This window comes from Scyliorhinus canicula, chromosome 27 (genome assembly GCF_902713615.1).
Source record: "Scyliorhinus canicula chromosome 27, sScyCan1.1, whole genome shotgun sequence".
Taxonomy (NCBI): domain Eukaryota; kingdom Metazoa; phylum Chordata; class Chondrichthyes; order Carcharhiniformes; family Scyliorhinidae; genus Scyliorhinus; species Scyliorhinus canicula.
Genome location: NC_052172.1, coordinates 17,841,144 through 17,906,753, shown reverse-complemented (window position 1 = coordinate 17,906,753; position 65,610 = coordinate 17,841,144). Strand labels below are relative to the sequence as shown.

General features: G+C 52.0%; 1 protein-coding gene across 1 annotated transcript; it reads right to left on the bottom strand.

Moving 5' to 3' along the window:
* Window positions 1-6,005: 6,005 nt before the first annotated feature.
* Window positions 6,006-51,354, bottom strand: LOC119957971 (transcription factor RelB-like). The gene is made up of 12 exons (XM_038786214.1): window positions 51,134-51,354; window positions 36,277-36,312; window positions 33,870-34,561; window positions 27,837-27,988; window positions 26,201-26,292; window positions 21,083-21,208; window positions 18,689-18,793; window positions 16,106-16,321; window positions 11,474-11,539; window positions 10,444-10,503; window positions 9,353-9,415; window positions 6,006-6,506 (listed from the first exon to the last, which is right to left on the bottom strand). Exons 1-12 carry the CDS (start codon window positions 51,180-51,182, stop codon window positions 6,037-6,039), a joined length of 2,127 nt encoding a protein of 708 aa, XP_038642142.1. The 5' UTR covers window positions 51,183-51,354; the 3' UTR covers window positions 6,006-6,036.
* Between the last annotated feature and the right edge of the window lie 14,256 nt (window positions 51,355-65,610).

Below are 65,610 nucleotides of genomic sequence, written 5' to 3'. Positions count from 1 at the left end.
GTAAATACATAATCACCCGCGCAAATGGAATGATAACCTAGGTACGAGAGGGTTAGGAGGCGTGGGGTGGTTTGGGGAGAAATTGTCACATTTCTCCACACGGTACAAAGGGAAAGTTGATTAAATCTTCATGGTGTGAGGTAAATCTAATCTGGAGATTATGCGTGTCATCACTGCATATATTAAACACAGTTAAGATCTTCAAATGATTAACTTCAAAGAGGCTCGAGCTGATGAGCTGATAAAGAACCAGAACATTACGGTTCTGGAACAGGCCCTTCGGCCCTCCAAGCCTGCACTGGTTTGAGCTGCAGTGTGAAATGGGAGTCATAGCTCCGAGTCCCACCATTCGTCCAGGTTCAATCCCATCCAGCGCTGTAACTCGAAACATCGGCATTTCTTTTTGCTCAGGCGCCATCCCTCCTCAAAGGCCCTGTTGCTAATATAACTTGCATTTAATATACCGCTTTTTAAATAGTAAAATGCTGTTCCACAGGAGTGGTGTCAAGCAAAAATAAGCAGCAGCTCGCATAACAAGCACCACCTCATGCTGCACCAACAGTTAATAGAAAGACTGAGGTAGAGAGGTCAACAAAATGTCTCGTGGGGGGCCGCACCCAAAACGCAGATTGGCCGCCTGTGGTACCTGGGTCACAGATTGCCCACCGCCGACTCGAGAGTCGTGAATCTTTTGGCCTTTTTCCTTCCCCGGGGAGATGATCAGTCATTAAAATATATTGAACACATGATCGACTTTTGGGTACAAAGGGATGAGGACTGTGGAGTCGAGGTGGAACGTCCTCCATGATCTTATTGAATTTGTTCCGGGGATGTGGGCCTTGCCGGCTGGGCCCGCGTTTATTGCCCATCCCTAATTTCCCCATGAACTGAGTGCTTTGCTGGGCCATTGAGTCCACCACATTGCTGTGGGTCTGGAGGCACAGAAAATAATAATCTTTGTTATTGTCATAGAGGGAGAATTCAGAATGTCCAATTCACCTAACCAGCACGTCTTTCGGGATTTGTGGGAGGAAACCGGAGCACCCGGAGGAAACCCACGCAGACACGGGGAGAACGTGCAGATGCCGCACAGACAGTGACCCAAGTGGTAATGGAGCCCGGGTCCCTGGCGCCGTGAAGCAACAGTGCTAACCACGGTGCTACCATGCCGCCATGTAGGCCAGACCAGATAAGGACGGCAGATTTCCTTCCCTAAATGGATATTAGAGAATCAGATGGGTTTTTTGATCATTGACAATGGTTTCACGGTCACCGTTATTAATTCTGTTTGAAAGTTCAAATTTCACCATCAGCTGGGGTGGGATTCGAACCCAGGTACCCCGAACATTACCCCTGGTCTCAGGATTAATGGCAATACCATTGCTCCTCCTCCTCCAGCCCCAGCTCATTGAGATTTGTAACCGTTCCACTGCGTGGCATCCATTGGCTAAGGTGGGGGGGGGGTGCTCTTTCAGAGGGCTGGTGCAGACTCGATGGGCTGAATGGTCTCCTTCTGCACTGTAGGAATGCCACGTCCAAGACCATGAATTATTGGCGTGAAGGCGGAAGTCAGTTGTGCATCCCCCACCCAACCAACCCCCCATCATGTCCAACTACAAAACTATATAGCTCCCATCTCCGAGGATGGGATACTGGGATATAAAACCAGAGACAAACATGGTTTTATTCAGTATTTTATGTTCACATTCTTGTTCCAAGCAGCCAGGAGGGAAGATAACTGATAACGGTTTAATGACTGGAATTACAGATCGGCATTAAGATCCCACCCGTAGTTAAGTTAATTATTTACATTACATACATGATATACAAAGAGTTTTTAAACTTCATAATCCAAGCTCATACTCTGCTAGTGACTGTCACAATGTGGGTTACGGGGATAGGGTGGAGAGGAGGACTCGAGTGCGGTGCTCTTTGAAAGAGCCGGTGCAGATTTGATGGGCTGAATGGCCTCCTTCTGCACTGCAAATTCTCCTCTCCTCCCCTCCCTCCCACAGATTTTTCTTTCAAACTCTCACTCCATCTCCCACCATTCGGGGAGTTGCCGAGTGTCGCCGAACCGTATAGACTAGGAAAGTCCCAGGCTCCATTTGGAACCAGTGGCGCATTTACATTAAAACATATTCCTCCTCCACCCCGCCCCCTCCCCAGGCCTCAGGCCCTTCATCTCCACTAAATTCCCCCCAGTCCAGCCTGTTGATAAGCCTTTGAAGAACTTCAATCGTAATATTGTCCTCAGGTCACTTCGAAGTCCTGTCTACCCCGTTCCCGCCCTTACTCCATTGTCTTTTTTCTAAAAATGTAGAGTACCCAATTATATTTTTTCCAATTAAAGCGGCAATTTAGCGTGGCCAATCCACCCAACCCGCACATCTTTGGGTTGTGGGGGGTGAGACCCACGCAGATACAGGAGAATGTGCAAACTCCACACGGACAGTGACCCGGGGCCCTGGGAATCAAACCTGGGTTCTCGGCGCCGTGAGGCTGCAGTGCTAACCACTGCCTCGCCATCCCACCCTACTCCATTGTCACAGTTGATTTTGCAGTAGTGTTGCTGATTCTCCCTTTCTGTAGCGTTCCTCATCTTTGTGTCCAGGGCGGCGCAGTGGTTAGCACTGCTGCCTCACGGCGCCGAGGTCCCGGGTTCGATTCCGGCTCCGAGACACTGTCCGTGTGGAGTTTGCACATTCTCCCCGTGTCTGCGTGGGCTTCGCCCCCACAACCCAAAGATGTGCAGGCTAGGTGGGATTGGCCACGCTAAATTGCCCCTTAATTGGGAAAAAAAATAATTGGGTGCTCTAAATTTAAAAACAAAATCTGTGTGTACAGTCCTGTAAAAGTCACTTCATCTCCTCTGCGAAAGATTCAGTGCTCCTCGTACCTCTTACACCTATCGCAACGATAAAAAAGGTCAGGCGCCTGCCAGTGAGGTGACCAAAGAAAGGTCAGCAGAATAAGTCAGTATTAAGAGTTACAATTATGCAATATCAGGTGGGCAAAGTGGACATCAAGCACAAGAATAGGGTCCCAGTAACTGGTAAGAATCAATAGAAAATGTACACAATCCATTTAAGAGAGCTTTTGTGATCCTCTAGCCAAGAGGGTAGAGGATCTTTGATCATTCATTTTTTAATTTTAATTTATTTTTTTAATAAATTTAGATTAGCCAATTATTTTTTCCAATTAAGGGGCAATTTAGCGTGGCCAATCCACCTACTTTGTGGGGGCGAAACCCATGCAGACACGGGGAGAACGTGCAAACTCCGCACGGACAGTGACCCAGAGCCGGGATCGAACCTGGGACCTCAGCGCCGTGAGGCGGTTGTGCTAACCACTAGGCCACCGTGCTGCCCTCTTTGATCATTCATGTACGTGCTCGGCACTTGTCCAACCACATTTATAATTAGAGAGTAATAAAATGTCCCAAACAAGATTAGATACTGCGCTGCATAATGTCAGGACATAAAACATACAGTGTAGAAGGAGACCATTCGGCGTATCGAGCCTGTACCGACTCACTTAAGCCCTCACTTCCACTCCATCCATGTAACCCAATAACCCCATCTAACCTTTTTGGACACCAAGGGCCATTTAGTTTGGCCCATCCACCTAACCTGCACGTCTTTGGACTGTGGGAGGAAACCGGAGCACCCGGAGGAAACTCACGCAGACACAGGGAGAGCGTGCAGACTCCGCACAGACAGTGACCCAGCAGGGATCGAACCCGGGACCCTGGCGCTGTGAAGCCACAGTGCTAGCCACTTGTGCTACCCAAATGACCAAATGCTTGGCCAAAGAGATAGGTCATAAAGGAGGAGAGAGGTGGGTCCTAATGGAATACCCAGGAGGGAAAATAGAGCTCGGGCTCCCAGGCAGCACAAAAGTTCGCAAAGAAATCAGGGATGATATAGAGGCCAGAATTAGGTTTCGGATTTCTGAGGAGTTGTGGAGCTGGAGGAGATGATCGAGATAGGGAGGAGCGAGGACAATGGAGGCATGTTAAAAACAGCAGCACCTTTTGAGCAGGAGCCAGGTGAGGCCAGTGACTAGAGGTGATGATGCATGAACGAGACTTGATGAGGGTTAAAGACTCAGGACAAAGGGTTTTGGATGAGTTCAAGTTAACAGAAGCCTTTGGTAGTTCATGTATGCATTTGTCCAACCAGCTTGCATTTATATAGCACCTTTTGGAGTAATAAAATAACGGTGCTATGTTCAATTCTGACCTCGGGTGATTGTGTGGAGTATGCATGTTCTCCCCGTGTGTGCGTGGGTTTCCTCCGGGTGCTCCGGTTTCCTCCCACAATCCAAATATGTGCAGGTCAGGTGAATTGACCGTGATAAATTGCCCAAAGGTTAGGGGGGGGTTAGGCCGGGAGTGGGGGATTGGGCCTAGGTAGGGTGCGCTATCGGAGCAAGGGCCAGCACAGACTCAATAGGCTGAATGGCCTCCTTCTGCACTGTAGGGATTCTATGATTCTATAATCCCAAACAGGCGGGCAAGAGCAACATTAGACACAGCATCACAATGACCAGATGACCAACAGCTTGTTGTACGAGGAACGGTTGAGGACTCTGGGTCTGTACTCATTGGAGCTTAGAAGGATGAGGGGGGGATCTTATTGAAACTTACAGGATACTGCGAGGCCAGGATAGAGTGGACATGGAGAGGATGTTTCCATCTGTAGGAAAAACTAGAACCAGAGAACACAATCTCAGGCTAAAGAGACGATCTTTTAAAACAGAGATGAAGGGGAAATTCTTCAGCCAGAGGGTGGCGAATCTGTGGAACTCTTTGCCGCAGAAGGCCGTGAAGGCCAGATCGCTGCGTGTCTTTAAGACAGAGATAGATAGGTTCTTGATTAATCAGGGGTTATGGGGGAGAAGGCAGGAGAATGGGAATGAGAAAAATATCAGCCATGATGGAATGGCGGAGCAGAAGCGATGGGCCGAGTGGCCTAATTCTGCTCCCATGTCTTATGGTTTTAAGGAGCGTCTCAAAGGAGAAGTGAGAGATGGAGGAGGAATTGAGGAGTATTCTTCCTCTCTTTTAGAACATTCCATGTTAAAAAAAAGGCGCTGCCAGCTCCCAGTTTAACAAATCACTAAATCCCAGAGGGAACAACTGGGGTCTTAGCAACTCCTGGCTAGACAAGTCACTGGACAGGTTTGTGCACACAAACTGGGACAATACAATCAGCTGTAAATTACTTCAAACGGGAACGTTGAAACACATTCTTTAAAACAAAAAGCAGATTTAAATACATTTTTCACAGTTACCAGGTGCTATCAGTTTCCTCAACTTCCAATATAAAAATATTAACAGTTTTCCCCACAAAATTTAAGAACAGAACAGCCTCAAGCCAGCATTTAAAACTCCACCATCGCTCAACAGGCACGAGGCGTCCTTAACGATCAGCGACACAGTCAACCTTAACTGGCTCACAATTCGCAAGCTGCTCTCTGCCCCTTTCTTTTATTGGCAGGTTGGGCATGTTGGTAAAACATTTGTGGAAGGCGTATGCCATGCAAGTCCCACGCCCAATATCCGACAAAGTTTTACAACCAGGAATTCCAATTGGCCAGGTCGTCATCCTTGAGCGTGTTTCCCCCCACCCCCGCCTTGCCCATTCTATCATTGAGCTGTTTTCTAATATAAGTTGGGAAGGCTCGAGGACAAGCGATGGAGAGGGGGAGAGGGGTTAACAGGGTTTGGGGAGGTGGGGGGAGAACTGGGGAGCTTATCCGATAAAGCTCCCCAGGTTACTTGCACCTTCAGAGCTCGCCGCCAGGATTGCCCCACGCAGCCTTTGAACCAATGGTCATCCCACTCAGAGACAATCGCTGCATTAGCTCCAGGGTCCTTGGAAGGGTGACTACACGGCAACACATCTAGACCGGGAGCGAGGTCCTGGCATCCCAACCACCCCCGCCCAACCCAAATGCCCCCAACCCAACCCTCCGCCCCCACCCTCCCCTCCCCCGTGGCTTTCCATCCATCGGCGAGCGTCTCGCCCTTCAGCCCTTGGATCCTGCCTGCTGACTGGGCATGGCAATACTGCTGCCCAAAATAGTGGACAGCGCCTCGTTGCCGCTCGCAAAGCCCATGCCCAGAACAAAGGTGTTGACGTCCCCGTCGGCCGCAGTCACGGACAGGTCATCGACGGTGGCCAGGACGTTGTAATTCGTGTCGTAGGTGGGGTTCAACGCCTCGGCCTCCCCACAGTTCCGCAGCTCCTCCGCCGCCGGGCCGTAGAATTCATATTCGGCCAGGTCCGATGGCTCGTCCTTCATGTAACACTGGTTGTAGAGGACATCCTGAAACTCTCCGAGGGAGCCGTCGGTATAGGTGGCAGCAGCAGGGGCAGCACCATATTCCTGGCTGTAGCAGTTCCAGGCTTTGGACTCTTCCTCCGCAGAATAGAGCTCATCTTCCTCCATAGGGAAATTATAATCGACGTCCTCAACATTCGCCGTGAATTGGAATTCTGAAGTGCAGAAATCGGTGAAATCAGTCAATGCTCGCAGCAAAAATCTTTCCGCATTTCAAAATAAATGTGCAAATAAAAAATAATCATTCTTGCCAGGGACTGGACTGAAGAAGCTGCGGCTGTTTTCCTTCAAGAAGCGATTTATAATAATAATAATCTTTATTATTGTCACAAGTAGGCTTACATTAACACTGCAATGGTGGAAGGTGGAAGGGGCTGGTTTAGCACACTGAGCTAAATCGCTGGCTTTTAAAGCTGACCAAGGCAGGCCAGCAGCACGCTTCAATTCCCGTACCAGCCTCCCCGAACAGGCGCCGGAATGTGGCGACTAGGGGCTTTTCACGGTAACTTCATTTGAAGCCTACTCGTGACAATAGGCGAATTTCATTTTCAATGAAGTTACTGTGAAAATCCCCTCGTCGCCACATTCCGGCGCCTGTTCGGGTACACAGAGGGAGAATTCAGAATGTCTAATTCGCCTAACAAGCACATCTTTCGGGACTTGTGGGAGGAAACCGGGGCGCCCGGAGGAAACCCGCGCAGACACGGGGAGAACGTGCAGACTCCGCACAGACAGTGACCCAAGCCGGGAATCGAACCCGGGACCCTGGCGCTGTGAAGCAACTGTGCAACCGTGCTGCCCTCGATAGATGTTCAACATCGAGGGGTTTTGATACAGACAATGGGAAGAAACTATGCCCTCCGAGACAGGTGGTCTGATTGCGATGATCTTGGTGTGAGCTTTCTGCGTGCAAATTGGCCACTATCTTTCCTACACGACATCAGCGACGTCACTTCAGAAAGGCATTTCATTGGGCGTGAAGCGCTTTTCAAATTTCCATGGGTCAGGGAATCCAAAACACGGCGTTGAGATAAGGGGGCCGATCGTTTTTTTTTGTTTTTTTTAAAATTTAGATTACCCAATTATTTTTTCCAATTAAGGGGCAATTTAGCGTGGCCAATCCACCTACTCTGCACACTTTTGGGTTGTGGGGGCGAAACCCACGCAGACACGGGGAGAATGTGCAAACTCCACACGGACAGTGACTCAGAGCCGGGATCGTACCTGGGACCTCGGCGCCGTGAGGCGGTTGTGCTAACCACTAGGCCACCGTGCTGCCCTGGGGGGGGGGCGATTGTTTAGCAGAGATGGAGAAGAAGTTTGTTCACTCAAAAGGGTTGCGGATCTTTGCAATTCCCTAGCCCAGAGGGTTGGTGGATGTTGGTTGGTCGTCGCACACATTGAAGGATTGATGGACAGATTTTAGTCTCTTGGGGAATTAAGGGATATGGGGGCAAGGGTGGGGAAAGTGGCGATGAAGCCCCAGAGAGGCCATGATGGTATTGAATGGCAGAGCAGGCTCGATGGGCCGAATGGTTTATGCCTGCTCCTAATTCTTAAATATGCAGCTTTTTTTTTTGCTTTTTTATTGGTCGGAGGTTTAGTGACCACAGAGGACAGATTTTAAAACAATGAGCAAAAGTTATAATGTTTGCATTCGACGTACCAATAGCCCAGCGGTAGTCCAGAGGTTTTATGGGATGTGGGCGTGACTGGGCTAGGCCAGCATTTGTTGTCCACCCCCCCCTCCCAATTGCCCTCGAGGAGGTGGGGTTAGGGCAGCACGGTAGCGCAGTGGGTTAGCCCTGCTGCCTCACGACGCCGAGGCCCCAGGTTCGATCCCGGCTCTGGGTCACTGTCCGTGTGGAGTTTGCACATTCTCCCCGTGTTTGCTTGGGTTTCGCCCCCACAACACAAAGATGTGCAGGGTCGTTGGATTGGCCGTGCTAAATTGCCCCTTAATTAGAAAATATGAAGTCGGTACTCTAAATTTATAAAACAAAAGTGGAGCTGAGCCGACATCTTGAACGTCTGCAGTCCATGGCCTTGGGTCGTTTGTGGGCGGGTAGCCGGCAGGGGACAGAGAAGCAGCCATGGCTGTTCACACCTCCCCTTCAGCAAAGGGAGGGGTCGGAGCTAGGAAAAGTAGTTTGATATCCAAATACAGTCAGTCTCTTATGGTTGTGACTCCTTCGGTTCACGAAATGGAAAATCAACCTCATTATCAGAGCTAGGCTATTCAAAGATGTCAAGAAGCGGGCAGCACGGTAGCATTGTGGATAGCACAATCGCTTCACAGCTCCAGGGTCCCAGTTTCGATTCCGGCTTGGGTCACTGTCTGCACATCCTCCCCGTGTGTGCGTGGGTTTCCTCCGGGTGCTCCGGTTTCCTCCCACAGTCCAAAGATGTGCAGGTTAGGTGGATTGGCCGTGATAAATTGCCCTTAGTGTTGGGTGGGGTTATTGGGTTCTGGGGATAGGGTGGAGGCGTTAACCTTGGGTAGGGTGCTCTTTCCAGGAGCAGACTCGATGGGCCGAATGGCCTCCTTCTGCACTGTAAATTCTATGATCTATAACGGAATGATGTGCCAATCCCCCAAAAAAAGGCTGTGGATTTTGGGGGAACGATCAACAGATTTCGGATGGGCCAAGTTGGAGCAATGTTGGATAAGTGAAGTAGTGAGGCAATCGATCGAACTGAATGGCTTAATTTTGCTGTCTTACAGACGTCAATACTCGCCCTCTTGTCTCCCAGATGTTTGAGCGTGGAGACAGTGAAAGGGTTGGGCGGGGGGGTGGGAAGAGTACCTAAAAGTGGTGACTCTTCTGGCCTCACTCTCCGCCTTCCCCCTCTTTCATCGTGCTGCATGGCAGCACAGCTTTAGTGGCTATCTGTCCATTCGAGACTACAGCTGGTTAACGGAAGGCATGCCTGTCCACGGCAACCACCATCGGGTGGACGTTTAACCTATTCTTTCAACCGTAAATTGAATCTAAATTACCTCGATTCTCGATCGTCCGCTTTAGCCGTCCAGCTGCCTGGTCAGTCAAAAAGAAATCGGAACCTGTCGGGGAAACAGATTGAACAGCAGATTCTCAGTTGGGGGAGAGAAGGCAGCGTTATTCACGCAGACTGCTGACATCGCTGCGCCAGCCAATGAGATAGAGGCAGGGGCGGAACATTGGCGCCATGTCAGCCAACGAGTTGGGAGCGAGGGTGGGGGCTTGTATGAATTTACACGGCTTATAAATGAAACTACAGCCAACGTCCTCCCCCAGTACCTTGCAGCTCAATGCAGTCAGTGGTGGAAAGTAACACAACTCCAACTATGGGCTTGAAAAATCAATCCCGGTCATCAACCGGCGGTTTTCCCGATCTTTTTAGTTGCGACTGGGAATTGTAGGGGGCGCATTTCCAATGCCTGGTTGAGAACCAGACGCCAGGTGAATTATGGGTCGCCACCTTGGGCCGGAGCCGAGTTGGAAGCTACCTCGCCTGCCGCCAGTGGCAATGAAAAATGAAATGAAAATCGCTTATTGTCACGAGTAGGCTTCAATGAAGGCAGGCGGAGGCCATTTTGGGGACTGGGTGTTGCCTTCCTGAGAAGAGAGGGCAGCTCGTCATTGGAGCAGGAGGATAAAGGCAGTGCGGAGTGGCCACTGATGCCAAGTGCGATGCCCAACCTGACATTAGCTGACCCCCTCAAATTTTATTTAAATGCAAACAGGGCAATTTAGCGTGGCCAATCCACCTACCCTGCACATCTTTGGGTTGCGGGGACGAAACCCACGCGGACACGGGGAGAATGTGCAAACTCCACACGGACAGTGACCCAGAGCCGGGATCGAACCTGGGACCTCGGCGTCGTGAGGCCGCAGTGCTAACCCACTGCGCCACCGTGCTGCCCCTAAAGCCAATCTCTTTTTTGTCATCTGACCCCCACATCGCCTTATGAGGCTCGGGCTCATGCCTGGTTTGACCGTGCTCCTGCCAAGGCACTTTGGAAGTGTTTTGGGATGTAGAAGACGCGATGAAAATACAATTTCTTTGCTGTTGAGCCGGGTATTCCGCGCCAGGCAAGTCAGAAATTACCTCGATTCTCAATTGTCTGCTTTAACCGGGTTACCGCGTGCGGTGAAGCGAAACTTGATCCTGCCAAACGAGAATAAAGATAAAACAGTGGGTTAGAGTCACAGATGTTTACGGCATGGAAACATGCCATTCGGCCCAGCTGGTCCATGCCGCCCAGTTTCTATCACTAAGCTGGTCCCACTTGCCCGCATTTGGCCCATATCCCTCTATACCCACCCTGCCCATGTAACCGCCTTAACTGCTTTTTGAAAGACAAAATCGTACCCGCCTCTACCCCTGCCTCTGGCAGCCCGTTCCAGAGACTCACCACTCTCTGTGTGAAGAGATTTCCCCTCTGGTATCTTTTGTACCTCGCCTCTCGCACCGTCCCCTAATTCTAGACTTCTCTACCTTTGGGAAAAAGATGTTGACTATCTCCCTTATCTATGCTCCTCATTATTTTACAGACCTCTATAAGATCACCCCTGAGCCTCCTACGCTCCAGGGAAATAAGTCCCAGCCTATCCGGCCTCTCCTTATAACTCAGACCATCGTTATCGTCTGCTTTTTAAAAAAACATTTTGCCGGGAAGCACGTTTATTAAACAGCAGGCTGTTTGAATCATAGAATCTACAGTGCAGAAAGAGGCCAGTCGGCCCATCGAGCGTGCACTGGCCCTTGGAAAGTGCACCCCACTTTGTGAGGCCTGTTCGAGCAGCTCCGGATTCGAGGCCCTCCGCACCGCCAGGTACCGTCGCTCGGAGCGACCACAGACTGCCTTTTTGAGGGTGCGACATGGGAGCAGAATTAGGCCACTCGGCCCATCGAGTCTGCTCCGCCATTCAATCATGGCTGATATTTTTCTCATTCCCATTCTCCTGCCTTCTCCCCATAACCCCTGATCCCCTTATTGATCAAAAACCTATCTATCTCTGATTCAAAGACACTCAAGTCAGAGCAAATCCACCAGAACCCGCCCATCGACACGACACACCCAAAGCCCACACGGGTGGGTATAAATCTCGCCCAGCAATCAGACACAGACACTCACCCATGAAGGTATTAATCGAAGGAAACTTGAACTTCCTCATGCTCTTCGACCGAATTCCATAAGCATCTGTCACAAAACACAGAAATGGTCAGCAACTGGCGGCACGCGGTGGTGTAGAACCTGTACCCTGAGTATCGCAACCTCATCCCAGAAACACCCATCCCAGAGGATTGCACCGTCCCCTTCAGCTCCAAGGCTTTATACATATACATAGAATTTACAGTGTAGAAGGAGGCCATTTGGCCCATCGAGTCTGCACCGGCTCCCGGAAAGAGCATCCTACCCAAGGTCAACACCTCCACCCTATCCCCATAACCCAGTAACCCCACCCAACACTAAGGGCAATTTTGGACACTAAGGGCAATTTAGCATGGCCAATCCAACTAACCTGCACATCTTTGGACTGTGGGAGGAAACCGGAGCGCCTGGAGGAAACCCACGCACACACGGGGAGGATGTGCAGACTCCGCACAGACAGTGACCCAAGCCGGAATCGAACCTGGGACCCTGGAGCTGTGAAGCGATTGTGCTGACCACAATGCTACCGTGCTTCCCCTGCTTGAGCACAGAGCTGGTGCAACCTGAAGTGCCCTGCCCGAGAGGCAGGTGGAAGCAAATTCAGCTTTAAAAAAAAAAAATTTTAGAGTACCCAATTAATTATTTTCCAATTAAGGGGTAATTCAGCCTGGCCAATCCACCTACTCTGCACATCTTTGGGTTGTGGGGGTGAAACCCACGCAGACACTGGGAGAATGTGCAAACTCCACACGGACAGTGACCCAGAGCCGGGATCGAACCTGGGACCTCGGTACCATGAGGCAGCAATGCTAACCACTGTGCAGCCCTGAGATTATATATCCACTTAGAAACATGAAAAAGTTCCAGTGCTGATCGGGGGGAATAATTGAATAGAGTCACCGAAAAGGCACAGAGCAGGCATAAGGGGCCTTGTGGCCTCGTTACCAGCTGGAAGGTTCCATCAGTCACGCTGGCCCAATGCGTCCAAGGACTTCCAATCCCACTTCGCCCCCACCCACCAGCAGGGCCAGCAGGGTAAGCATCACTCGAGGCTCACACCTTAGGAGTCTGGGAGTAACTCCATTTCGCCCCATTACGAGGACTTGCGGCGCAGCGGGCTAGCATCCCTGCCAGGGAGGCCGGAGCTCCGGGTTCAAGTGCCACACCGGGACTCACTGGCTGGGGGAACGCAGGAGAGTGCACAACACGGCTCAACAGATCGATAATAAACCTGCTAATCCTTCCAACGCCCCCCCCCCAATGGAGAAAAGAGCATGTGAAGATAGAAAACAAACAAATCCGTCGATATTGCTACACTACCGAGCATACTTTTAACGTGAGGTTACACACATTCATACAGGAATACGGACACCTACAGGATTAATGGATAAATAGGAGTGGGACCAAATCAATTAAGTGAGGCAAATTGTTTTTTTTCCCTCGCCCCCCACCTTGGGGAGTCAGTAACCCCCCTCGTTGCCCTGTGAAAGGCCTTGTTCTCGAACATCTGCAAACCATGCAGTGGTGGGGGGGGGGGGGATTCTAGAATATCGACTCAGTGACAGTGGTGTCTGAAGAGGAATCAGATTTTTGAAGGCGGGTTAATATTTGGCCTTTGGTCTGGGATCGGTTAATAGACAGACTTCGCTGGAGCTCCCCCCGAAAAGGCCCCCCCCCCCCTCCCAGTTCGATTGTACTAACCCTCAACCTTCCAACCCACGCCTTTTTTAAAATATCCTGCAAAATCTAATTAGTCTATTTTTGTTAAGACACAAATTTTACAGGGTTCAAACCCCGATATCAGTCTATAGAATTTACTTTCAGTGTCATTTAGTCTTTCGGACGCATATGTGTTTCGTGAACAAAATATTGTTTCTTTTAATATAAATTTAAGAGTACCCAATTAATTTTTTTCCAAATGAAGGCCCATTTTAGCGTGGCCAATCCACCAAGCCTGCGCATCTTTGGGTTGTGGGGGTGAAACCCACGCAAACACGGGGAGAATGTGCAAACTCCACACGGACAGTGACCCAGAGCCAGGATCGAACCTGGGACCTCAGCGCCGTGAGGCACCAGTGCTAACCACTGCGCCACCGTGCAGCCCGACAAAATATCGTTATTAAAAATCCCGTCACCTGGGGTAGCACGATGGCGCAGTGGTTAGCAGTGCTGCATCAAGGGCAGCACGGTGGCGCAGTGGGTTAGCCCTGCAGCCTCACGGCACCGAGGTCCCAGGTTCGATCCCGGCTCTGGGAAACTGTTCGTGTGGAGTTTGCACATTCTCCCCGTGTTTTCTTGGGTTTCACCCCCACAACCCAAAAAGATGTGCAGGTGGATTGGCCACGCTAAATTGTCTCTTAATTGGAAAAAAATTAATTGGGTACTCTAAATTTATTTTTAAAAAGCACTGCTGCCTCACGGCGCTGAGGTCCCGGGTTCGATCCTGGCCCCGGGTCACTGTCCGTGTGGAGTTTGCACTTTCTCCCCGTGTCCGTGTGGGTCTCACCCCCACAACCCAAAAAGATGTGCAGGTGGATTGGCCATGCTAAATTGCCCCGTAATTGTAAAATAAAAATTGGGTACTCTAAATTTATAAACGAAAACAAAAAAATTCTATCACCAACTTTGCAACAGGCCGACTTTCTGGTTGCCAGTCGAGGTTGTATTTCAGTTCCTTCGATCGAGATCTAGCCGGCCCATGCCCGTGTTAATTGGCCTCCTCCCATCCCCCTTCATCTCACCCTATCAGCGTATCATTCTGTCTCTCTCCCCCATGAGCTAATCTAGCTTCCTCTTGAATCCATGCTGTTCACCTCAGCCACTCCCTGTGGTAGCGAGTTCCACATTCGCAAAACTCCCCGGGATCTCTCATTGAATTTGTCAGTGACCATCTTGCGTTTGTGACCCCCCCCCCCCCCCCCCCCCCCCTCGCCCCAGCTCTGGATTGCCCGGCAAGTGGGGATGACTCTCCACTTACCCAATCAAACCCAATCAAATCCCTCAGTAACCTTAAAGAATTCTGCTCCGGTCACTCTTCCAATCTCCCTGATTTTATTCAATTAAAAAGAGCCCGCGTATCCTGCAACATCACAGCTCTGATATCCTCCTCGTCAAACTCCTTTCTTTGCATTTTCTCAAGTGCCTGTGTCGAACTTCTCATAATACTCTGATCTCATTGCCAGCATTGTGGTTGAACCAAGGTTCTGTGCGAGTTTAGCTGAACACAATACAGAACAGGGACAGGCCCTTCGGCCCGCCAAGCCTGTACCGGTCATGATACCACCCTTGGCCAAAACCCTCAGCCCTTCCTTGTGCCGTCTCCCTCTACACCCATCCTATCCATCTGTTTGTCGAGATGCCTTTTGAAGGCCGCTAATGTATCTGCTTCCACAACCTCCCCTGGCATCGCGTTCCAGGAACTCGCCACCCTCTGTGTAAAAGGAAGCCACATGTCCTTGTGAAGGCAGCTCATAACTCAGTCACTAAGTTCCGAGACGCTCAAAACGAAGGGTTCTGTTGCACTTCACGTTATTCTTGCTCCTACCAAAATAGCAGTGCCTCACCGAAGTAACAACATCCACCTCTCGCTCAACGCCACAAAAACATCATCTGCTCATCATTACATTTTTGTCTTTGGGAATTCGCGATTCACAACTTGGCTGCCATAGAATCATAGAAGCCCTACAGTGCAGAAGGAGGCCATTCGGCCCATCGAGTCTGCACCGACCCTCCGAAAGAGCACCCTAACCTAGACCCACTCCCCCACACAATCCCTGTAACCTTGCCTAACCTGCACACCTTTGGACATTGGGAGGAAACCGGAGCACCCGGGAGGAAACTCACGCAGACACGGGGAGAAGGTGCAAACTCCACACACACACACACACACACACACACACACACACACACACACAGTCACTTAATCGAACCCGTGCCCCTGGTGCTGTGAGGCAGCGGTGCTGAGCACTGTGCCACCGTGCCGCCCATCTTTCCTAGGTTTTAAAATTAGTTCCTGGGAAATGCGTCTCTGGCCGGGCCCAGCATTTATCGGCCATCGCTAATTGCCCTCGAGAAGGTGGTGGTGAGCTGCCTTCGTGAATCGCTGCAGTCAGGTAGGTACAACCACCGTGCTGTTAGGACAAGAATAGCTACTGCACTTCAAAAAAAACTTAACTACGTAAAAAAACACTGCAAGATGTCTGGTGCTCACGAAAAGGTGCTACACAAGTGCAAGTCTCGCTCAGGTCCAGGCAGCAGGCGTTCGAGGGGAGTCATCTGCCCCTCTATCCCCTGGAGGGGGAGCGCGCGATGTTCGCTGGCTCGATCGCGGCTTTGTACCCGATGGGCACCACAGGGACTGGGAGGTTTTATCAACCCCTTTAATCACATTTTCATTGAATGCTTTAAAGTTTCTGTTGCAGTTTGCTTTTTGTTTGATGCAGTATCTCTTCATGGGGCAGCACCTTTAACTTGCCCCTCAGTGATCGAGTCTAACCGGTTTGCTCAAAAAAAAAAGAGAGATTTAACGCAAGTCTCTCTTTTTTGTTTTATGAAGACACCCGAGTGTTTAGTTAAGACTTGGGGGAGTATAGTCGGGCTGTTTCAGTATGTTACCATCTAGCTTTGGGAGGTAGCGGAACTCGAAGGAGTCGCTGTATTCCTTGTCGGAGGGACGATACAATTGCAGCTTGACGATGACCTGGTCCTGGATGTCGATGTCGCAGTACGGCGGAGTTTTGAAGACTATGGCGATCTGCCGGTGAACGTCGGTTTGGGAGAAGACCCCCTTCGCTTCCCAGTTGCCCTTTGAGAAGACAACGGCGATATCCTCTGTAAGGGGGGGGGGGGGGGGGAAAGAGAGGAGAGTAAGAGAAGATTTAGTAACGTAGGATCTGGGAGAGTTCATTCAGCTCCTCGAGCCTGCCCTGCCATTCAACGAGATCATGCCTGGGATATGATCTCAATTCTACTCCCCCCCTCCCCCCCCCCCAATTGAAGGCACCACACCCGGGCGGGAGGGGGGCTGTCGGCAGGAGGAAGAGAGAATCCCAAAGGAGTGGAACTGAATCAGATCCATCACCCAACTGAATGGAAGAACAGTCTTGAGGTGCCTGTCCCGACTATTTACCATTCTCCAGCCCGGGTCTTAACTCACACCAAGCCCCCTTCCCCTGTCACCCCACTCGACGACCAGTTAAGCAACGTGTGTTGATTTTAAAATTGTCATCATTGCTTTCAACACCGCTTCCCCTTTCCCCGGTGCCCTCTCACCTTCCCTCTCTCTCTGTAATATCCCCCAGCCGGAGACCCTCTTGAGATCTCCACACGCCTCCCATTCCGGCCTCTTCCACATCCCCAATTTTAATTGTTCCACCATTGGGCGCCGTACCTTTGGGTCCCAAGCTCTGGAATTTCCTCCCTACACCTCTCCATTTCTCTCTCCTCCTTTTAGATGCTCCTTAAATCATACCTCTTTGACCAAGCTTCAGGTTACCTGTCCCAATGTCTCGGTGTCATATTTTGTTGTCTAACTCTCCTGCGAAGCATTTTGGTATGTTTTAAGAACGTAACTAGGAGCAGTCGGCCATTCAGCCCCTTGATCCCATTCCGCCATTCAATACGATCATGGCTGATCTTCTCCCGGCCTCAACTCCACCATCCTGCCCCTTCTCCATAACCCTTCAACCCATTACCAATTAAAAATCTGTCCATCTCCTCCTTAAATTTACTCACTATCCCAGCATCCCCCGCACTCTGGGGTAGTGAATTCTACAGATTCACCACCCTTTGGGAGAAGTAATTTCTCATCATCTCTGTTTTTTTTTATAATCCACCTACCCTGCACATCTTTGGGTTGTGGGGGTGAAACCCACGTAAACACGGGGAGAATGTGCAAACTCCACACCGACAGTGACCCAGAGCCGGGATCGAACCTGGGACCTCGGCGCCGTGAGGCAGCAGGGCTAACCCACTGCGCCACCGTGCTGCCCTCTCATCTCGGTTTTAAATCTGCTACCTCTTATCCTAAAACTATGCCCTCTCGTTCTAGAATGCCCCACAAGAGGAAGCATCCGCTCCACGTCTACTTTATCCATACCTTTTATCATCTTGTACACCTCAATTAGATCTCCCTTCATCCCTCTAAACTCTAGAGAGTATCGGCCTAAACTGCTCCATCTCTCCTCACACGACAAACCCCTCATCTCTGGATCAACCTCCTCTGAACTGCCTCCCATTCAACCAGTAAAGTCGCCACAGTCCCAGATGACCATAGCCTGCTTTCCCCTTTGAGGGGGGAAAGGGTTGACTGGTGGTGGTTTAACCCAAGGGTCACCACATCTCAGACGAGGGGCCTTCATGGATAACCTCAGCCTGTACGAGAATTGAACCCGCACTGTGGGCCTCACTCGGCTGCCTTCTCGAATAAGGGGACCACAACTGTGCACAACACTCCAGGTGTGGTCTCACCAATGCCTTGTACAGCCGCAGCAACACCTCTCTACTTTAATACTCTATTCTTTCAGCCATAAATGGCAAAAGTTTATTTCTTTAAAGGCAGTATCCAAGTTGTTATATCTGAAACTTTACCTGCAGATATTATTGATGCGCAATCAATAAGCACAGAAACGAAGGAGTAGTCCGAATCGAAGGCTGCTGGGAAACACGGGTTCTTATACTCTGCCTCATGGGCAGAGCTACCTTCATCTCGACCAATGGGGCAAGCAACACTTGGGCCAATGGGCAGCGAGCCTTCTCCACCAATAGCAGCTCACACTCCCAGGTACCGTAGTACCTCTAGTCATACTACCACAATTATACAGCCACAGAGTCAGATATAACATCTTGGATACTGTTTATGCCTTTCACAGTAATAAACTTTTATGGCTAAAGGAAACAGAATTCTAAATAAGAATGCTTCCTGCTCCCTAGCTATAACCTGGCATTGTCAAGCACTTCAAATATTCTCAGAAGCACGAAACTTGATGCGACTGTCGCCGTCCTACCATGCCACAACATTAGTTGAAATACAATGATATTGGAAGGAGAATCGCAAAAAGCAAAATTCTGCCAAGTGCTGGAAATCGAAAGCAAAAGGTGGGTTCGCCCAGCAGGTCAGGCAGCATCTGCGGAGCGAGGCAAGCGGAGTTAACGTTTAAGGTCGATGACCTCGATGAACTGCAATGCAAACATAAATACCTTTCTGCACCTTGTCACACAGGAGAAACAGCTCCTCCCCTCCCGTGCAGGTCCCATTGTCTTTGTTCAGGCGACAGATTCTAAGCTCCGAAGTATTCGTTGCCTCTAGAATTGAAAGGAGGAGCCATGAGAGCAGGGACACGACCGGAGCGTCCACATATCCAATCCTCTCGCACATCGCCGCTACGCCATTGGCGGCTGTGACTTCGGCTGCCTGGACCCCAAAGCTCTGGAATTTTATTTTTTCTATAATAATTTTTATGAGTGTCACAAGTAGGCTGACATTAAGACTGCAATGACGCTACTGTGAAGAGCCCCTAGTCGCCACATTCCGGCTACACAGAGGGAGAATTCAGAATGTCCAATTCACCTAACAAGCACGTCTTTCAGGACTTGTGGGAGGAAACCCACGCAGACACGGGGAGAACGTGCAGACTCCGCACAGACAGTGACCCAAACTGGGAATCGAACCTGGGGCCCTGGAGCTGAGAAGCCACAGTGCTAACCACTGTGCTGCCCATTTCCTCCCCAAACCTCTCTGCCTCCTCTTCTCCTTTAAAACCCGCTACTTTGTACAAGCTTTGGTCGCCTGATCTGTTATCACCTGCGTGACCCGGTGTCAAATTTTGTTTCGTAATACACTGCCTTGGCACGTATAGCTATGTTAAAGGAGCTGGACAAATGGATGCGGTTGCCTGGGGATGTGTTTGAGTAAACTCCATAATCCCCTGTCGTTTCCCAGGTAAGGATCACAATGCGGCTCACTTACACTTGCTAGAAACTGCCTCCATTCATCCTGTGCAGGCAAAAGCAGTGTGTCTGGGCACTGTGCCTTTTTTGAATTAAACACAAACACAGGGGACCGAAACTCTGGTGCATTCGCCATAGCAACACCTCCACCAATCAGAATCAACTTGGCAACCAATCAGCACCCTTTTCTCCTCATGCAGTACAAATCGTTGCTCCCCTTTGAAATTTGGCATTCTTGTGTTCGTCCTGATGAGTGCAAGCTGAAAAGCTTCCGCAACTGGTCTCTTTTTTCAACGCTATTCAATATTCCACAAACTAAAATACAAATAGAAAACAAGACAGGGACGGGGGAGGGGGGGGGGGGCGCAACGTGGGAAGGAGTGGGTGAAGACTGTGACAAATAGAGTGATAGACGGAGGAGGGGGGCGGGGAGAGAATTGGGACGGGGAGGAGAGGGCGGCTGGAGATTTGGTTAGGGAATGAGGAAGGGCTGCTGGAGGTTTGGGATAGGGAGGAGGGGGGGCTGAAGGTTTGGGATAGGGAGGAGGGTGCCAATTTGGGACGGGGAGAGGGAGGGGGTCTGGAGATTTGGGACGGGGCGGAGGAGGGGGGAGATGAAGTTTGGGATAGGGAGGAGGGTGCTGATTTGAGACAGGGAGGGGGGGCTGGAGATTTGGGTCAGGGCGGAGGAGGAGGGGCTGGAGATCTGGGACAGGGCGGAGGAGGGGGGGCTGGAGATCTGGGACAGGGCGGAGGAGGGGGGGCTGGAGATCTGGGACAGGGCGGAGGAGGGGGGGCTGGAGATTTGGGACAGGGCGGAGGGGGGTGGGCTGAATGTTTGGGTTAAGGAGGAGGAGCTTGTCTATTTCAGACAGGGAGGAGGGGGGGGGCTGGAGATATGGGACGGGGGGGGGGTTGGTGTTTTGGGACAGGGAGGAGGAGGGGGTCTGGAGATCTGGGACAGGGCGGAGGAGGGGGGGCTAGAGATCTGGGACAGGGAGGAGTGGGGGGCTGAACGTTTGGGTTAAGGAGGAGGGGCTTGCCTATTTCAGGAAGGGGGGGGCTGGAGATTTGGGACGGGGGGGTTGGTGTTTTGGGACAGGGAGGAGGGGGGGGCTGGAGATTTGGGACAGGGCGGAGGGGGGTGGGCTGAACGTTTGGGTTTAAGGAGGAGGACTGTGCCGATTTCAGACAGGGAGGAAGGGGGGGCTGGAGATTTGGGACGGGGGGGTTGGTGTTTTGGGACAGGGAGGAGGGGGTCTGGAGATCTGGGACAGGGCGGAGGAGGGGGGGCTGGAGATCTGGGACAGGGAGGAGTGGGGGGCTGAACGTTTGGGTTAAGGAGGAGGAGCTTGCCTATTTCAGACAGAGAGGAAGGGGGGGCTGGAGATTTGGGACGGGGGGGGTTGGTGTTTTGGGACAGGGAGGAGGGGGGGCTGGAGATCTGGGACAGGGCGGAGGAGGGGGGGGCTGGAGATCTGGGACAGGGAGGAGGGGGGGCTGGAGATCTGGGACAGGGAGGAGGGGGGGCTGAACATTTGGGTTAAGGAGGAGGAGCTTGCCGATTTCAGACAGGGCGGGTGAGGCAGCTGAACAACAGGTGTGGGGAGTAACAACAAATGAATCCCATTCAGTTTTCCATACTTTTGTCATAGATAGGCTCCGATAGGATGGGAGGGAGAGCCAAGGATGATTCTTGGATAAAGGCTTGGAAACAGAGTCGAACCACGTTCATATCAACGTCTTCCGCACATCTCGCAGAGTCGCCAACTACGAAAGAAGTAAAGATTCGTCAAATGTTTATCCACAACTCAGAATCCCCCCCCGCCACTGCCCCATCCTGAGCTCAACAATGAGGTCTCCCAACTCCACCTGGCAAGACAGGGCACCGACCAAACCCACCGCCCGAGTCAGTCTCCACAGGAGCTCGGTAATCAGCGAGGGGCGCCCCCTCCCTCGGCAGGAGCAAAGGAATTGTGGTCCGGTAACAAAAACTCCCATCCTTGTTTTCACATCTCCCCGGGGCCTCTGCCCTCCTCCCCATCTCTGTAACCTCCGTCAGTCCCCACAACGCTCCGAGGTCACGGTCAGATTCCACTCGTGAAGCTGAACCACAGACTGGTTAGCGAACCCAGAGAACCTTACGGTGCTAGAGGCAGCCATTCGCCCCATCGATTCTGCATCCGACCCTCTGAAACAGCACCTCACTCCACCCCCTCACCCGTCCACAGTTAATCCTCACATAGAACATAGAACAGTACAGCACAGAACAGGCCCTTCGGCCCTCGATGTTGTGCCGAGGAATGATCACCCTACTTAAACCCACGTAACCCGTATACCCGTAACCCAACAACTCCCCCCCTTAACCTTACACTACGGGCAATTTAGCATGGCCAATCCACCTAACCCGCACATCTTTGGACTGTGGGAGGAAACCGGAGCACCCGGAGGAAACCCATGCACACACGGGGAGGACGTGCAGACTCCACACAGACAGTGACCCAGCCGGGAATCGAACCTGGGACCCTGGAGCTGTGAAGCATTGATGCTAACCACCATGCTACCGTGAGGCCCCATCTATAGATACCAGGGGGCAATTTAGCGTGGTCAATAACCCTGGCTTAGAATCATAGAATCTACATTCGGCCCATCGAGTCTGCACCAGCCCTTGGAAAGAGCACCCTACCCAAGCCCATACCTCAACCCCATCCCGGCAACCCAGTAACCCCACCTAACCATTTTGGACTAACGGGCAATTTAGCATGGCCAATCCACCTAACCTGCATATCTTTGGACTGTGGGAGGAAACCGGAGCACCCGGAGGAAACCCACGCAGACACGGGGAGAACGTGCAGACTCCACACAGACAGTGACCCAAGATGGGAATCGAACCAGAGACCCTGGAGCTGTGAAGCAACTGTGCTAACCACCGCTCCCCCCACCTCAGGATATTCTACGAAAGGCGCTACATAAATGCAAGTTGTCAATGTCCTGCTACTCACTGCTTTTTCTTGGATGCATCAGTGTGGGATACAGGGACGCCACGCCGGGTCCCTCGCTCACTGACCTTTTTATACCCAGGCAGCATGGTGCACAGCATCTAGCACCCGTCCCTGCCTCACCCCACTCACTCGGCCCTCCCCCAGTGGTCTGTCGCCTCAGACATGGAGGGGAAGGCAGCCAGTTTTGTTGTATTTGTAGGTTTTAAATATTAAAATGCTGGGTCAAAATCTCGAAGCTCCCCGCCTCCCAGCGCGGTGGGTGTACCTACAGGGCCCCAGCAGTTCCAGGCTCAACACCACCTTCTCAAGGGAAATTGGGAATGGTTCAGGAAGGCTGGCCTAGCCAGCGACACCTACAACCCGGTGAGGCTAATAATAAAAATAAACATCTCCCGGAGGGTGGCGGGAATCTGGAACTTGCTGCCTGAAAGGGTGGGACAGGCAGCCACCCTCTGCTTTAAGAAGCATTCAGATGAGCATTTGAAACACCGCAGCGCACAAGGCTAGCGACCAAAGCTGAGCAGAGCCAAAGAAACTCAAACTGTAACTCGAGAAGGTTTAGTTGGACAAAATCCTTACCGGGGGATGGGGGTGGGTGTTGGCCACGCTACCCCTTAATTGGAATTTTTAAAATTGCTTTCAGATTGAGGTAATAAGGAGCGATATTTTTTTTAAATTGAGATGGAGGTGATGTGTTGCTCCTGCGTGATGTGGGAGCTGGTGGACCCCCCCCCATTGTGGTTCCCAGTGAGCACGCCTGTAGTAAGCGTTGGTTGCTCAAGGAACTCCGGCTCCAGCTGGATTCTGAGCTTCCGACGCTGCGACACATCAGGGAGGAGGAGGGGTCCCTGGACACTGTGTTCCAGGAGGCAGTCACACCCCTTAGATGAACTACCTTGAATTCGGCCTGTGGGCAGGGACAGGATGGAGTGACTGCGAGTGAGGCAGGTAGAAGGATCCAGGAGGTATGGTCGCAGGAGCCTCAGCCCTTGTCCCTGTCCGACAGGTTTGAGATTCTTGCTCCCTGTGTGGACGGGAACGGGGACTGCAGGGAGGATGAGCAAACTGACCACAGCACCGTGGTACAGGGAGCCGTTCAAGTGGGGGTAGAGAAAAGAAATGTAATCGTAATTGGGGGTAGTATAGTTGGGGGGCATTGACGCTGTTCTGTGACCAGGATCGAGAATCCCGAAGATTGCGTTGCCTACCTGGTGCTTGGGTTCGGGATATCTCATCTGGGCTGCAGAGGAACATGGAAGAGTAAAGATCCAGGTGTCGTGGTCCACATAGGTACCAACAACATAGGAGGTACCAACAACATAGGTAGAACAAGGACAGAGATTCTGCTAAGGGAGTATGAACAGCTAAGGGCCAAATCAAAAAGCAGAACGAAAAAGGTAATAATCTCTGGATTACTACCTGAGCCACAAGCTCATTGGCACAGGGTCAATAAGATTAAGGAGGTAGACAGATTGTTCATTGGTAATGGGTTAAAGGGTGATGGAGAACGGGCAGGACGATGGAGTTGAGCGAGAGGAGATCGGCCATAATCACACTGAGGGTGGAGCAGGATTGAGAGGCTAAATTGCCGACTCCTGCTCAGAGTTAATGTGTTCTCTGGAAGAACTATTCTGTCTGATTCCACCTTCCAGCTCTTGGTCTGTAGCCCTGTCGGTAACAGCACCTCCAGCGCAAATCAATAAGGGGATTTCTTGATTAATATGACGGTCGGGGTTAGAGGGAGAAGGTAGGAGAATGGGGATGAAGAACAGATCAGCCATGAATGGCATAGCATACTCGATCGGATGAATGGCCTAATTCTGCTCCTGTGTCTTATGAAGTGCTGGAAAATGGGACTCGAATGGATTGATGCTTGATGGCCGGCGAAGGGCCGTGGGGCCTCTTTTACTGCTGTAAACTCTGACTCTATGACGTTAAGCAACACTTGGTGGAGGGGTCAGGTTCCCCAAGAGCTGGGGATTTCCCTCCTGCCTGCTGTGTGTGTGTGTGTGTGTGTGAGTGCTCTCCTGTGATGCAACTTCTGCTACTGGCAGGGCAGAGAGAGAATTTGCTGCACTACTGACTCATCTGTGGACACCGGCAGCTAGGCAGCCGGGGCTTAACATGCAACACGTTCGTTCGAGAGCTTTCTCGTTTTGAGAGCTCACCAAAACCTAGTTTGGAACTCGGCAGAGCTGTCTGCTGGTTGCAAGAGTCATCAAGTCAGCTATCTGGCCTCTTGGGGGACATCTATGCAGGCAATACCGAACAACACTCCCATGGGGCCACGTAACCCGTCCAGCTGCCAGGGCAGGTTGGGGGGGGGATTTGGTATAGTGGCTCATCCTGACGTCGCAGCGCTCTCCCTCGAGTACCGGCAATGACGGCCTACACCCTGTCCGCGAGTCTTTGGAGCAGGACTCGAACCGGTGTCCTTGGGACTCCAGAAGCGAGCGCCTTTCCCCACTGAGCCACGGAGGGATTCCCTCCCAGACATGGTGGTGGTGGGGGGGTTGGTAGGCTGAGCGGTGTGTGCAAGTAGGCTAGTGCTAACCCAGCAACATTCCTCAGCCGACTGACTACCAGGCAGGCTGCTAAAGGTGGCCCCCAATGCAGGGGCAGAAAGGGGGTGTGGAAGGGAGAAGGAGGGGGGGGGGGGGGGGTCAGGGGTCCTTCTAAACTTCGCTACCTCACGAGCCGAGTGAGGCATCCTCGCCAGTGATAGAGCGGCAGCAATTTGGATCATTTATCTTGCATCTTGGCTGAATTTCTCTCAACCCAGCCAGGCTACTCTAACAGGAGGGGACAGCAGCAGCCAAGTGCAATGTGTGCGAAGAGCAGAGTTTCCGGTTGTGCTGGCTCTGCTCTGTAACTTGGTTCCTGGGGTTATGGCTTGGAGCCAGAGCCTATGGGAGAGTCTCTTGTGGTCTCATAGCCGTTAAATTTAACTCTCTATCTTTGTCACATAGCAACAATAACCGTTGGAAACTAATAGAGGGCTCAACCACCTGGCTCCAAGTTGCAAGGGCATTTGTATCGCTTGTTGAAGTTAAACGAGGTTTAACTGTACACAGGGACCCTGGTAATTACTGGCAAATCCCAGAGAGCCTGGATCTTCGCCGTTGCGTGGTTTCACACGCACGTCCTTCTCGTGCAGATGCGCAGAATTCTCAATCGGCACCCCCATCCATCTTCGTCGACATTCACTCCCTCCACCACCGACGCACCGCAGCAATTCGCCGAGGATCCTTCAACAGCAACCCCCCCACCCCCAAGCCCTCGACCTCCAACACCTAGGAGGACAAGGTGTAGCGGGATGCCTGGGAAGACCACACACTTGCAATTTGCCCTCGAAGCCACTCGCCATCCTGACCTGGACGTATATCGGCTGTTCCTTCACTGTCGCATTCATTCCATTCAGCCCATCCAGTCAGCACCGGCCCTCTGAAAGAGCACCCTACCTAGGCCCACTCCCCCGCCCTATCCATGTATCCCCCACCTAACCTTTGGACACTAAGGGGCAATTGATCACGGCTAATCCACCTAACCTGCACATCTTTGGACTGTGGGAGGAAACTGGAGCACTGGAAACCCACGCACACACGGGGAGGACGTGCAGACTCCGCACTGACAGTGACCCAAGCCGGGAATTGAACCTGGGATCCTGGCGCTGTGAAGCCACAGTGCTAACCACTGTGCTACAGAAGTAAATTCACCGAAACCTGCGGTTTACCAATGAATCTCACGAATATCGGCTTACCGTTAAAAGGATCGATCCCAAGTTTCAGTCGGTGATCCAGCGCTTTCCCAATCTCTTTCTTCTTCATGCACTGAATGCCTAGATTAGCAAAACTGAGAGAGAGAGAGAGAAAAACAGCAAGGATCATGAATCATGCGAGGTCCATGAACAATGACCATAACTGCAGGTACATTCAAACGGCCAGGGGCCCAGTGGTTGAAGGACTGGACCAACAACCCAAGAGGCCATAAGTTCAATGAATCACGGGGGGGCGGGGGCACAGAAAACATCCAGCAGGGAAAAATGAATCAATCCGAAAATGTGACACCAAGATCCTTTGTAGACGGGAAACGGCGACTTTTGTCTGGTTTCGCCGACACGCGACTCCAACCCCGCACTCCACGGATGACTCAAGATGAGAGCTTGCTCGTTTAACAATAAGAAGGGGCCCAGTCACAAGTACAAACCAGGGTTGGTGCTGCAACAAGTTATTTCCGTAATAATCGCGAATGACACTCACATACCAGAGTCCCTACAGTGCAGAAGGAGGCCATTTGGCCCGTCAAGACTACGCTGACCCTCCGAAAGAGCACCCCCACCTAGAGCCCCCCCCCCCCGACCTAATCCCAATTCACCTGTACACCTTTGGACATTAAGGGGCAATTTATCACGGCCAATCCACCTAACCTGCACATCTTTGGGCTGTGGGAGGAAACCGGAGCACCCGGAGGAAACCCACCCAGACACGGGGAGAAAATGCAAACTCCGCACAGTCACCCAAGGCCGGGTTGGAATCCGGGTCCCTGGCGCCCCGGGGCAGCGGTGCTAACCACAGTGCAACTAGGGATGCCCTCCAGGGTCAAATATCCCACCCATATTAACCTTGATTCATCCATATAGGGTCATTACTGGGCAAGTTGGGCAGCGCAGTAGATAGCACTGGGACTGCGGCACTGAGGACCTGGGTTCGAATCCCGGCCCTGGATCACTGTCCTCCCACAAGTCCCGAAAGACGTGCTTGTTAGGTGAATTGGACATTCTGAGTTCGCCCTCTGTGTACCCGAACAGGCGCCGGAATGTGGCGACCAGGGGATTTTCACAGTAACTTCATTGCAGTGTTAATGTCAGCCTACTTTTGACAATAAAGGTTATTATAAAGATAAAGGTGGAATAGAGTAGACCTATAATTAGTCAGAAGAGTAAGAGGGGTGAGGAGGGAGAGAGAGAGACACACAGAGAGGGTGCGGAGGGAGAGAGCCAGAGAGAAAGGGGGACGGAGGGAGAGAAAGAAGAGATAGAGAGGGGGTGGAGGGAGGAAGAGAGAGTGAGAGAGAGAGACAGAGAAAAGGGGGGGGCGTAGGGAGAGATAGAGAAGGGGAGGAGGGAGAGAAAGAGAGAGAGCGGATGGAGAGAGAGAGAGAGATATGGAGGGGGGTGCAGAGGGAGGGAAGGCAGGTGGAGGGAGAGAGAGAGAGACCAGGAGGAGTGAATCGCAGGAGAAAAGGCCAGGGTTTTTTTTTTGATCCTTGTAATATCACATTGAACTCTTCAGCAATAAAGAACCTGTTGTTTGGAGTTATTCTCTCTGTGGAAGGACAGTGAAGCCTTTCACAATGAAACAACAAACACTCTTTACTACAGGAACTCAATCCCTTACCTCGCTTTCATGTTGCACTTGGGACTAACGGTTACTTCACAGATGCCATTTTGGCAGTCTTTACCCACAAGGCTGTGCGGGTGCGGCTTGTACGGTTCATCTTTGGTTACCAAGGACACGATCACCTTCACCTCGCCTTGCCAGTTCTGGATCTGGACACAGGAGAACAAGGCACCAATTCAGCAACTATCAACATCCCGGGGGTTACCATTGACCAGATACTGAACAGGGCCAGCAAATATTGTGACTACCGGAGCAGGTCAGAGGCTGGGAATCCTGCAAGTAACTCCCCTCCTGACTCCCCAAAGCCTGTCCACCATCTACAAGGCACAAGTCAGGATTGGAATGGAATACTCTCCACTTGCCTGGATGGGTGCAGCTCCAACAACACTCGAGGCTCGACACTATCCAGGACAAAGCAGCCCCACTTGATTGGCACCCCGTCCACCATCTTCAACATTCAAACCCTCCAAGATCTACAAGATGCACTGCAGCAACTCACCGAGGCTCCTTCGACAGCACCTTCCAAACCCACGACCACTACCTCTAAAGGACAACGGGCCGCAGACACATGGGGAACCCCACCACCTGGAGGTTCCCCTCCAAGTCACTCACCATCCCGAATTGGAAATATATCGGCCGTTCCTTCACTGTCGCTGGGTCAAAATCCTGGAACTACCTCCCTAACAGCACTGAGGGTGCACCTACTTCACATGGACTGCAGCGGTTCAAGGTAGCGGCTCAGCACCACCTTCTCGAGGGGCACTTGGAAATGGGAAACAAACGCCGACCTCACCAGTGCTGCCCACACCCCATGAATAATTTTTAAAAAAAACATGGCTATGACATTTGGTCGCACCGATTGGAGGAAGAGATTCTAAAATGCATTTACATAGCGCCTTTAGCGCAATGAAACATCCCACGGTGCAGAACACAAAATTAGACTTTTAAACCACAGGAGGAGATATCTGGACGGTTGAGTGAAAGCTTGATCGGGTCGTTGTAAGGAGCGTCTTAAAAAGGAGGAAGGAGATGTGGAGATGGGTTAGTTAGGAAGGGAATTCCCAAGCTTGGGACCCAGGCAGTCGCCGTTGGTGACGCGATTAAAAATCAGGAATGCTCAAGAGGGGCAGCATGGTGGCGCAGTGGGTTAGCCCTGCTGCCTCACGGCGCCGAGGTACCAGGTTCGATCCCGGCTCTGGGTCACCGTCCGTGTGGAGTTTGCACATTCTCCCCGTGTCTGCGTGGGTTTCGCCCCCGCTACCCAAAGAGGTGCAGGCTAGGTGGATTGGCCACGTTAAATTGCCCCGTAATTGGAAAGAAATAATTGGGCACTCTAAATTTTAAAAAATCAGGAATTCTGAAGCGGTCAGAATTGGAGGAGCGCAGAGGTCTTAGGGGATTGTAGAACTGATAATGAATAGATAGGGAAGAGCGAGGCTGGGAATGGATTCGTAAATGATAACCTCATTTGACTTATATTCTCCTGCCCATCACCAACAGCCATCTTAAAAATGATGAACGGGTTTGATCGGGTAGGTGTGGAGAAGACGTTTTCACGTGGGCAGGGACCATAGATAAAAGACCGGCACTCTTGAATCCAGTAGGAAATTCAGGAGAAACGTCTTTACCCAGAGGATGGTTAGGTGTGGGTTCAAGTCCCCTCTCCCCAGATCAGACCATTAAATCTAGGCCTCACTCTTATTGTTAAAACTGTTAAAATTCGGGCAGCACAGTGGCAAGCACTGCTGCCTCACGGCGCCGAGGTCCCAGGTTCGATCCCGGCCTTGGGTCGCTGTCCGTGTGGAGTTTGCACATTCTCCCCATGTCTGCGTGGGTTTCGCCCCCACAACCCAAAGATGTGCAGGATAGGTGGATCGGCCAGGCTAAATTGCCCCTCATTTGGAAAAAATGAATTGGGTCCTCTAAATTTATAAAAAACAAAACTGTTAAAATTACAAATGCCTTAATAAAATACTTTTTTAAAATCTGGGCCTCCGTGCCAGGGCCCTGCACTGTCAGAGGTGCCATCTTTCAGACGAGGCCTTCAACTGAGGACTTGGGTAGAGGTCAAGGATCCTCTATTTCGAAGAACAGGAGAATTCTCCCTCCTGGGGAGTATTTACCCCTCAACCAACGTGACTAAAAATAAAAATTGTCTGATCATCATTTAATTGCTGTTGGCGGGAGCTTGCTGAGTGCAAATTGGCTTCCGCGTTTCCCCAATTACAGCAGTGACTACATTTCAGAAAGTACGGCCTTGGCTGTAAAATACTTTGGAAATCCTGAGCTGGTGATCAGAGCTCTAGAAAAGCGAATCTTTCTTTCATTCTCTCAGTTCATCCCAGCCAATAACGGCTATAAGCCGCCACAGACCAAAGGGTAATTCAAGATGCATTTAACAAATAAACTATGGGCAGGTATAATGGAATCCCCCACAAAATCTCCCTCCTCGGGCCCCACCCTGTGACCCTGGGAATTCACCTAGTACTGTGCTTCAAACTCCCGGCGAAAATTCCCCCGAATATTCCACTATGATAAAAAGCCAAACAAATACAGCAAAACCATTGGAGAAGCTATCATTTCGAAAATCGGTGTAGTGGTGGCACGGAACGTGGAGTGATTTACCTAGCCTGTCTCCAGCAAACACCTATTGATATGTTTTTAAAACTAAATTTAGAGTACCCAATTCATTTTTTCCAATTAAGGGGCAATTTAGCGTGGCCAATCCCCCTACCCTGCACATCTTTGGGTTGTGGGGGCGAAACCCACGCAAACACGGGGAGAATGTGCAAACTCCACACGGACAGTGACCCAGAGCCGGGATCGAACCTGGGACCTCGGCGCCGTGAGGCTGCAGTGCTAACCCACTGCGCCACCATGCTGCCTATTGATACGTTTTTAAACTTGCTGCCTGTAATGACGAGAGTTAACAGAGGGCAGCTCAACACTCTTCCATTTAAAGTTTGGTCTTTATTGTAATCAGACGTAAAATGGCTTAACTCTTATCTAACCCCGGTCTATGCCATTCCTGGGAGGTGTTTGATGAGGACAGTGTAGAGGGAGCTTTACTCTGTATCTAACCCCTTGCTGTACCTGCCCTGGGAGTGATTGATGGGGACAGTGTAGAGGGAGCTTTACTCTGTATCTAACCCTGTGCTGTACCTGTCCTGGGAGTGTTTGATGGGGACAGTGTAGAGGGAGCTTTACTCTGTATCTAACCCCGTGCTGTACCTGTCCTGGGAGTGTTTGATGGGGACAGTGTAGAGGGAGCTTTACTCTGTATCTAACCCCGTGCTGTCCCTGTCCTGGGAGAGTTTGATGGGGACAGTGTAGAGGGAGCTTTACTCTGTATCTAACCCCGTGCTGTACCTGTCCTGGGAATATTTGGTGGGGACAGTGTAGAGGGAGCTTTACTCTGTATCTAACCCCCGTGCTGTCCCTGTCCTGGGAGTGTTTGATGGGGTAGTGCAAGGTTAACAAATGATAATCTTCCTGTTGGGGAGAGTTTAACAATCAAAGGATAATTAGCAAAAAATATATAAACAAAGACTAGTTAGGATGATCAGGGAAGCGTTGCCTGGAAAGATGATGAAATTAGATTCCATGGTAATTGTCAAAATGGAATTGAATAAATACTTGGAACAGGAAATACGTTTGGGGCAATGGAGAATGAGGAGTGGAGCTAATTGGATAGCTTTCAAAGGGCTGGTGTCGGCACCAGGTGGCAAATGCCTCCCCTTATGTTCCTGACAAGTCTGTGAAACGAGGCCAAAACGATCCAATTTTGAGGGAATTGCGTCGGACGGTGAGGTATAAACACAATCTCGCTTGACGGCTGGCTGAACCAGTTAGACTGGATTACACAGAATTCACACAAATAGGCCATTCAGCCCTAATGGCCCGTGCTGGCCTTCGCGTTCCATATGAGCCTACTCCCACTCCGTCTCTCCGTGCCAAACACACCCTTCTCCCCCCCCCCCCCCCCCCCCCCGGCTCCCTCACACATGTATCTAGTTTCCCCTTTAATGCATCTCAATGTTCACAGGGAGCGGCTTCCACATTCCCGCCCCTCGCTGGGTAAAAAAAGAGGTCGCTCCTGAGCTCCCTGTGCATTTATCGGTGACCGTCTAACGCCGGCGGTCCCTAGTTTTAGGGCAGAATGTTTAGGCCGTACCCGCTGGCAGAAATCTTCTGATCCTGCCGATGGTCCCCCCCGCCCCCCCACCCATCAGGCAACACGTTCCCTGGTGGCGGAGGGTGCGGTAAATGCAAAACCCTGTAGACATCTGCTGATTGGCCGACAGTCAAACATCATCCAATTGGGTAATGAGTCTTGTTGCTTTCCGATTGGCGTAGGAAGGCCGGACGTCACCAGGACGGACGTGAAGGCTGAATAATGGCTGGAGCGTGGTGGGGGGAGGGGTGGGGGGAGGGGTGTGTGGGGGGGGGGGGGTCATGTGATCAAAGCTCGAGGAATACCCCATCTCCAGTGCCTCTTGATCCCATTCTATAAAATCGAGAGATCTGAACTGTACACAGTTAGGGTACTCTTATTTGCTGGTGTCAAGGATTTAGTCGATGATCTAACTTCCTTTTGGTTGGGTGTATCAACAGTTTGGTTGATATGGAGCTAGTACAGACTTGTTGGGGCGAACGGTCTCCTTTGGTGCTGAAGATACTATGAAACGCTTTTGGTGCCACAAAAACAACATGCACCGATATAACTTTTTCAACATAAAGGCTCTTCCCAGGAGCATTGCAAAGCCCCTCCTTCGTCAGCCCAACTGAGTGTTTCGCTCGGCCATTGCAGGGGGGGGGGGGGGGGGGGGGGGGCAGTTAAAAGTCAGCCCCATTGATGTGGGTCTGGAGTCACGTGTAGGCCAGACCAGGTAAGGACGGCAGATTTCCTTCCCTAAAGGGGACATTAGTGAAGCATAGAAGCCCTACGGTGCACAAGGAGGCCATTCGGCCCTTCGATTCTGCACCGACCCTTTGAATGAGCACTCTGCCCATGTGGGAGTGTCCACCTCGCCCCATCCCCGTAACCCCATAACCTAACCTGCACATCCCTGGACACGAAGGGCAATTTATCACGGCCAATCCCCCCCAACCTGCACGTCTTTGGACTGTGGGAGGAAACCGGAGCACCCGGAGCAAACCCACGCAGACACGGGGAGGACGTGCAGACTCCGCACAGACAGTCAGCGGAGGCCAGAATTGAACCCGGTCCCTGGCGGCGTGAGGCAGCAGTGCTAACCGCTTAGCCACTGTGGGTTTTTCCAACAAATCGACAATGGTTCCATGGGCCACCATTACCGAGACTAACTTTCAATTCCAGATTTCATCAACAGGATCCAAATCCGGGATTTGAACCCCGAAACGTTAGCCTGGACCTCTGGATTACTGGTCCCGAGGCTTTACCACCGCACCACCATCGCCGATGGGCTTGAGGTGGTAGGTTTTAAGGAGTGTTTTAAAGGAGGTGGACAGTCGGAGAGGTTTGATGAGGGAGAGCCGGGGGCCCCAGGCAGCTGAAGGCACAGCCGCCAATGGTGGAGCGATTTGTTTTAAATTTGGGCGGATGTTCAAAGAGTTGGAAAAGTGCACGGGTCTCGGAGGATTGTGGGACTGGAGACATTTACAGAGAGAGGGATGGAGGAATTTGAAACAATGATTAGAATGGTTTGTTTTTTTTTTAAATCGAGGTATAGCTCGACTGGGAATCAAACGCGGTCAGCGAACACAAGAAGGTGATGAGTGAATGGCATTTGAAGCGTGCAAGGACACAGGCATTGTAGCCCTGGATGAACAAGTTAACTGAGGGTAGAACGTAGGACACCGTCACAAAGTGTGTTGGAATAGTCGAGTCCGGAGGTAACAAAGAAATTGAGGGGTTCAGCAGCTGATCAGCTAAGGCGGCTCATGAGGCAAAATCCTCCAGGACAGCCTCCACCAGTCAGCTCTGATCCACTAACTCCACACACAGGCAGACAGCCCGGATATTCCCGAAGGCACGCCATGGAGACTCACCTGGATGGCTGGGAGAGTTTTGCTTTGTTCCGTTGTGTTCTCTCCTGGGATGCTTCCCGCTGAACGGCCCTCGCACTCGTAGCGAAACCTCATGCCCCGCTGCTTTGGCTGCTCCACAATGACCAATTTGGGCATTTCCTCCTTCACATAAACGTTGCTGAACGGGTGGGGGAAGTGCCTGGGGCCGGACCGCGATGGATCGGTCCTCCTCCCCCCGCGCCGGGCGGCTTTCCGCTTCGTATCCTGTACCCCGTCGTCTTTGCTGACCGGCTGAGGCGGCCCCGTGCCCCTGCTGACCAGCTGAGGCGACCCCGTGCCCCTGCCGACCAGCTGAGGCGACCCCGTGCCCCTGCCGACCAGCTGAGGCGGCCCCGTGCCCCTGCCGACCAGCTGAGGCGGCCCCGTGCCCCTGCCGACCAGCTGAGGCGGCCCCGTGCCCCTGCTGACCAGCTGAGGCGGCCCCGTGCCCCTGCTGACCAGCTGAGGCGGCCCCGTGCCCCTGCTGACCAGCTGAGGCGGCCCCGTGTCCATGGGCATCAGCTCAGCTGGGGACGCAGCCCAGCCAGGAATCTGGTTCATGAGCTGGTTCCTGATCTCTCCAATCTGAGGATCGGCGAAGTCGCAAGGCTGCGTGTTCCTGATTTTCCCCTCTTCAAGGTCCTTCAGGATAAATTCATTCAGCACATTCAGATCTGGAAAATAAAACACACAACATAATTACATTGGAGGCAGTTCAGGGAAGATTCATTTGGCTGATTCTTGGCGTGAAGGGTTTGCCAACGAGGACAGGTTAAGTCCGTCCGGCCTATCCTCCCTCATTGGAGTTTAGAGGTCATCTTATTGAAACATTGGATTCTGAGGGGACTTGACAGGAAGATGTTCAAAGGATTTTTCTTTCCCTTCGGAGAGCGACTAGAATGAGGGGCGGGGACAGTTAAAATAAGGGGTCTCCCATTTTAAGTTGAGAAGGATTTATTTCTTCCAGAGGATCGTTAGTCTCTGGAATTCGCTGCCCAGAGAGCAGTGAAGGCCGAGTCATTGAATATTCTTAAGACAGAGTTAGGAAGATTCGTAGAAATCATAGAATCCCTACAGTGCAGAAGGAGGCCCTTTGGCCCATCAATCCCACACCGACCCTTCGAAAGAGCCCTCCCACCTGGGCCCAATTCCCCGACCCATCCCCGTCACCCACCCAACCTTTGAACACGAAAGGGGCAATTTAGCACGGCCAATCCACCTAACCTGCTCATCTTTGGGAGGAAACCGGAGCACCCGGAGGAAACCCACGCAGACACGGGGGAGAACGTGCAGACTCCGCACAGACAGTCACCCAAGCCGGGAATCGAACCCGGGTCCTTGGCGAGGTGAGGCGGCAGAGCTAACCACCATACCCCCAGTTTGATTTTTGACAATCACCTTAAATAAGTGCCCTCTGGCTCACAACCCTTCCAGCCTTTGCAAATACTGTAGTTTGGATTTATTTTAACCCTTCACGATTTTAACTTTTATCAAACGCAGAGATCCCTGTTGTGAAGAGCGCAAATCCCCCCCCGGGTATTCCACTCTCTACACATCATTAATCCCCGGAATCTTTCCGGCTGGAGGAATGTTACAATTATCCTCACTGTTCTTGGAACTGGGAGGGGGGGGGGGGGGGGGGGAGGAGCAGGGGGATGGAGAGGAATAGCAGCCGGAAGGTCCGCATTCCAGAATTCTGCTAACATAGCAGTTCGGTTGAGGGCGTGGTGGAGGGGACAGTACACAATCTTGTTGGATTTATTCTTTCGTGAGATTTGGATGTCGCTGGCTGGGCCCAGCATTGCCCGTCCTTAATTGCCGCTCGAGAAGCGGGTGGGTGAGCCGCCTTCTTGAACCATGCAGTCCGTGAGGTGTAGATACGCCCACCGTGCTGTTAGGGAGGGAGTTCCAAGGCTTTGGCCCAGCGACAGTGAAGGAACGGCCGATGTATTTCCAAGTCAGGGTGGTGTTGGGCGTGGAGGGGAACCCCCAGGCGGCGATGTTTCGGAGTGTCTGCTGCCCCTTGTCCTGGTAGAGGTGGTGGGTTTGGAAGGTGTCGTTGAAGGAGGCTTGCCGTGTACCATCTTGTACATGACACACAGGCTGCCCCTGTGCGTCGGTGGTGGAGGGAGTGGATATTTGAGATGCCAATCAAGCGGGGTTGCTTTGTCCATGATGTTGGGAGCGTTGGAGCTGCACTCATCCAGGCAAGTGACGGGTATTCCATCACACTCCTGACTTGTACCCATATTGGACAGGCTTTGGGGGAAGTCAGGAGGAGTGTTACTAACTCTGCAACTTACTGACTTAACAGCTGGGACCCCGAGTGGGAAAAATAACCGTGCTCCCTGACCCAAGGGGGAATTGCTCCAGATGTACAGATACTCACCGAAATTCTGGTCCTGATGTATTGACCCACTGGCTCCTGGAAAGATAAGAGAGAAGAAAAAAAGTGAAACAAAATCGTACACAGGACGACCCCAGCCTCCGAGATAGAATCCCTAACAGGGGCCATTCGGCCCATCGAGTCTGCAGCAACTCTCTGAAAGAGCACCCTACCTAGGCCTATTCCTCCACCTTATCCCCGTAACCCCACCTAACCTGCACATCTTTGGACCGTGGGAGGAAACCGGAGCACCCGGAGGAAACCCACGCACACACGGGGAGAAATTGCAAACTCCACACAGATAGTCGCCCGAGGCCGGAACTGAACCTGGGTCCCTGGCGCCGTGAGGCAGCAGTGCTAACCACTGTGCCACCCTACCATCCCCAGATAGCGGGGGTTCTCTGCCATACATGACAACAAGAGGGTTTGGAAAGAGAAGAACACACCGACGCCCAGTTCCCAATGAGTCCTACCTATTTTCCATAGATGATCACCCTCACTCATCTCGATGGGGCGCGGAAGTCAATCCCAAATTTCTCTAGAAACGCATCGTGTTGGCTCAGATGGTGTACTTCAGCCCAACAAGTTTACACAGCTTTATTCCTTCGTAGGATTTTCCTTACTGGCGTGATGTCACGTGGTACTGTCAACACCCATTAAACAGTGGGCTGAATGGCCTGATTCCTTGCCCTCAGTTCTATGTTACTTTATTATCTTTTCGGCTGCTATTTCAAATCGGTCACCAGTGAATAATTTGCCTGCATTATAGCCCAAGTCAACTCAGGTAAATGTAACCCTTTTCCAAGGCAAAAAAGAAAATGGCTCCCATACTCTATGCTTGCGATGATAATTCCTGACGTCTGGAATCACCCACATTCACGGTCCCAACGACCTACCGTTATCCCAACTGCACAAAAATTAAACTGGATTTGAAGGCAAATTCTCACCGCACTCAGCCGCAGGCAGACTGGTCAGTGGCTACCAGGGGGAAGCAGGTCTCCAGCCGCAGAGCGCTCAAACCAAGCAGGAAAGCTTATTCACACAGAAATGCCTCCGCGTCAGGAACCTGCGCCAAGCTCGAGTCAGGCACTGAACACGTCCAGCTGCGAGCCACCTTTTAAATCACCAGAGGAACAGGAAGAGAAACTCGGGAACGAGCTGCGGCCCACGTCAAGCGTCGACAGCAGAGTAATTCCCCCCCCCCCCCACTGCCAGAAACTGGAGGCAATAATTCCCCGCTTTTGCCCCCACCCTCCGTTACAGGACGCCCTCCCCTAGCCAGTGGCCGACTCCTCAGGTCAGCCTGCAAGCTTCCCCGGAATAAGGAAGTGCGCCGCAGTACATTTTTTATTTTGTTTTGCCCGGACCATCTGGCCAGCTTCCTCCTCCGTCCCAAATTCAGGGAGAAGTTGTGTGCAAACAGCTTCCTGAGTCAGAATCAACCGATACCGTGACGTGCCTCGTCATGGGGTAGAGACCTGGGACCCACTTCAGAAGTCGCAACTTCTGCTGGATGGGACTCTGAATAGAGAAAGTTGGGGGGGGTTGGTGGTGGGGGGGCAAAGAGTAGGTGGTGCCAAGCCGGTCTGCTGAGCCGTCTCCTACCTTCCCAAATGCCAATTAGCAAAAGGCGCCACTCATAGAACTTACAGTGAAGGAGGAGGCCATTTGGCCCATCGAGTCTGCACCGACCCTTGGAAAGACCACCCCACTCAAGCCCCCACTTCCACCCTATCCCAGGAACCCCTCCTGACCTTTTCGGATGCTAAAGGCAATTTATCACGGCCAATCCACCTAACCTGCCCATCTTTGGACTGTGGGAGGAAACCGGAGCGCCCGGAGGAAACCCACGCAGACACGGGGAGGACGTGCAGACTCCGCACAGACAGTGACCCGAGCCGGGAGTTGAACCTTGGGACCCTGGAGCTGTGAAGCCACAGTGCTAACCACTGTGTTACCGTGCTGCTAACACCGAGCTACATAAACGTCCTGCCCAATGCTGAATTAGCAACGGTATTTTTTTTAATCCATTCATGGCATGCGGGTATCTAATTGCCCTCGAACTGAGTGTCTCACTCGGCCACTCCAGTTGTCCGCCGACACTCGCACAGCAAGGAACGGCCACCCCATCACGAGGTGCCGGCACCTGGCCAGTCAGGAGACCCTTCACGGACATCCCGCTACGGCCAACGGAGCACGTGGTATCGTGACTGGTACAGGCTTGGAGGGCCGAAGGGCCCGTTCCTGTACTCAACTGTTTTTGTTTATTTTAGAGTACCCAATGTACTTCTTTTTTTCCAATTAAGGGGCAATTTAGTGTGGCCAATCCACCTACCCTGCACATCTTTGGGTTGTGGGGGTCAGACCCACGCAAACAGGGGGAGAATGTGCAAACTTCACACGGACAGTGACCCAGAGCCGGGATCGAACCTGGGACCTCAGAGCCGTGAGGCAGCAGGGCTAACCCACTGCGCCACCGTGCTGCCCCTTTGTTCACTTTTTAATTGAAGTGTCACCACTGTTGGTGGAAGCAGCCCATTTGCGCACAGGAAGCTCCCACTAACGGCGACCAGCTCGTCACTCTCTAGCCCCGTCACCGCTGCTCTTACAGGAGATGATCTGACCGTGCGTCACCCCCGTCTGTCTTGCACCACCCTCACACATCCGCTGCAAGCACTCCGTCACGTCCGTCATCCGGCTAGCCAGGTCAATCCCCTCCTTCTGCTGCCTGCCCGCGTTCTAGAGGAGGTTCCAAGTGGCCAAAATACGGACATTTTGTTTTCTAGGCGTCACGTTTTTTTAAAAAAAACGTTTTTCCTCTTGCGATTTCAAGCCCCCCCTCGTCATTTGTCTCAAGGACTGGACACGGAATTTTAAAGAAACTTCTTTACATCCCGCATTTCCAAGGCCTCCACTTTCTTCCACGTTGTTGTGCGAGGGATAAATATCGACTGAGGGCACTACCGCTGAGCCACCCGCGAGGGGCAAGGATTGCAGAAGATTTAAATCGGGCTGAATCGCGGGACAGTCTCGAGGGGCTGAATGGCCGCCGCCAGCTTTGGGGGGGGGGGGGCTGGACTCTCCGCACCCCGACGCCAAAATCGCAGCCGGTGCCGAGGCAGAGAAGTCATTTCCCCGAAATCAGGACCGGCAACGGGTCCACGATCGGAGGGCAGGGCGGACCTTATCTGCGGCCAGGCAATGTTTGTGCGGGCGGACGGGCACGTGGCCGATCGGGGTGGTCTGTTTTCAGTGTCCAGCTCCGCCGTCCAAGTCAGCCATGAAGCACGGCACGGCCACTGGAGGCCACCGCCGTGCGTGTGCGCGGCCTCCGACCCGGAGGTGCGGGGGCCCGTATCTGCAGCGAGAGCTGGGTCCCTGCTAGCCCTCTGCGGGTCTAGTTTTGAAGTCGGCACGGGGACATAGTCCCAAAAACAGGAGAATCCAGCACCCTGTCTTTTGGAAGTGGGGGGGTAGAATTGAGAAGACAAAGTGACTGCCAACAGAAGCAGAAAATAACTGAATTGAATATCTGGGGTTGCCACGTGTTTCTGGATAAAGGCCCAGAGGTTACATCATATGACCATCCGCCTCCGCATAACCCTGCCAGAAACTTTTCCTGGAATCACAGAATCCCCACAGTGCAGAAGGAAGCCATTCGGCCCATTGAGTCTGCACCAACCCTCCAAAAGAACACCCTACCTCAGCCCACTCCCCCACCCGGTCCTGTGCCCCGCACATTGATCACGGTCAATCCACCTAACTTAACCTTTGGATGTGTGGGTGGAAACCGGAGCACCCGGAGCAAACCCACGCAGACACGGGGAGAACGTGCAAACTCCGCACGGACAGTGACCCGAGGTCGGAATTGACCCCGGATCGCTGGCGTGGTGAGGCAAGGGTGCTAACCACTGTGCCACCTGGCTGCCATTTCTGCCCCCTCGTCCTCTTTATCTTCACAGCTAATGAAGTAAAAAAATTAAGTGCTCAATGAGTAAAAAAATATATTTTCTTCTGTAAATGGTTTTCCTCGCAGTATAGTCATAACACTGAGAGGTTGTTTCCCCCTGTGGGAGAGTCTGGGGCCAGAGGGCAGAATCTCAGAGTGAGGGGGGTCGCCCATTTCAGACAGAGATGAGGAGGAATTTCTTCTCTCCGATGGGAGTGAATCTGTGGAATTCTTTACCGCAGAGAGCTGTAGAGGCTGGGGCGTGAAGTATGTTCAAGACTGGATTTTAAAAAATAAATTTAGAGTACCTAATTCATTTTTTCCGATTAAGGGGCAATTTAGCGCGGCCAATCCACCTATCCTGCACATCTTTTGTTTTGTGGGGGCGAAATCCATGCAAACACAGGGACAATGTGCAAACTCCACACGGACAGTGACCCAGAGCCGGGATCGAACCTGGGACCTCGGCGCCGTGAGGCAGCAGGGCTAACCCACTGCACCACCATGCCGCCCAAGACTGGATTTCTAAATCAGTGAGGGAATCGAGGGTTATGGGGATAAATCAGGAAAATGGAGTCCAGGATTATCACATCAGATCAGTCACGATCTCATTGAATGGCGGAGCAGACTCGATGGGCCGAATGGCCAACTTCTGCCCCTATCTATGTCTTATAACCATATTTTTTTTAATATAAATTTAGAGTATCCAATTATTTTTTCCAATTAAGGGGCAATTTAGCGTGGCCAATCCACCTAACCTGCACATCTTTGGGTTGTGGGGGGCGAAACCCACGCAGACACGGGGAGAATGTGCAAACTCCACATGGACAGTGACCTAGAGCCGGGATTCGAACCCGGGTCCTCAGCGCCGTAGGCAGCAGTGCTAACCACTGCGCCACCGTGCCGCCCCTATGTCTTATAACCATAAAGACACAAAACAAGGTCAGTCAGCCAATTAAATTAGTGCCGACCCTAGAGAAACCAGTCAGTCCCATCCAGCAACCCCCCCTCTCCCATCCAACAAACCCCCTCGCAACCCCGCTCTATCCCTGCAGCCCAAAACGTTTACTTCCTCAAGCACTAATCCAATTTCCTTTTGAAATCATTTATCATCTCCGCTGCCAACAACCCCTCCCCGCCCCCCCCCCCCCCCCCCCCCACCGCCGCCCCCAGCCTCACATTAAGCACAATAAGGTAACTCTGCCAATAAGACTAGAAAGTAAATCTTGACTACAAATCCAGGTTAATCTGTGCAGTGCCCATCCCTTCTCCGAGTGCCACCAACATCCCCTTTATTGAAAGGGTGTAGTCGATGTAAACAGCAAGTGAAATCTATGAAGCGATAAAAGAATGAAAACATCAATTCCAACTCAAATGCAGGGCGGCACGGTGGTGCAGTGGTTAGCACTGCTGCCTCGTGGCACCGAGGACCCCTGTTCGATCCCAGCCCCCTGTCAGTGTGGAGTTAACCTGAAAAGGGAGAATGTTTATATAGTGCCTTTAACGTAAAGGGTCTCACAGGAGCATTAGTGGGCAAACTGTTACCCTGAGCCACAAAAGGAGATATAGGAACAAGAACCATAGATTCCCTACAGTGCAGAACGAGGCCATTTGGCCCATCGAGTCTGCACCAACCCACAAAAAGAGCATTCCTTTTCGAGCGAAAAAAAAAACAAAGAGAGGGAGAGAGAGAGAGATATCAGTGAGTGAGGCACAAGAGCAAACGGAAGCCCAGGGAGCAGTTCCACCATTAAAACTTCTCATGCTGCCAGAAACCTCCCAGTCAACCATAGAATCCCTACAGTGCAGAAGGGGGCCATTCGGCCCATTGGGTCTGCACCGACCTTCTGAAAGAGCCACCTGGGCCCTACCCACCGGCCCACCCTCCATAACCCCCCACCTCATCTACACATCTTTGGACTGTGGGAGGAAACCGGAGCGCCCGGAGGAAACCCCCACGCAGACACGGGGGAGAAGGTTCAGACTCCGCACAGACGGTCACCCGAGGTCGGAGGGGAAGGGACAGAGAGTGTGTGGGAGAGGGAGGGGTGGGGGCAGAGAGAGTGAGGTTTAGGGAGGGCATTCCAGAGATGAGGCAGTTGAAAGTACAGCCACCAAACGATGATAAGCAGGGTTTCCTGGGAGGAGATTACAGCAGGGGGGGGGGCTGGGAGGAGATTACAGCTGGGGGGGGGCTGGGAGGAGATTACAGCGGGGGGGGGGGGGGGGGGGGGCCTGGGAGGAGATTACAGCGGGGGGGTGGGCCTGGGAGGAGATTACAGCAGGGGGGGGGCTGGGAGGAGATTACAGCAGGGGGGGGGCTGGGAGGAGATTACAGCAGGGGGGGGGCTGGGAGGAGATTACAGCAGGGGGGGGGCTGGGAGGAGATTACAGCAATTACAGCGGGGGGAGGGGCCTGGGAGGAGATTACAGCAGGGGGTGGGGCTGGGAGGAGATTACAGCAATTACAGTGGGGGGAGGGGCCTGGGAGGAGATTACAGCAGGGGGGGGGGGGGCTGGGAGGAGATTACAGCGGGGGGGGGGGGGCCTGGGAGGAGATTACTGCAGGGGGGGGGCTAGGAAGAGATTACAGCGGGGGGGGGGGGGGGGGGCTGGGAGGAGATTACAGCGGGGGGGGGCTGGGAGGAGATTATAGCAGGGGGGGGCTGGGAGGAGATTATAGCAGGGGGGGGCTGGGAGGAGATTACAGCAATTATAGCGGGGGGAGGGGCCTGGGAGGACATTATAGCAGGGGGGGGGCTGGGAGGAGATTACAGCGGGGGGGGGGGGGCCTGGGAGGAGATTACTGCGGGGGGGGGGGGGGTTAGGAAGAGATTACAGCGGGGGGGGGGCTGGGAGGAGATTACAGCGGGGGGGGGGGGGTTGGGAGGAGATTACAGCGGGGGGGGCTGGGAGGAGATTACAGCAGGGGGGGGCTGGGAGGAGATTACAGCAGCGGGGGGGGGCTGGGAGGAGATTACTGCAGCGGGGGGGGCTGGGAGGAGATTACAGCAGCGGGGGGGGCTGGGAGGAGATTACAGCAGGGGGGGGCTGGGAGGAGATTACAGCAGGGGGGGGGCTGGGAGGAGATTACAGCAATTACAGCAGGGGGAGGGGCCTGGGAGGAGATTACAGCAGGGGGGGGGCTGGGAGGAGATTACAGCAATTACAGTGGGGGGAGGGGCCTGGGAGGAGATTACAGCGGGGGGGGGGGGGCTGGGAGGAGATTACAGCGGGGGGGGGGGGGGCCTGGGAGGAGATTACTGCAGGGGGGGGGGGGGCTAGGAAGAGATTACAGCGGGGGGGGCTGGGAGGAGATTACAGCGGGGGGGGCTGGGAGGAGATTACAGCGGGGGGGCTGGGAGGAGATTATAGCAGGGGGGGGGGGGGGAGGAGATTACAGCAATTATAGCGGGGGGAGGGGCCTGGGAGGAGATTATAGCAGGGGGGGGGGGGGCTGGGAGGAGATTTCAGCGGGGGGGGGGGGGCCTGGGAGGAGATTACGGCGGGGGGGGGGGGGGCTAGGAAGAGATTACAGCGGGGGGGGGGGCTGGGAGGAGATTACAGCGGGGGGGGTGGGCTGGGAGGAGATTACAGCGGGGGGGGTGGGCTGGGAGGAGATTACAGCGGGGGGGGGGGCTGGGAGGAGATTACAGCAGGGGGGGGCTGGGAGGAGATTACAGCGGGGGGGGCTGGGAGGAGATTACAGCAGGGGGGGGGGCTGGGAGGAGATTACAGCAGGGGGGGGCTGGGAGGAGATTACAGCGGGAGTGGGGGGCTGGGAGGAGATTACAGCAATTACAGCGGGGGGAGGGGCCTGGGAGGAGATTACAGCAAGGGGGGGGGCTGGGAGGAGATTACAGCAATTACAGCGGGGGGGGGGGGCCTGGGAGGAGATTACAGCAGGGGGGGGGGGGCTGGGAGGAGATTACAGCGGGGGGGGGGGGGCCTGGGAGATTACTGCGGGGGTGGGGGGCTAGGAAGAGATTACAGCGGGGGGGGGGCTGGGAGGAGATTACAGCGGGGGGGTGGGCTGGGAGGATATTACAGCGGGGGGGCTGGGAGGAGATTACAGCAGGGGGGGGCTGGGAGGAGATTACAGCGGGGGGGGGCTGGGAGGAGATTACAGCAGCGGGGGGGGGGCTGGGAGGGGATTACAGCGGGGGGGGCTGGGAGCAGATTACAGCGGGGGGCCTGGGAGGAGATTACAGTGGGGGGAGGGGCCTGGGAGGAGATTACAGCAGGGGGGGTGGGCCTGGGAGGAGATTACAGCGGGGGGGGGGGGGGGCTGGGAGGAGATTTACAGCAGGGGGGGGGCTGGGAGGAGATTACAGCAGGGGGGGGGGCTGGGAGGAGATTACAGCAATTACAGCGGGGGGGGGAGGGGCCTGGGAGGAGATTACAGCAGGGGGGGGGGCTGGGAGGAGATTACAGCAGGGGGGGGGGGGGGGTGGGCTGGGAGGAGATTACAGCGGGGGGGGGGCTGGGAGGAGATTACAGCAGGGGGGGGCTGGGAGGAGATTACAGCAATTACAGCGGGGGGAGGGGCCTGGGAGGAGATTACAGCGGGGGGGGGGGGGGGGGGTGGGCTGGGAGGAGATTACAGCGGGGGGGGCTGGGAGGAGATTACAGCAGGGGGGGCTGGGAGGAGATTACAGCAGTGGGGGCTGGGAGGAGATTACAACGGGGGGTGCTGGGAGCAGATTACAGCGGTGGGGGGGGGGCTGGGAGGAGGTTACAGCCGGGGGGGGCTGGGAGCAGATTACAGCGGTGGGGGGGGGCTGGGAGGAGGTTACAGCCGGGGGGGGGGGGGGGGGGGGGGAAGACCTGGGAGGAGATTACAGCAATTACAGCGGGGGGAGGGGCCTGGGAGGAGATTATAGCAGGGGGGGGGGCAGGGAGGAGATTACAGCGGGGGGGGGGGGGCCTGGGAGGAGATTACTGCGGGGGGGGGGGCTAGGAAGAGATTACAGCGGGGGGGGGGCTGGGAGGAGGATTACAGCGGGGGGGGTGGGCTGGGAGGAGATTACAGCGGGAGGGGCTGGGAGGAGATTACAGCAGGGGGGGCTGGGAGGAGATTACAGCAGGGGGGGGCTGGGAGGAGATTACAGCGGGGGGGGGGGCTGGGAGGAGATTACAGCAGCGGGGGGGGCTGGGAGGAGATTACAGCAGGGGGGGGGCTGGGAGGAGATTACAGCGGGGGGGGGCTGGGAGGAGATTACAGCAGGGGGAGGGGCCTGGGAGGAGATTACAGCAGGGGGGGGGGGGCTGGGAGGAGATTACAGCAATTACAGCGGGGGGAGGGGCCTGGGAGGAGATTACAGCAGGGGGGGGGGGGGGCTGGGAGGAGATTACAGCGGGGGGGGGGGGCTAGGAAGAGATTACAGCGGGGGGGGGGGCTGGGAGGAGATTACAGCGGGGGGGGGGCTGGGAGGAGATTACAGCGGGGGGGCTGGGAGGAGATTTCAGCAGGGGGGGCTGGGAGGAGGTTACAGCGGGGGGCTGGGAGGAGATTACAGCAGCGGGGGGGCTGGGAGGAGATTACAGCGGGGGGGGGGGGCTGGGAGCAGATTACAGCGGGGGGCCTGGGAGGAGATTACAGCGGGTGGGGGGGGGGGCCTGGGAGGAGATTACAGCGGGGGGGGGCTGGGAGGAGATTACAGCGGGGGGGGGGGGGGGGCTGGGAGGAGATACAGCAGGGGGGGGGCTGGGAGGAGATTACAGCAATTACAGCGGGGGGGGGCTGGGAGGAGATTACAGCGGGGGGGTGGGTGGGAGGAGATTACAGCGGGGGGGGCTGGGAGGAGCTTACAGCAGGGGGGGGGCTGGGAGGAGATTACAGCAGGGGGGGCTGGGAGGAGATTACAGCGGGGGGTGCTGGGAGCAGATAACAGCAGGGGGGGGCTGGGAGCAGATAACAGCAGGGGGGGGCTGGGAGGAGATTACAGCGGGGGGGGGGACTGGGAGCATATTACAGCAGGGGGGGGGGGCTGGGAGGAGATTACAGCGGGGGGGGTGGGGGGGGGAGACCTGGGAGGAGATTACAGCGGGGGGGGGGGGGGGCTGGGAGGAGATTACAGCGGGGGGACACGGGGGGGGGGTGGGGGGGGGGCTGGGAGGAGATACAGCGGGGGGGGGGCTGGGAGGAGATTACAGCGGGGGGGGGCTGGGAGGAGATTACAGCGGGCGGGGGGGGGCTGGGAGGAGATTACAGCAGGGGGGGGGGCTGGGAGGAGATTACAGCGGGGGGGGCTGGGAGGAGATTACAGCGGGGGGGGGGCTGGGAGGAGATTACAGCGGGGGGACACGGGGGGGGCTGGGAGGAGATTACAGCGGGGGGGGGCTGGGAGGAGATTACAGCGGGGGGGGGCTGGGAGGAGATTACAGCGGGGGGGGGCTGGGAGGAGATTACAGCAGGGGGGGGCTGGGAGGAGATTACAGAGCGGGGGGGGGCTGGGAGGAGATTACAGAGCGGGGGGGGGGCTGGGAGGAGGATTACAGCGGGGGGGCTGGGAGGAGATTACAGCGGGGGGGGGGCTGGGAGGAGATTACAGCGGGGGGGGCTGGGAGGAGATTACAGCGGGGGGGGGCTGGGAGGAGATTACAGCGGGGGGGCTGGGAGGAGATTACAGCGGGGGGACACGGGGGGAGCTGGGAGGAGATTACAGCGGGGGGGGCTGGGAGGAGATTACAGCGGGGGGGCTGGGACGAGATTACAGCGGGGGGGGCTGGGAGGAGATTACAGCGGGGGGACACGGGGGGGGGGGGGCTGGGAGGAGATTACAGCGGGGGGGGGCGCGAGGGGGGGGGGAAAGGCTGCGGATTGATTGTGGAATTTTAAAAGTCATTGCCAGATCAGGAGCTAGGTTAGATGGGCAAACACAGTGTGTGAACGGAATGCAGTGTGATGTCGGTCAGTATTGGCCAGGGCGACCCGGTGAGGCCCCTGATAGAACGACAAGAGTTGGCACAACCCCTGGAACCGTGCTAAAGCAAGGAGTTAGCGGCACTCGGGCGAGAAGAGGAAGTGGGTGGAGAGACATGCACAGACACCCAAAGAAACGCACCAGATAGGATCGGCGCGGACAAGATTTATTTGGAAAATCAATTGTTAAAACGTACAAGGTTCTGAGGGGGTAGATGTCGAGAGAGGATGTCTCCCCTCACGGGTTGTGGGGGGTCTAGAACAAGGGTCAAATTGAGAGAGCTCCATTGTTTGGAGCTTTGCCGCTCCTCCAGTGAGAAATGGGGGCCGGGTCATTGAATATATTCAAGGCCAAGGTTGATTGCAGCCCAGGGCTAAATCGCTGGCTTTGAAAGCAGGCCAGCAGCACGGTTCAATTCCCGTACCAGCCTCCCCGAACAGGCGCCGGAACTAGGGGCTTTTCACAGTAACTTCATTTGAAGCCTACTTGTGACAATAAGCGATTTTCATTTCATTGACAGCAGGGGGGGGGGGGGGGGGGGGGGGAGAAGAGAGACTGGCCTGGAAAAAGAGATTTCAATCGGGTTTTGACTGACACGTCAAGGTTGCCGTCAACCTTTCCTCTCAACCCTCAGTGGCAGAGGCGGGCAGCTTGCTCTCGAAGGCTCTCCCTGGGTTAAAAATAACAAGAGAGGAGGCGGGTCTCACCCGCCTGTGGGCAACTGACTCACTTCGGCTTTTGAAAAAGAGACCCGTCGATAAAGTCAGCAAATCGACCGCAAAAAAAAAAAAAATAGAGTCAAGAAATCAGTCGGACAAAAGATGCTAAATAATCCTGTTCCCAAAACAAAACATCTCCAACAAGTCCAGCACCGCTCACTGAGCCACGTCTACAGGCCGGAGTGTTTCATTTGAGCGTTGGAGAGGTTTACCAGGCCATGGAGGAGCTACAATGGCCATCCTTTATTATAATATTTCTTCACAGTGGATTAAGGTTCAGAAAACCTCAATACTTTGACACAAACTCCCATCTCCCCTTCAAATTGATACCTGCCCCAAAACGAACCTAGCAAGATTGGCGCAGAGTCTCTGACTGTTGACCGACCACAGAAATCTGTCTACCGTCCCACCGTTGAGGTTATCACAATGTTCTGCTCCATCGAATGGGCCTTAAAGCGCCCAGAGTGGCAAGCATCCAGAAAATACCTGCCCCATCAGAAGATGTGAACTTCAATCCCACCCTCGCCAGTGAACTTCAATCCCATCCTTGCCAGGTAAGAGGAACTCACAACATCTTGCACAGACAGCCCGAATAGGAGGAAGAACCGTTTCCAGAATACATTCTGGTTCCTGCTTCCCCACCACGGAACGGATTGGAGATTTTGGGACCATTTTCCTTAGAGCAGAGAAGGTGGGGAGGAGGTCTGAGGGAGACGCTCGCAAACGCGAGGCCCCTGGGCAGGGTCGACAGGGGTGAAACCGTTGTCATTGGTGAAGGATCGAGAGGGGGCACAGATTTACGGCAGTTGGCAAATAGGAGCAACGAGAAGGAAGATTTCCCCCCCCCCCCCCCATGCAGCGAGTGGTCAGGGGTCAGGAATGTGGTGTCCCGGCACGGTGGCTCAGTAGTTACACTGCTGCCTCACGGCACTGAGGTCCCAGGTTCGATCCCGGCTCTGGGTCACTGTCCGTGTGGAGTTTGCACATTCTCCCCATGTTTGCGTGGGTTTCACCCCCACAACCCAAAGATGTGCAGGGTAGGTGGATTGGCCACGCCAAATTGCTCCTTAATCGGAAAAATGAATTGGGCACTCTAAATTTTTTTAAAAAAGGAATGCCCTGCCCCAGAGCCTGGCGGAGGCAGGTTCATTCGCGGCTTTCAAGAGTATTGGACGATCATCTGAAAAGAAGGAATGCACAGGACTACAGGGGAACGGCAGTCGGTAAGTCGCTCAGTCGGAGAGCTGGTGCATGACACAACGGGCTGAATGGCCTCCTGTGCTGTAACCATTCGGCGCTGATCACCCGGCTGGCATTTGCCCAGAAGAACAATGTTCTCAAAGGCATATGCCAGCCAAGTTGGCTGCACAGCACGGCCGCATGGCAGCCGCGGGTCTGCCCATGGGGTAACACCAGGCGAGGCCTAGTCACATACAAAACAAACTCTCCTCTTCAGCACTATCCAGAAACCACGCTGCAGACATCACAGCCCAGATGCCAACTTTCGACGTGTCCTTTGCTGCTGCTCAGTAAAGTGTTTCTTTTAGAAAGGGGAGCCCGCAAACACTGAAACCGTTGCAGCTGGCCCTCCGACTCCGTTCTGTTGTTTCGCTGGTATTCGCAGTTCACATTTACTAGGTTAAAACATGCCTTCAACTGCAGAAGCTGCTTTTGTGCTGTGAACGCATTTCAGCCCAGCTACTCTATGTCAGTGTTTATGCCTCTCACCCCAACATATCCTGCTAGTGCTTCCTCCCTCGTCTAGCTTCCCCATAAACGCTACTGTACTACAAGCCTCGAACACGGCATACTGTAGCGAGTTCCACATTCTCACCATTCTCTGGGTAAAAGAGGTTTCACCCGAATTAATCGGCGACAATCTTATATTCTCGGGATGGGTGACCTAGGATTGATCTTTCGCACAGTCTCAACGCTCCACTGACCTGCAGCAGCGCCTCGCAATTTCAAAATACAGTTTTGCGCCCTTTAATTTGTTTGCAAACCGCACCACTGTCTGTTGATAAACTTCCCTCCCATCACCCGCGCTGACTGCCCCACGATTCATCCCCTCTGTCGCATTCCAGTCCCCGTCTCGCTCCGCCAGAACGGGTGGGAGAGGAGGAGGAAGGGAACGAGAATGGGAGAAGAGGTCCAGCTGGATAGGGCTGGGGCAATAGGGCAGGTCAGTCAGGAACAAACATCAAACTCAGACAAGGGGGTGAGGGAAATGGGGAAGAAACATTAGGCAGGCATTAGGTAGGAAAGTGCAGAGCAGCCAGGTACATGGGCTTGACAGACAGTGAGGGGCGGGGGAGACGGACACACACGGGGTGAGGGGAGACAGACTGACAGACAGACGCACACGGGGGGGGGAGACAGACAGACAGACACGGGGGGGGGAGACAGACAGACAGACACGGGGGGGAAGACAGACAGACAGACACGGGGAGGGGAGACAGACAGACAGACACGGGGGGGGAGACAGACAGACAGACACGGGGGGGGGAGTGACAAACAGATGTAAACAGGAGGGGGTGGGAGAGTGACAGACACAAACAGGGGGTAGGGGAGTAACAGACACACACACACAGGGGGTAGGGGAGTGACAGACACACACACACACAGGGGGTGGGGGAGTGACAGACACACACTCAAAGGGGGTGGGGGAGTGACAGACACACACTCAAAGGGGGTGGGGGAGTGACACACACACTCAAAGGGGGGTGGGGGAGTGACAGACACACACACAAACACACAAACTGGGGGTGGGAGAGTGACAGACACACACACGGGGTGGGGAGTGACAGACACACACTCACAGGGGGGTGGGGGAGTGACAGAAACACACATGGAGTGGGGGGGAGTGACAGACACAGACACATGGAAGGTGAGGGGGGTGTGTGACAGAAACACACATATTGAGGGGGGGGGGGGGGGGAGTGACAGACACACACACATGGAGGGTGGGGGGGAGTGACAGACACACACACATGGAGGGTGGGGGGGGGAAGTGACAGACACACACACACATGGAGGGTGGGGGGGGAGTGACAGACACACACACATGGAGGGTGGGGGGCAGTGACAGACACACACATGGAGGGGGGGGGGGGGAGTGACAGACACACACATGGAGGAGGGGGGGGAGTGACAGACACACACACATGGAGGGTGGGGGGGGGGGGGGGAGTGACAGACAGACACACAGGGGGTAGAGAATGACAGTCAGGCTGGGACGGGGTGGGGTGGAGGAGAGAGACACCCACCTGTGGAGCCTGGAAGCCCCGGTAGCTGCTCCTGCTTCTTGCCCTTCATTGCTGCCTGGGCTGTGAGGGTGCTGTGTGCCCGGTGCTGGGCTGTGAGGGTGTTGTGTGCCCTGTCTGTGCTGTGCCGCCGCCGCCCCGGCCGCGCCTCTCTGTTTATTTCAGTTTCTCTTTTTTTTGCTACTTCTGCGGGAATTTCCCAGGCGGCGACGCTCGCGCGCTGATTGGTCCGCGCCGGGGGAACCCCCCCTGAGGCCGAGCACGTGACGCGGCCCCACTGACGCCATCGCGTTAGCCGGCCAGCTGGAAGAGCCGGAATGGAACAGAACCAGGAACCGGATCGGAGCTAAGCAAACTACCCCCAAAGAAAACCCAGGAGTGGATCTCAGCCCAAAACGCGGATCCACTTCCGCCACCAACAGTCAACCAGACTGTGACAGGGAGCAGGGGTCACAGATGTAATATTATCACTTAATTTTATAAGTTTCCTTATTGCCTGCTAACATCATTAAGGCAGCATCGGTAAAAGACATTATTTTTTAATAAATTGAAAGTATCCAATTCATTTTTTCCAATTAAGGGACAATTTAGCGCGGCCAATCCAGCTACCCTGCACATCTTTGGGTTGTGGGGGTGAAACAGATTAACAGAGGTTTCAGACTTGTCGGTTCTCTCTCTCTCTCTCCGAAACATCCATTTGAAAGGATAACTCTCTTTCACTTTTATTTCAGGTTTTTTACTCCCTTTCTCCTTCTCTGTGTTTGTCTGTCGTGTGTGTGTGTGTGTACGTAGAGGGGGGGAGGCAAGTTAAAGCAGGGAATTAGGAGTTAACCAGTTGTATTTGCTGCATATTTTATTGTAGCTCTTGTTATAAATGAACAGTAATTGTGTTTAAACTTACAAACCTGGTGACTGTAATTATTGGGCAGGCAAGGGCCAAATATTTTGGATACTTTAATGTATTGTTGGTTAATTCGCTTGTGTTGTGACCCCAGGGAAAGTGAGGATGGAATTGACTGCGCACTAGCCCAGAGTGTCGTGACAAACCCCCCCCCCCCCCACCAACCCCCCCCCCCCCCCACCCCCGCCCCCCCCAGCCCCCCAGAGGAAACAATATCCCAGCATTCAGTCTGTCCAGCCCTGTCAGAGTTTATAGGAACTCCCGGAATCTTTAGATGGCTGGGGATGCATGTCTGACTAGAAACCATCTTTCTCTACCTTCTGGCTGTAGTCGTTTGCAAAGTCAAGCAGCCTCTTCTTTCTCCTGACCACACAAAACTGCCACCTGTCTGTGGTATTCATTGACTTGTAGGGAATCCTGTAACCTGATATTAAAAATGGCCTCTTCCCCATGACAACGTGAAACCCATTATTACCCTTGCATCCAAGTAGAAATGATAAATAGTTACCCTTGGCTCCAACTCCCTTTCACCATAAAGTAAATAGAATATTTACAGAACAACGGTTTACCCAATACCTTACAACACCTTTCTGGGGCTTTGGGTCACTCAGAGTTTATTCATTGTAAACTCAGAGACGGCTGCCATCGTCTTCGAGCCTAAATATCTTGCATCTTCTTCTGGGTAAAACAATTTAAGCCTTCCTTTTGATCTCTAACAACCAAACCAACCAGGTTTACTATCAGGCAGTCCCAAAATATAATAATCTGACAAACCTGACAATTCTGACAGCTGCTGTGTGTAAATTGGCACCCGTGCTTCTCACATTGAAGCAGCGACTGCACATTCAGAGGTTGACTCCAAAGGCACGAGGTCCTGAGGTTGTGAAAGGCACCATATAAATGCATATGAAGCTGCCAGAGCCCTTGTCGGTAGATTGTGAGACTGGCCCCAATCAGCTGCGTCTGTCGGCCATGGTTCCACTGCTGATGAGGAATAAGCCACGGGTCTGTCCACAGGAGACTCCCACTTTGTTCCCAGACAAATCAAAACTATCCGCATCATGGGGAAATAAATACAACAATCACACCAAACCGAAACCCAGAACTCCCACCAGGCTGCAGTATCAGTTCCTCCAATCAACCAATTGTACTGTCAGTGAAATAATACCAAAACCTACAATGACGCACTGGGGATTCTCTCTATTGTCTGTGTTGTTCAGTGGGTAAGACCCCCTTGGCATAGGGATGGTTACGTGCAAGCAACTGATAGCCTCTTAGTTTTTTACTTCAATTAAGGGACACTGGGACCCACAGTGCGGCAAGAGGAAGATCCAGAATCTTGGCCCAGTGACAGTGAAGGGGCAGCAGTATCGTTGCAAGTCAGGATGGTGTGCAAAACGCACGGGTGGTGAAGGTGTTCCCGCCCACCTGCTGCCCTCCTTGTCCTTCTACGTTGGTAGAGGTCACAGGCGATTGTTTTCCTTGGAAAAGAGAAGGTTGAGGTTTGTTAGCGGTACAGGATATTCTAGCACACTGTTTAGCACTGTTGCTTCACAGCACCAGGGTCCGAGTTCGATTCCCAACTTGGTGTCTGTGCGGAGTTTGCCCGTTCTCCCCGTGTCTGCGTGGGTTTCCTCCGCGTGCTCCGGTTTCCTCCCAAAAAGATGTGCAGGCTAGCTGGATTAGCCATGCTAAATTGCCCTGTAATTCGGTGGGATAACTGGTATAACTGGGTATGGGGTGGAGGTGTGGGCTTAAGTGGGGTGCTCTTTCCAAGAGCCGGTGCAGACTCGATGGGCCGAATGGCCTCCTTCTGCACTGTAAATTCTAGATTCAGGAGGCGTTTGGGCACAGTTGATCGGGAGAAACTTGCTCCCATATGTTTAAGAATCGAGAACGTGGGGCAGCACGGTGGCGCAGAGGGTTAGCCCTGCTGCCTCACGGCGCCGAGGTCCTAAGTTCGATCCTGGCTCTGGGCCACTGTCCGTGTGGAGTTTGCACATTCTCCCCGTGTCTGCGTGGGTTTCACCCCCACAACCCAAAGATGTGCAGAGTAGGTGGATTGGCCACGCTAAATTTCCCCTTAATTGGAAAAAATATGAATTGGTTACCCTAAATTTATTTTTAAAAAGAATCGAGAAGGAGAGAGGCATTAATCTTTTTTTTGATTCGTTCATGGGACGTGAGCCACAATTTATTGCCCACTCCTAATTTCCCTTGCGGAGCACGGTAGCACAGTGGATAGCACTGTTGCTTCACAGCGCCAGGGTCCCAGATTCGATTGGGTGACTGTCTGTGCGGAGTCTGCACGTTCTCCCACGTGTCTGCGTGGGTTTCCTCCGGGTGCCCCGGTTTCCTCCCACAAGTCCCGAAAGACGTGCTTGTTAGGTGAATTGGACATTCTGAATTCTCCCTCTGTGTACCCGAACAGGTGCCGGAGTGTGGCGACTAGGGGCTTTTCACAGTAACTTCATTGCAGTGTTAATCTAAGCCGACTTGTGACACTAAAATGATTATTATAAAAAAAGTCAACCAAATTCCTGTGGGTCTGAAATCACATGTAGGCCAGACCGGGTAAGGACGGCAGATTTCCTTCCTAAAGAGGCATTAGTGAACCAGGTGGGGTTTTACGATAATCGACAATGGTTTCATGGTCATCATTAGACTTTTAATTCCAGATTGGAATTGAATTCACACCTCACACCTGCCAGAGTTTACAATTATCCATTAACCAATACTACTCAATACAGTAAATACAATATCCTGAATTACTATCTATATTCCCAATTAAACAACATGAAAGAAAAAAACCTACGGCTCTCAATCCATCCCACATCCCAATGGCACAGAGCAATACTTGCTTTCCAGAACAGATTTGGCTCTCTTTAGAACTCCTATAGACTCCTGCTGGATGTCTTCAAAAGGCTGTTTCAACTGGTTTATTTCAGCTCCCCCTTGTCCTCAGACAAGTCTGCACTGTTTCAAATACTATTAATCTTTTTCAATTATCCGACTGTGAGGGGAAACTGCCTTACCCGTGGACTCAGTGTTAGCCAGATCGGAACACAACTCAAAATCTTTCTCATCATGTCTGAATGCCTTAGTTCCACCCAGCAATGACATAATCGCCCCAAGCTGAAAAACAAATTAACTCCCCAGGGGCTCCCCCTAAGTCAAACAACAGTGCATCAGCCCAGGCTTTTTACTCTGGTCAATTCCATCTCTGGCTCCTAAAAGCTTTCGGGTCTTGCAAGACAAGATTCTTTTGAAAAACATGGCTACTGCAGCCGAACACACTATAACCCAGGATTTTAACCCTTAAATTGCCAAATGTTTATAATCCAATATATCTGAAATCCAGATCTGTAAAGGAAGAATGTGAAGGGTTACGGGGAAAAGGCGGGGGTGTGACACTTGGTGCATTGCTCATGGAGAGCTGGCGAGATGCTGTTCCTCCAGTTTGCATTGCGCGTCGAACACTGAGAGAGAAATAGACGAACAGCATCTCATCTTCCTTTCTCAACATCAAATTCAACAACTTCAGATGATTAGCTCAACCCCACCTCGACACCTTTGTTTTCATTTTAGAAACTGACTATTTTCTAATACGCCTGATAGGTAAAAGATAGCTATTTAGCGTAAATATTACGTCCCAGTCTTTAAATACCCATTTTACATTCACTCATAAACTCAGGCCACCTCAAAACATACAGAGACATGAAACAGCATAATTCCATTAGAGATTAAAACAGCACTTTTACTGAGATAACAGATACATTTGCAAGACAGTTTGACACTATACTTGTGCTGTACCATTCATCAGATCAAGGACATAGCAACACCATCGCAACAACATAGTAATATTAAGGCACCATTGTTCACAATATTGATAACAGCGAAGTCAGCAGAAGACCAGTTTAAGCTGGTCGTGATAACAGCACAGAATCGCATTCCATAACATGCACAAGTATGCAGACATGAAACATTTAAAACTAATGTTGCACATTGAAGGTTGACAGCTAACCGTCACATCAAATTAATTTGTTTCTAACCCAAACCAATTAGGATTAGATAGGGGTGTAGATAGACGGCTAAGGACTGATATGATTTCGTATAACTGTGAGGGTCCGTACGACCATCTTTATTCACCTATACATTGATCTAAACTATTCGCTGTCTCTTTTTCACTCTAACCCTTGAAGTAAATGCAAGCTGTTTTGCCGTAAGCAAGAAACCATTTCTGTATTGTTTTAAAAGTTAAATTGTGTACAGGTTGCTTCTCTTTAAGTCCTTTTTGCTAACCGGACGTATTAGAGAATAAGATTAAAGTGACTCAATTATAATCAAAGAGGCAATAAACAATTTTTATTTGCACCCGAGAAGTTTTAACTCAAATTTCTACTGAGTTTTAATGTTCGCAAGTGCCTCTAAATCCGCATAGTATATCTCTACATTATCCCATTTCATTTTAACTGTCTTTTACCATTTATTTCTATTTTGTCTTTCTTTATATATATTGCCCCTCCCATCTTATACCCCTTTCCTTACCTTTTCGCCCCTTTGCTTCCCCCCTCCCTCCTACATCTGTCGCAGTTTACCCTCTGATGTTAGTTTCCCTGCTGTTTAGCCTTTATACCTTTTATTCTGCCTGGGGACTGCCATTAGCACTCTTTTCCCTGGGTTTCTGTGGCTATGACTCATCTTTCATTCCCCCCACCCCACAGTATAAATACCTCCCACTTTCTATGTCTTTTAGCTTTGACAAAGGATCATCTGGACTCGAAAGGTTAGCTCTTTTCTCTCCCAACAGATGCTGCCAGACCTGCTGAGATTTGGTCCCATTTTGAATTTGCTTTTTCTTCCATGCATATCTCCAAATGCAAAATCTGACAAGAGTTACTGTGGCGAGGTAACGGTATAAAACATATATCTCAGAATGATAATTTGGATTTAAGAATTTCCCTTCATATATTCTAAAGTGGCAGCTTGATGAGCTTTATTTCAAACAACTGAAAATAGGTTTATCACAAAAACGGCCATTTTAATCACCATATCTATGCAACATCCACCGCCTCAGTTATGTCAGCCAAACAGATGAACACGAACATTCCGTCATGTTATGGGCCAGGGTTTAGAACTTTTACTAGATTGTGGTATGGGGAGCACACGGCCCACTCTACAGGTGTGGTACAGCAGAAATGGAAAAGTATTTTTTTAAAGCAAAACAATGTTTATTCTACGAACTTGAGTTCACCTTTTGAAAACATACAGTGAACATTTTAGCAACCATTAATTCAAATACAACCCCCAAAGAATACAACACTAAGTAATCCTTTCAACTTTCCTTTTAACATCCATAAGACATAACAAAAAAAACTTTAAAAGAAGCACATCAGGTTAAAGCCACTACTGAGAGCAGTTATTAGTTTTAAATCACCAAAGGATCGATTTACATTCTTTAGATTACAGAGAGAGACTCTAATACACCTTCTGGCTGTGACTGCAGCTATCCAGCTCTGAAAACTCAAATTAAAACACACCCTGCAGCAAACAGCCTAAAACGAAAGTAAAAAGCTGACAGACAGCCCAGTTCCACCCACACTCTGACATCACTGATATGCACCCATTTTTTAAATGTACATTTCTTAAACGCCCATTTCTTAAAGGTACTCTCACATGACAGTCATTATTTATATGGGTAGCACTAGCTCTCTCGGAGGAGGTCTTCTGGCGCATTGTGGGTTAGCGTCCATGCATCTGAGCCAGAAGATCCCAGGTTTGAATCCCAACCCTGATGGTGGCACAGTGGTTAGCATTGCTGCCTCATAGTGCCAGGGACCAGGGTTCGATTCTGGCCTCGAGTGACTGTCTGTGTGGTGTTTGCACTTTCTCCCCCCTGTCTGCGTGGGTTTCCTCCGGGTGCTCCGGTTTCCTCCCACAGTCCAAAGATGTGCAGGTTCGGTGGGGTTACGGGGATAGGGCGGGGAATGGGTCGAGGTAAGGTGCTCTTTCAGAGTGTCGGTGCAGACTAAATGGGACGAATGGCCTCCTTCTGCACTGTGGGAATTCTATGGTTCCATAGTTCTATAGACTCCTGCAGGAGAACGGGGTGGCTGAACACACAAGATCTTGTGCTGTTCAGCTTATTGATTATGAATCTGCGAGACGCTCATCGAATTGCCTGGCGCGGCAGCTCCGTGGGCAGCTCCGCCGTTAGCTAATAGGCCCCAACGTCCAGTCCACCATCTTCCCACGGCACCCATACCGCCAATCACTCTCCCACTCTGCCCCTCGACTCCCATCCTTAAGCTGTTATGAAAGTTGGGAGAAAATTATTCCAAACTAACTTTTCCGCCGTTGGAAAACTGACTTTTGGCCACCCGTCGATTCCTGCTCCCAGGCCCACCACGATTCCCACAGCGGCGAGAGCGGGCGATTCCGCCCGATCGAGTGGGGCTACGTTTCTAAAGTTGACCCGGCCAGACATAGCTGGTTGTCTGCCTTCCTAAAAGGTCAATGGTGAACCAGTTGGGCATTTGCAACAACCTGCCGTGCTCACGTCCTGGTTCCTTGTTAACAAATGAAAAGATGCTTTAAAAGTTCAATTCCAGGGCAGCACGGTGGCCAAGTGGTTAGCACAACCGCCTCACGGCGCTGAGGTCCCAGGTTCGATCCCGGCTCTGGGTCACTGTCCGTGTGGAGTTTGCACATTCTCCCCGTGTCTGCGTGGGTTTCGCCCCCACAACCCAAAGATGTGCAGAGTAGGTGGATTGGCCACGCTAAATTGCCCCTTAATTGGAAAAAATAATTGGGTAATCTAAATTTATTTTTTTAAAAAAGTTCAATTCCACCCAATGAAATTCTTTTAAAAAATCATGTTTATTGAAAATTGTCATTGTAAAAAAATATATAAAACAATGAACCCAGGTTACAAAATCAAAGATTGGGAAAACGAGCAAAAGCACATATTAACTTAAGCCCATGTAACTAAACGTAGAGGTGGTTTAGCTCAGTGGGCTATACACCTGGTTTGTAATGCAGATTAAGGCCAACAGCATGGGTTCAATTCCCATACTGGCTCATTACTTGAACAGGCACCGGAATGTGGCGACGAGGGGCTTTTCACAGTAACTTCACTGCAGTGTTAATGTAAGCCTACTAGTGACGATAATAAAGATTCTTATCATTTATTATAATTAAAATCCCCTTAACAATGGACGATGACTAACTCTTCAAAAAAGTAAATGATTGGCTGCCATCTCAGGTAGAACCCCTCTATCGCCCCCTCATGGTGTACTGTGTTTTTTTTAAATTTAGAGTGCCCAATTCATTTTTATAATTAAGGGGCAATCCACCTACCCTGCACATCTTTAGATTGTGGGGGCGAAACCCATGCAAACACGGTGAGAATGTGCAAACTCCACACGGACAGTGACCCAGAATCGAACCTGGGACCTCGGCGCCGTGAGGCAACAGGGCTAACCCACTGTGCCACAGTGCTGCCCTCCCACATGGTATACTTGGCCATCTACAATGTAGGAACGACATGAGGTCACCTAACCCAGCCAATGGAGACCTCCAACCAGTATTAATGAGGTAAAGGGGAGGACATCCGCTTTCACCTCCCCATCCTGTCTGATACCTCATTTGATACCTCGAAAATGGCCACCGGCGGACATGGCCCCACTCAACATTAAGTACCTCTGACATGGCGTTGAAGAAAGAAACCCAAAAGTTTACTAACTTGGGATAAGACCAGAACATATGAGTGTGGTTAGCCAGTCCCCCAAGAACAACGCTCACTCCTGTCCCCCACTCCAGAGAAAAATCCACTCATCCTCGCCCTGGTCGCATCTGCCCTGTGCACCACCTTGAACTGGATCAGACTGAGCCGAGCACATGAGGATGTGGAGTTGACCCTGTGAAGAGCCTCGCTCCGCTCCTCCTCATCATCCAGAATGGGACCCAACTCACCTTCACCTCAATCAACACAGCTGACTCCACTGATAGGATCTGGCCGTATATGTATGAAATGTAACGAAGAAGGATTGATAAATAGTGTTGTCATTCAGGATCCTCTCGGAAGGAGTGATCACAGCATGCTAGAATTTCAAATTCAGATTGAGCGAGAGAGGTCAGAGTGTCATACAAGAGTTTTAGCATTGGGCAGAGGTAATTCTACAGGCCTGAGGAAAGAGTTGGCCCAAGTAGACCGGGCACAAATAATTGAGGGAAGGACAGTGGAGGAACAATGGCGGATGTTCAGGGACATATTAAATACCTCTCAATTAAAGGAGAGGAAACGGTATTGTAAAAGGGAGAAAAATGTTCCATGGCTAAACAAGGTCGAGGAGGACATAAAGGCAAAAACTAGGGCATACCATACTGCAAAAGCTAGTGGCAAGCTGGAGAATGTTAGGGGTCAGCAAAAAGCTACTAAAAATAGAATCGAAAAAGCTAAGATGAATTATGAAAGGAAACTAGCAGAAAACATAAACACTGATAACAAGATCTTCCATTAGTATATAAAGAGGAAGAGAATAGCTAAAGTAAATGTTGGCCCTTCAGAGATCGATACTGGTGATGTAATAATGGGGAACAAGAGATGGCGGAGTCACCAAACCAATATTTTACTTCAGTCTTCACAATAGAGGATAATGACATTTTTCCTAAGAACTGCAGTTAATGCAGAGGAAATTGGTGCAATAACCATCACTAGGGAGAAGGTATTGAATGGGATTAAAGGCAGATAAGTCTCATGGGACCAGATGGACTGCACCCCTAGGGGATTAAAGGAGGTGACAGCAGAGATAGTGGCTGCATTGGTTGATATTTCAAAATTCCCTGGATTCTGGCAAGGTCCCGGTGGATTGGAAACCCGCTAATGTGACGCCCCTATTCAAAAAGGAAGAGATGAAAAAACCAGGAACCTGTAGACCTGTTAGCTTGACCTCTGTGGTGGGGAAGTTGCTGGAATCAAGGAGATGACTGAACATTTGGAAAGACAAAGCTCAATCCACCATTGTCAGCATGGTTTCATGAAGGCTAAGTCGTACTTGCTTGAGTTCTTTGAGGACGTGGAAGGTGGATAATGGGGAACCTGTGGATGTGGTGTATCTAGACTTCCAGAAGGCATTTGACAAGGTGCCACATAAAAGACTGATCCTGAAGGTGAGATCGCAGGGGGTTGAGGACAGAATACTAGATTAGATTGAGGATTGGCTGACTGACAGAAAGTAGAGGGTCGGGTTAAATGGGTCCTTCTCTGGCTGGTGAACTGTAACTAGCGGAGTTCCGCAGGGTTCAGTCCTCGGACCTCAACTGTTTACAATCTATATAAATGATCTACAAACAGGTACAGAGCAACATTTGTAGATGATACTAAAATAGGTGGAAAAACAGACAGTAAAGAGGAGATACAGATTTTACAGATGGATATAGATAGGCTAGGGGATTGGGCCAAATTTGGTAGATGGAGTTTAATGTGGATAAGTGTGAGGTCATCCATTTTGGCTGAAGAAAATAGGAAAATTATTACCTAAATGGAAAGCAGATTCAAAATGCGTCTGGGCAGAGGGATCTGGGTGTCCTTGTTCATGAATCGCAGAAAGTCGGTATTACGTACAAAATGCAATTAAAATGGCAAATGGAATGTTAGCGTTTATTGCAAAAGGACTGGAGTATAAAAGTAGAGAAGTGTTGTTGTAATTGTATAGGGTGTTGATGAGGCCACATCTGGAGTATTGTGTCCAGTTTTGGTCTCCTTATTTGAGGAAGGATGTGGTGACATGGGAGGCAGTTCAGAGTTCCCGTACCAGCCTCCCCAAACAGGCGCCAGAATGTGGCGACTAGGGGCTTTTCACAGTAACTTCATTTGAAGCCTACTTGTGACAATAAGCGATTTTCATTTCATTTTCAGGCGGTTCACCAGATTGATTCTGGGGATGAAAGGGTTGACGTATGAGGAGAGATTAAACAGTTTGGGTTTATACTCGCTAGAGTTTAGAAGGATGAGAGGGGATCTGATTGAGGTGTATAAAATACTAAAAGGGAATGTAGCCACCTAGGGTTGGCCACTTCCTCACACAAAATGGAAGAACGGAAAGGTTACAGGGAAAAATGGACAGTTGCAAAGAGACAAGCAGTTTGCAGAATCCCCTGTGTATTCCCCTGTGTAACCAGACAGCATTGTAACTAACAAGTTTGCATATTAATGAAGCGATTCCCGGTGATTTCCGGGCACAATGGACACAACAGTTAACTGCAATCGCTACATCCTATAGAAGGTCAGACTTCTCGGCGCCAAAGGGAGTCTGAAACAATGAGCCCCAAGGACCGCCCAGTGATCAAGGAACAGACCCGTTATTGGGGAAATTCAAGTCAATCGATTGGGAAGAGACCTAATCGATTGCAAGTTTATAGAGGGTCCGCCCAGAAGGAAGCGAAGCCCCTGGGACCTATAAAAGTCAGGTCCCAGGACTGATTCTTTCTTCTTGACCAGCCGGCCCTCCCAGCAGAACACCTTTGCAGCAGAAGACCTTGACCAAGAGAAGGAGAGGCCTAGTCAGCAGCCACCATCGAGTAAGTGTCATACAACGCACGCTACGAGAGTAGACACTCCTGAACCCTTTAGTCCACACCAACTGGAAACCTGCAGACCCAGTGCAGAGCAAGAGGCCATTGTTCCCTGATCCGGCAGTTCCCTTATTCCAGATAAGTATTAGCCTATTAGTGGTAGGAACAGTTTAGTCTTAGTATTATATGCATGAGTAGTAAATAACTGTGCTATAATAAACGTGTCTTGTTTTGAACTTACTAACTGGTGTATTGAGCCATTGATCTGAACTTGAACTTGAATCTTGTGGCGGTATCATAACGATACCTGGCGACTCCAGAGCTAAGTAATAAACAGAGCCAATTGAGTGCAAAGCACACTCACCCAGAACGAGCAACAGGAATGATAAAATAAACGTAGACCAAATGTTCCCCCTGGTGGGGCAATCTAGAACGAGAGCTCACAGATATAGGTTCTGTTGCTCGTTGTGTTCTCTCTTTAATTGGCTCTGTTTATGGCGGTTAATATGGTCACCTTCCTTAATTCTAATTACGTTTGCTCAAGAGTCGCCAGGTATCTTTCGATACCGCCACAAGGTTCAAAACCCGAATACTGAGCAAAGACTCGATACACCAGTTAGTAAGTTCAAAATCAATGCTCATTTATTTACACACACAGTCAATTATACTCATGCACAAACTCTACCAACTAAACTATCACTACTACTAAAGCCAATACTTAGCTTCGGACGCCCACTCAGTCAGAGGAACAATGGCCGTTGTCCGGTTCTGAGGCTGCTGGGGTCGAGCTGGTATGGAATAGTAGCTAGGAACGTCAGTCTCGTAGCGTGCGTTGACTTTGGACTTACCTGCTCTGGTGCAGCTGCTAGGCAGGCCTCTCCTCGCTGAGAGCCAAGGCCAAGTAGAACGATTTATCTTGGGGGCTTCTTCTTATACTCGAAGGGGGCTTCGCGGCTTTTGGACGGGCCTTGAACTTGGTCCCAATTAATTGGACCGTATCTTGATCATCGTTATCGATTTCCTCCAATAAAGGGGTGGCTGCCCTGATTGCTGAGAGGGCCCTAGGTGGCCGTTGGCCTGCTTTGTTCTAGTCTCCTCTGGCGCCGGGGTGTCTGCTTTAGTATCGTTTACCTAAATGTTTACTCTTTTGTCCCCCGGAGATGGCTCATTAGTATGGTAATGGCTTTGCAGTATCGGTCTTGTCTGGGAGCTGCAGCTCCAATCAACAGACAAACTTTGCACCTGCTTGCTTTCTCAGAATTGTCCATTTTTCCCTTCATTCTTTGCAAAGTGTCCATTTTGTAATCGGGATGTGGCCATCCCAGGTGGCTACAGTTCAGAGGCGGTAGATTTCGAGCTGAGATGAGGAGGAACTACTTCTCGCAGAGGGTGGTGAATTTGTGGAACTCGCTGCCCCACAGTGCGGTGGAGTCTGAATCATTTGTTGGTTCAAGAGGGAGGTAGATATATTTTTGATTTTTAAAAATGGGTTAAAGGGATAAGGGTTAAAGGCAGGGATGGGTTTTGAGACCAGGAGGAGATCAGCCAGGATCTGACTGAATGACGGAGCCAGCTCCAAGGGCTGAATTGCCGACTTCTGCTCCTAATTCCGATGTTCCTCTGAAATAGTCCCCCCCACCAGAGCTGGCTGAAGACAAAATCCTCTTCAACAGGGACAAGGGTGGTGCCTTGAGCGAAAAGTGGCGAATCTAAAAGTATCGAAGTGGATTGGAACCAGGGATTTTGAATTTCTCCAACAGCTCCTTAAAGCTGTCAAACCTTCCGTCCACGAGTAGGTCGGCAAACCTCTCCAAACCCTTCCCCTTCCAGGACCTATACGTCGAGTCCAAACCCATTGGCATAAAAAGGTGATTAATGCAGATAGGGGACAGCGAAGACATGGAACTAAGTTTTAAAAAGCTGCCTGCATGTGTCCGGATTCTTAGGGTGGACACCACTATCGGATTCAGGGAACACCTTACCGGAGGGAAAGGCAGCGTTGCAACTAGTATTGCACTACAGGAGGCCCAGGGATCTGCAACCTCAGAGTCCCCGTGGCCTCAACCCGAGTACGATTACCCCTCCTTTCCTAGGACTGCTGGGACATAAATACCCCGGGGCAGCAGGGTAGCATGGTGGTTAGCATAAATGCTTCACAGCTCCAGGGTCCCAGGTTCGATTCCCGGCTGGGTCACTGTCTGTGCGGAGTCTGCACGTCCTCCCCCTGTGTGCGTGGGTTTCCTCCGGGTGCTCCGGTTTCCTCCCACAGTCCAAAGATGTGCGGGTTAGGTGGATTGGCCATGCTAAATTGCCCGTAGTGTCCTAATTTAAAAAAAGTAAGGTTAAGGGGGGGGGGGGGGGGGTGTTGGGTTACGGGTATAGGGTGGATATGTGGGTTTGAGTAGGGTGATCATGGCTCGGCACAACATTGAGGGCCGAAGGGCCTGTTCTGTGCTGTACTGTTCTATGTTCTATGAGTGTGGGACGGTTGCAGGAGACCCTTCGGGGAGTAGGAGGTGCAAATTGTAAGGAGCATATATCACGTTTTTTTTTACACCCATCGCTTCGAGTGGTCGCTTGCCTGAGACTTTACACTGGCGATAAGGCCAGAACCCTTACAGAAACCCGACGGAACTCGGATCACTAAACCACCCCAGTACCGTCTCAATATTGGCTGTCCAAAAGTAAAATAATAAATTGGGAAAAGCCACGCCTCCCGGTTGCCTGTCTCGCTGAAGCAACACCCTAGGGATCCTTGGGGTCTTACCCACCCAAATCAATGAGGACACCAATTTATTAACTTTGACAAAGAAAGACTTGAGGGGGGAAAAAAGTGGGGAGACACTGAAAAATAAGTTACAAAATCGCGGGAGCACGTTCATTTTAAAAATAATTTAGAGTACCCAATTTTCCCAAATGCCAAGTAGGAAAAGGCGGCAGTCATAGAACCTACCGTGCAGAAGGAGGCCATTTGGCCCATCGAGTCTGCACCAACCTTGGAAAG

Excerpts from the sequence above, each read along its gene's own strand:
- LOC119957971 (XM_038786214.1), bottom strand. The coding sequence starts at position 51,182 with ATGAAGGGCAAGAAGCAGGAGCAGCTACCGGGGCTTCCAGGCTCCACA. Across the intron at positions 34,562-36,276 it reads ACATCAGGACCAGAATTTCG|ATCTGAATGTGCTGAATGAA; the intron begins GTGAGTATCTGT and ends TTTATTTTCCAG. Across the intron at positions 6,507-9,352 it reads GCGGACGATCGAGAATCGAG|AATTCCAATTCACGGCGAAT; the intron begins GTAATTTAGATT and ends TCTGCACTTCAG.